Raw genomic sequence first — 71111 nt, 5'->3', positions numbered from 1 at the left:
CGCCCGCCTCGATAGCGGCCTCCACTAATGATTAGGGAAGTTATTCGTACTTGATATATCGTCGGTTATATGCATGCAATGCAACATCCATAAATTAATCCTAGCATGTGAGAATTAACTAAGTCGGTGAGACAATTAGTTTAGCATACAATTAGGTCGAAGTAGGAATTTAGATTGATTGCATGTGAAAGCATACAAACAATAAAAGAAATACAATAATTATAAATTACAATAATGAAAATTACAATAATTACAACGGATTAGGCGATTTATGTCGAAAATACCTTTAAAACGGACAATTTGGAAAAAAGAATAAAAGAATGAAAAGAATAAATGACGAACAGAAATTAGCGTGATAATACGAATAATAGTTAATTATACGTAAGCTAATTAATCAGGTCAAGGCAAAAACGGAGTTCAGGGACAGAATTCAACCCGGAACAGGCGCAGCAGAGCTGCGTCCTTTGGAATAGGCGCAGCAGACGCTGCGTCTGTTCCTAACCTGAATTCTGGCTGTGAAGCCGGAATTGCGTATTGTTAATATAAATTGGTTAATTTAAGGATCGATTAAATTATTTACTCGGATAGAAGTGATTAATAGGTTATTTACATATGAATAATGGTCATAAAAGCAATAAAACATGGATGAGACGGATATAAAGATGATTTAATTACATGAATGGATGATTGATTAATGAATTAAACTAACCAAACAAATTAATTAGACTAAACATGATGAATTAATGACGAACATATGACGAATATGTGAATAAACAGATGAAAATATATCAAAGGTCGAATTCCAGAAACTCAATATGAACAAATCGAATTTCTACAACCCGAATTGAATTTATGACGAAAACCCGCAAATATGAATTACTTGGGATTTAAGTCGGATTTTAATGAACTAAACATGTTAATGATGAATAAAAAACATACATGTGAATTATTATGCTATTACGACAAAGAATTAAAGAACAATATGAAAACAAATAAGAACGACGAATTACAGAGGACGAAGGAAGAAGAAAGGAAGCAGGAACTGCGGCAACCTCACGAAGAGGCGCAGCAGGTGCTGCGCTCCTTCGAAGAGGCGCGGCAGTTGCTGCGTCCTTTCTCGACGTCTGTCTACTGAAAATCCGTAAAAAGGGTTTTTAAAGCATGGTTTTAGAAATCGGTTTTAATTAGTATTTTCGACACAAACCTTACAATTGATGATACAATAAATAAAATACAATAAATAAAATAGGATTATACACCCTCAGACTTACATGTTGACGAAACGAGAAGGACTAAGATATCGATTAGTGATGCTCGACGCGAATGCAATGAAAGTGTCCTCGTAAGAGGAAAACGATTAATTAATTAAGTTAATTATGGTGGAGTTGGTCAAATTGGTCAGTCATGCAAACGAAAGGCTGGTACTCAGAAAGATCCGATCTTACGTGGTCGAATGTTCAAGCACGTAGACGCCAAAAAGTAAGAACAAAAGTCTAGAATGCAAAGGGAGAAGTGAAGGGCGGACACTCGCGTGAGAAATATGAGGAGCGAAGGCTCCTATTTATACTAATCACGGAATTAGGGTTTAGGAAAGGAGAGAAAGATCCGAAAATAACCGAATTAGGTTAAACGAGGAAACTTGGACAAAAAGAAAGCCTTGAGGAAGAGGCGCAGCAGGTGCTGCGTCCCTTGGAAGAGGCGCGGCACTTGCTGCGTCCTTTCCCGGGTAGGTTCCTCCTACGCAAGAAAACGCGTTTGGCAGCCTGTCGTATTTTAGACATAACTTTCTCTACAAGAATCGGAATAAGGTGATTTTGGTGGCGCTGGAAAGCTAAGAAAGAGATCTAGAACTTTTTGTGAAATAGACCTGACCCAAAAAAGTCGTTATAACCTCGTAAAATGGGCCTAAAGGTCGGGTTGTCATTTTAACTAAATGAAATACACATTTTGTAATGTAAACTTTTAGTTTAGCCTAATGAAGTGACATGAGACTCAAAATGAGATATAATCTCAACATTTTATGACATCCTAACCTTAGGTAGACAAGGACGTTGCTTTTGACTCGGGATTTGACGGTTTTAGGAAATGAAGACGGTTTTTGACCCGGACTCCAAATGAACTCTAATTACTGCCAAAACGACCGTATCGGCACGTAGATGACATTTAAGAGGTAGACATTTAATGTTTGAGAAATCACTTGACGATAAACTTACGAACTGTCACAAATCGTTCCGCGTACCAAACATGCGGCCCAATCATCACCGGGTGGTTGGCGGGAGGTGCAGAAATGAGGTGTCTACAACATGTTTAATGGTTAATAGTATAATTAATTAGATAAGTATGTTGGTTGAATTGCATTATAACATGATATTGGTTAAGATTACTCGATGAGTCGGTAATTGGCATATTGTGTGGTATCTTGCATTATTGTATTTGTCATGTATATTGGAGAATATGACGGTTGTGATTGTTTGGTGGTGTTACTTGTTACTATGTAGACGTAAGGCGGTTGGGAGACTGTCTTACGCTTAATTCGCCTCTTGGAACTTCCCACTCCAAGAGGGATGTGCACATTAATGGCTTGAGTTACGGAGGGACTCGTGTGGTTGAGACACGACGTCTGGCAGGGGATCCGGTTGGCGTCCGGACCCGGTACGTTTGGGCGTGTCCCGATACCTGTTTGTGGTTGTTGGTATATCTGGGCGTGTCCCGGTACCACTGTGGTTGTCCGTATGTATGGGCGTGTCCCGGTACCGTGGTGGTTGTGGGTACGTCTGAGCATGTCCCGGTACCGGTGTGGTGGTTGTTTGATTGCGTCTCATTCATATCATAGTCATGTTGCATACTCACACACTTTGAGTTGTGTCACACTTTATTTATTGAAACTTACGTTTGTCTGTGTAATTGTCACCTATTTTCGGGGTAGCCTGTGTCGATCCTTATGATATATCCGATCATATGGGGAGCAGGTTGAGTATAGGTTTTGCTTGTTGACGTGATCGTAATTCGGGCCGCGCTACGGACTTTGGAGTAGAGTACATAATCACTAGGTAGATGGCATAGTCATAGACGAGTTGTATTTAATTTATTCATTTGTTTACATTTATGTAATCACTAACTTGTTATTTATTTAATGAAGTTTCTTAATTGTAATTCCGATTTCACTGTCTCGGGAAACCGAGATGGTAACATTTCCTAATTACCTCGTCCGGGTAAGAAGGGGGTGTTACATAACCACCATGTATTTACACTTTTACAAATAACCCCCAAACTTTCAGCTAAACTCCTCAATCACCACCGTATATCTGCCCTGACACTTGTTTTTCTTATTTCTTGACTCGTTAACTAACATTTTACTTAAAATGCCCATATTACCATTCCCTTTATTACTCCCAAACATACAAATGTTATGTAAAAATCATCAGCAATAATATACTCCCAAACTTATTGTTCAACAATCACAAACTACATTAATCAAACCTTCAAACTCGAAGCTACGTCCATAGCGAAAACCCGAATAATGAAGACACCATTAATGTTCCACTTACTTTCCTACACTCCATTTTCAACTCTCCTCTACACTCCTAGAAAATCAAACAAATCCTATAAATTCCTTCACCATTCTTCATCTCTCGCCCTCGTATGCTTTTCCCTTCTCACCTTTTTCGTCGTCTCAATCCTCCTCATTCTCGGCACCATTAACGTCTCTCATAAACCCAACTACCTTCTTTATTACCCGATTCACATTGCTTCTTTTTCCGCCATTTTTTCAAACTACAGCAAGGACTTGACACTATCGAAAAGCAAGATGGTTCCGTTGCCTTGACACGAGTTTTCCGCTATGAATTTGAGTAAAGAAGAGGCGGAGTGTAACACCCCTATAAGCCGGGATCATTTCCTCTAGGCATTCCCAACACATGAAGGCATTACAAGACTTGGTTTCCCAAGTTTGTAGTGCGAACAATCAAGTAAAGAAGTACTTAGCATAATATAAATAGATAAGTTGTAGTTAGTTAGACGGTTACAAGTTTAAAGGATATAAAGACCATCCCAAATATTACAACCAAATCGAAGAGAATGGAGTTTAAATGTCAAAAACTAAGATAAACTAGAATGGTGACAACTAATGAAGACCCCTCCCCAAGTCCTCGTATCTAGCGTGCTAACCTGTAACCACTGCTCCTTATAAGGGCGGAAATCACCATATGATTCACCACAGATATTTTAAAACCCAAGTGTTAGCTTAACAATATAAATGCTCAATGAATGCAATAACTAATCCTACTTACTCATATGAAAATGCAAAGAGCAATAACCAACATATCTACAAGATATGAAAATACATGAAAGTCATTATCCAACAAACACCTCCACAATCCGGTGACCTGGACACGCCCACGACGTTACTATCAACACAAGGTACTCGGAACATGTCCGTGGTAACCCGAGTGCGACTCGAGTCCCCTGCCAGACGTAGTGCCTCACCACACGAGTCCCTCTATAATCAAGTACTAAATTTGCACACCCCCCTTGGAGTGGGAAGCTCCAAGGGTGACTTAAGTAGAAGACGATTTTCCAACCGCCTTCCGTCTCCAAAATCGTAACCAATAATCCTCCAATATCCTCCACCGTCAACCAAATCATGAACAACCCAAACAAGTCTAACCAACACAACTATGCAACCATATTAACACAACAAGTATAATCATGCTCAATTCTTCACTAATTCATTTCTTCACATTTAATTGCTCTTCAAAATGTTATAAACTTATAATGCAATGTAATCATCCTTGTGACAATTCACCATACTTACTTTCACATAATTACCATAAGTTCATCTTATGTGATAAACTCTAATTATCAAAACATGTTCTAATGCAACTATCATAAGACAAATGTAATTAATGATAATAAATGCACAATTAAACACCATATCATTATAACTGAGTAGGGAAAACCCTACCTCAAGCTTATCTTCACAAATCCACAAGCTACTCACTAGAAGTGCTCCTCAATGAAGCTCCATACACATATTAATTACTACAATCATTACTATAAACTATTATAATAAATCTACTAATTAAACTCTTTAATTACTCCTCTTAATTCTTATAACCTAATTAATTATGAGGTAGTATACTAGGATAATTAAGATTATTAAGACAAGATTAGAGGAAGCGGAGTATAAATCGACTTACAAACAAGATGGATGAACAAGGAAGCAAAGATTCTTCACTTGGATGCTAGCGTTTTTGAGAGGATTTGTTGGTGGATATTTTAGAGAGATGTTGGGGAAGTTTAGAGAGCGGTGAGAATAATGTTTGGGAAGGGTTTAGGTGGAAAATCTGAAGAGATAAGTCATGAAAGCGACATCTCATCAAACAAACTTCTCGTATAAGTTGTACTCGACTGGCACTCGGTCAAGTGGTAGGTCCACTCGATCGAGTGGGAGCTCCACTCGGTCGTGTGACCACTTTTGCAAGCTTCCAGCCTACTGTATGTCAAAGGGTACTCGGCCCTCCACTAGGTCGAGTGGGGCTCCACTTGGTCGAGTGGATCGTCTACTCGGTCAAGTCTAAGTCTTTATAAATACGAGGTATTACACAGAGTTCTGGAAATAGCCAGATAATCAAGGGTATGTGCCTTGCTTGGATTTTGGGCTCGGGTATCGAAGAGAGTCGTCAGAGATATATTCGGAGAAACAACAATTCTTGGTGGTATTAGGGATTAATTGGCGGTAAATGATTGATCGATCTTTGTAAATTAATACGGGATTAACAATTTGGGGATTTAGGGTTCATAAGTTTGAGAGTATTGCTAATGATTTACATAGCAAGAAATGACTTTGGTATGTTTGGCAGTAAGAGAGAGAAGGGTATTATGGGCATTTTACGTAAAACGTTACTTAATGAGTCGGGAAATATGAAAAGTAAAAAGAGTCGGGGCACATATACGGTGGTGATCGGGGAGTTTAGATGAAAGTTTGGGGGTTATTTGTAAAAGTGTAAATACATGGTGGTTATTTATAAAAATACGCAAATGCGGGGTGACTATTTGTAATTTTTCCTTACTTTATACACGATTATAAGTCAAGAAGAGGGATGAGTTTATAATTATTTAAAAAAAAAAAGCAAAAGCAACATGAAATGAGGAGGAAATGTTATGGTACTCACCCAGATGAATTGAGTTATTTACTATTAAAGAAAAGGATAAATTACAAATAACCACCATGTATTTGCGTATTTTTACAAATTACCACCACGTATTTGCGTTTTCACAAATAACCTCCAGACTTTTACGTATACTCCCCAATCACCACCGTATATTTGAACTTATACTCGTGTAGATACCTCATTTCTGCACCTCCCGCAAACCACCCGGTGATGATTGGGCCGCATGTTTGGTACACGGAACGATTTATGACAGTTCGTAAGTTTATCGTCAAGTGATAGCTCAAATACTTGTGTCTACCCCTTGGTCGTCATCTACGCGCCATTACAGTCGTTTTGACAGTAATTAGAGTACATTTGGAGTCCGGGTAAAAAATCGTCTTCATTTTCTAATAACCGTTTAAAATGCCGAGTCAGAATATTCTGGAATGTTCCGGATATTTCTATTCAATATTTTCAATCTTTTAATCTTTTGGTAAATTATATCCCGAAATTATATTTTATATAATAAGGAAATTAAGATCAAACCGCAATTGCATAATAGAAACGCGGAAACTCTTTCTTCCGCAGGAGGAAACTGTTGGGGAAAGGGCGCAGCAGGTGCTGCGCCTCTTCCAAGAGACGCAGTGGTTGCTGCGCCTCTTTCCCAGCTCCTTTCTGCTTATTTTAAGATCTTTTCGAGATTTACTTCCAAAGTTTTACCGAAACCCTAATTCATTCCGTGATTAGTATAAATAGGGACCTTCGTTCCTCATATTTCTCACGCGAGTATCCGCCCTTCTCTTCTCCCTTTGCATTCTAAGACCACGCTCTTGCTTTTTGACGTCTACGTGCTTGAACTTTCGACCACGTAAGCTCGGATCTTTCTGAGTACTAGCCTCGTTTTGCATGACGGACCAATTTGACCAACTCCACATCAATCAACTTAATCAATCTTGTTCGTTTTCCTCCTAGAGGGCACTTTCGTCGTACATTCGAGTCGAGCATCACTAAACGTTAACTTAGTTAATCTCGTTTCGTCAAACATGTAAGTGTGAGGGTGTAAATCCCATATTTTACTATTGTATTTTATTTTTGTATTAATTATTGTAAGATTTACGTCGAAAACATACTTAAAACCGATTTATAAAACCTTTTATTCAAACCTTTTTTTTACGAATTAACGGGAGACATATGTCGAGAAGGAACGCAGCAACTGCTGCGCCTCTTCGAAGGGACACAGCACCTGCTGCGCCTCTTCCTGAGGCTGCAGCAGTTCCTGCTTTCCTTCTTCTTCCTTCGTCTTTTGTTTAATTCGTTTGTGTATTTTTGTTTCGTCTTTGTTTGTTCTTATTTCATTAACATGATAATTTTAACATATAAATCATTAATAATTCGTCACCTTTTTAATTCCCAGCTTAAATCCCTTATAATTCATATTTGCGGGTTTTCGTCATTAAATCAAATCCGGGTTTTGGAGATTCGATTCATAAATATTAAGTCTCTGAAATTCATCTTTTGTATATTTCCATATGTTAATTATTATCATCAGTAGTTTAACATTAATAACCTAATTAATTTGTTTTAATTCGTTTATTTGTAATTAACCTTTTAGTCTTGCAATTAATTTGTTCTGATTAGTTTCATCTCATGTTTTATTGTTTTTATGACCAATTCACATGTAAATAATTTATTAAACCACTTCTATCCGAGTCAAATATCAATAATCGATCGTTTAAATCACCAATGAGCATTAACAATTCGCAATTCCGGCTTCACAGCCAGAATTCACCTCAGGAAAGGACACAGCAGGTGTTGCGCCTCTTCCAAAGGACGCAGCACTGCTGCGCCTGTTCCGGGTTGAATTATGCCCCAGAACTTTCGTTGTTGCTTTGACTTTGTTTATTAGCTTACGTATTAATTAACTATTATTCGTATTATCACCTAATAATCTGTTCGTTTATTTATTTTCCCTTTCTTTTCTAAAACCATCCGTTTTAAATGTATTTTCGACGTAAATCAATTAACCCGTTGTAATTATTGTAATTTTCTTTATTGTATTTTTATTGTATTTCTTTATTATCATATTGTTTGTATGCTCTCACAGGCAATTAACCTAAATTCCTACTTCGACATTAATGCATGTTATATTACGTGTTTACCAACTTAGTTAATTCTCATATGCTAGGATTAATTTATTGGATGTTGCATTGCATGCATATAATCGACAACATATCAAGTATAAATGATTTTCCCTAATCATTAGTAGAGGCCGCTATCGAGGCGGGCGGGATTAGGTGTTCGATCAAAAGAGCTTCCTAATACGTACCCTCACCTCTTACTCCAGATCTCTGTGAACATCCCATGTTCATTGGCATCCGCAAGAGTCATTCTAGACATATAATGCTAAGGGTAACGAGTTCTTGGTGTTCATGTCACTACTTTGTGTCTTGACATGGCACGAGGTATTCGAACGGTTTCCAATTTTCCACAATAAATTGGTGGCGACTCCACAAATGCAAAGCTTGCTCGCTTTCACTGAGCGACCCCCGTGGGCCCGCGTCAACAGTTTGGCGACTCCGCTGGGGATTAATACACTTACGTGTAGCCAAGGGTGAAACTTGAACAAGGTTAGGGAATAGTTTGTACAAGACAGTGGTCGGTTTTCATAACTCGGTCTTCCTAGATCGTTTACTCGGCCTTCCTAGGCCCAACCCAACCCATTCGACCAATCGTCCCGTCTAGACGGTCCAAATTCTTATTTGGGCCTAAGGATGAATAGCGATTGCCGTCAACCATACCATGGTACGTACTCCTGTTTGTATCAAGGGCTTTCACTACTCGAGGAAATGGACTAGGAATCGGCATTACTCTTGTTTGGTACGAGCCTCTCCACAGACCCCGGGTTTGATTGTTCGGTATGGCAACCCACCCTTTAAACCAAAACCCTTTTAAATGCACTCAGCATCCCGTTATAATGCCTGTATAAATGCTTGTATCATTTTCTAAACAAAACCATGACTAATTTTGTAAAATCAAAACCTTTCTTTAAAAAATGTAAATTTCGAAATAGGCCTAATATTAGCGCAAAACCAGTCAAAACTCTGTCCAATTATCGAATCAAAATTCGGGACTCAAAAACCATTTCAAAACCACACTTCGAGTCCATTCCTACAACTACACTATAGTTGGATATGACCAACATTTCAAAGCTTTGTCATTTTCAAACCTCACTGACACAAGTGGCACACTCCCACTTCCCAAGTCGAGTCTTTTCTTTGAGTAAGTGTGCTAGAATGGTCGATCGTGTTTTGATTCGTCGTCGATCTCTTGTCCAGTTTACAAGATGCCCGAAACTAGCACCGCAAGCAACAGCCAACCCCAGAATGGTACTGATCAAATCCTAGCCACGCTCGCTCGTCTCCAAACTAGCCAAGACCAAGCGTACAATCGTCTCAACACGATCGAGGGCCAAATTGTTGCTGTAGAAACTAGATTGCCTCCTGCAGAAAGTGAAGTGCCTAATGATTTTGTGAATGATTTTTTGAATGATAATCCTCCACCCTTTGTGGGAGCACAAGAAGTCAACCCTCCCGTAGGTCTAACTGAAGCTGAAAAACGACTCCAATATTTGGAGGAACAATTGATGTACCTCAAAGGGGATGATATCTACAGGGAAAACAGTCGCAAGTATGAGGCCGTGAGTTCCAAGTTGCCAACCAACTTCAACATGACGAATATCCCGAAATTCAAGGGGCATGAAAACCCTTTGAACCATATCCGTGCTTTCAAGGATTACATGTTTATCAAAGGCATTAAACCCGAGATGTTCTTAAGGATCTTTCCTTCATCTCTTGATACAATCCCAAAGCAATGGTTCTATTCCCTGGAACACAAGAAAATCGCCACTTGGGATGACGCCGCAATTGAGTTCGCTAAACAATATGCGGATAATGCTGAGATCCAAGTCAATATGCACACTTTAGAGGTTCTTACACAAAATGAGAAAGAAGGTTTCACCGACTTCCTAAGTAGGTGGAGGAAGACTAGTACCCAACTTGTCGAGCGTCCAGATGAAGCTATCCTCGTGGAAAAATTCGTGGACAATTTGAAGCCCATTTATGCAAGTCATTTGAGGTACCAAAACATTAAAACCTTCAAGGACTTAACAGTACTAGGGATAAGGATCGAAGATGACATCCGTAAAGGACTCTTGTCCAAAACAATAGGTCGTGGATATCAAGGCTCAACAAGTAGTTCTTACGGCTCTACTAGCAAGACTGATGAGGTTAACCTTCTCGAACCATCAAAGAAGAGTAACCCACAAATAAAGTTCACAAACATTGGGGATACATACTCCAACGCTCTGAATAGATTGATGAAACAGGGTAAGCTCCAACCCATAGGGCCTACACCTGAACCAGAAAAGAAGTCCAAGTCCTGGGACGAGAATTCGTACTGCGAATATCATAGAGGTAAGGGACACGATACAGAAAAATGTTACAAGTTAAAACATGTACTTCAAGACATGATTGAAGACAGTCGCCTACCAATACCTCCTGGAGGTAAGCCCAACAATACTCAGAATCCTCTTGAATTCTGATGATTACAAGTGAAGAATCTACCTTAGATTGTTCACACCTCATTTCTCCAGTCGAAGAAGAGATCCATGCAATAGAAGATGAAGGGAACTACTCCACCATTTCCCCTACTATCACCGACTTAATCGTATGGGCAAAGAGCGTGAATAGGCAAGTCTCAGAACTAGAAAGTGTAGTGGCAACCCTACGTAATCCTAGTACAACACCTAAAGAGCATGTGCCACTAAATCTCTCTCAAAATACTACAATGCAAGAAGTAGTAGCCATGGATGATGAGCTAATCGACCAAATCATCCAATTGGAAGCCGAAATCATAAGGTTGAGAGAACTTGCCACTATCAATGGAGTATGGGCCGATGATGATGAAGATGAATATCTCACCGAATACTACCTAGTCAAAATCAGTGAGGAAATAGTTCAAAACAGTGAGGACCAAGATATAGACCACCTTACTCGTTCGGGGCGTCCATATCAAAACGTTTCTCAAAATGGTCCCATAGCAAATGGTCCAGTCACCAATACCAACGTTGTCACGCCAAATGATAGCGAGGATCACCTCTCATATCCTCATCAACATGCCCTTGAAGGACATAACCATGCAATAGGCAAAACTCGAATGCCCTACGTCTCGCAACATGGGAGATGGTAGGGTCTACCCTATTTATGAACCGATCGATGAAATCAAGCATTCAAACCCCTTTTGAGGTCACAAGACGGTCAACCTCCGCTCTTGTCAATCCAAGCAAATCCCTAAATTTATTTTTATACCCTTGAGAAGTAGAGGGTATAGCGGGCATATGTTCCGGGTCCCAACCGCCAATTGCAGCAATTTTTTCAGGAAAAGGACAGATATCGCCTCCAGGGAAAGCAAACACGTGAAGATTCGGGTCCCAATACTCAAGACAAGCATCCAAGAACGGTTTGACCACCTTAACTAGTTTCAAGCTCAAAATCGATCCAAAGTTGTAGGCACCCATATCGTGTTTCTCCACATTTGAGAATTCGTTTGTCCATTATTTGAGACGGATTTCTAAAGTATTCATATTGTATGATTAATTAGAGAGTTTTTATGTAATAGACGGAAGATAGGCGGAAGAATTATGTGAATAAAACCTCCACCGATTTATAAAACCTTTTATTCAAACCTTTTTTACGAATTAACGGGAGACAGATGTCGAGAAGGAACGCAACAACTGTTGCGCCTCTTCGAAGGGACGCAACACTTGTTGCGCCTCTTCTTGAGGCTGCCGCGGTTCCTGCTTTCCTTCTTCTTCCTTCGTCTTTTGTTTAATTCGTTTGTGTATTTTTGTTTCGTCTTTGTTTGTTCTTATTTCATTAACATGATAATTTTAACATATAAATCATTAATAATTCATCACCTTTTTAATTCCCGACTTAAATCCCTTATAATTCATATTTGCGGGTTTTCGTCATTAAATCAAATCCGGGTTTTGGAGATTCGATTCATCAATATCAAGTCTCTGAAATTCATCTTTTGTATATTTCCATATGTTAATTATTATCATCAGTAGTTTAACATTAATAACCTAATTAATTTGTTTTAATTCGTTTATTTGTAATTAACCTTTTAGTCTTGCAATTAATTTGTTCTGATTAGTTTCATCTAATGTTTTATTGTTTTTATGACCAATTCACATGTAAATAATTTATTAAACCACTTCTATCCGAGTCAAATATCAATAATCGATCGTTTAAATCACCAATGAGCATTAACAATTCGCAATTCCGGCTTCACAGCCAGAATTCACTTCAGGAAAGAATACAGCAGGTGTTGCGCCTCTTCCAAAGGACGCAGCACTGATGCGCCTGTTCCGGGTTGAATTATGCCCCTGAACTTTCGTTGTTGCTTTGACTTAGTTTATTAGCTTACGTATTAATTAACTATTATTCGTATTATCACCTAATAATCTGTTCGTTTATTTATTTTCCCTTTCTTTTCTAAAACCATCCATTTTAAATGTATTTTCGACGTAAATCAATTAACCCGTTGTAATTATTGTAATTTTCTTTATTGTATTTTTATTGTATTTCTTTATTATCATACTGTTTGTATGCTCTCACAGGCAATTAACCTAAATTCCTACTTCGACATTAATGCATGTTAAATTACGTGTTTACCGACTTAGTTAATTCTCCCATGCTAGGATTAATTTATTGAATGTTGCATTCCATGCATATAATCGACAACATATCAAGTATAGATGATCTTCCCTAATCATTAGTAGAGGACGCTATCGAGGCGGGCAGGATTAGGTGTTCGATTAAAAGAGCTTCCTAATACGTACCCTCACCCCTTACTCCAGATCTTTGTGAACATCCGTGTTCATTGGCATCCACGAGAGTCATTCTAGACATAGAATGCTAATGGTAACGAGTTCTTGGTGTTCATGTCACTACTTTGTGTCTTGACATGGCACGAGGTATTCGAACGGTTTCCAATTTTCCACAATAAATTGGTGGCGACTCCACAAATACAAAACTTGCTCGCTTTCACCGAGCGACCCCCGTGGGTCTGCGTGCACAACTCGTTTTTCATATTTTTCGACTCTTTAAAGAAAAATTTACACAGAATACCCATATTACCCATAATTATTAGTTACATTCACTACCCTTACCCAAAGCTAACAATCTACATACCTCATATTCAATCACATTTTTCCCCAATTCATCAAATTAGTTTATATTTCAAACCATAAATCCAAAATCCCCCAAATTATCCTGTCATTTTCCAGAACTTCATCCAAGGCTTCTCTCGTGTAACGCAAACATCAAACGACTGGTCTTTCTTTGTGCATGTGATTCCATTGTCATTGAATGGGTTAAAAACATATCCATATTGTCGGATTTTACGGAAGATGGACATTAAGATACTCTTTACAAATGACTTCATTTTTTTTTGTCACCCTTCTCTCTCTCTTTGGCTCAAACACGAGCAGCATCACTATGGCAACAACCAGTGGCGACCCACCACCGTGTCTCTTCCATCATCTCTCACCAACTCAAGCCTGCTTCAATCTTCACACAAGACCACCATGACAGCAACGATTACATCAACACCAACTCGCCTTCGATCTGACTTACCGATCCACCTTCCTTAACTCCATGTTCTTCAATTTGAATTAGGTACTTCAAACCATAAAGTACCTAATTCACAGAATAAATCAAAGTGTAACTACTAGCAACATACTTTGGACGAAGTTCTGAAAAATGAGAGAATAAATTGAGGGATTTTGGGATTTAGAGTTTGAAATATACACTGATATGGGGAAATTGGGAAAAATGTTATTGAATATGGGGTAAGTAAGTGGGGGTAGTCTGGGTATTCCGTGTAAATCTTTCATTAACGAGTCGGGAAATATGAAAAACGAGTATTGGGTCAAATATACGGGGGTGATTGGGGTGTATACGTAAAAGTGTGGGGGTTACTTGAAAAAGCACAAATACGTGGTGGTAATTTGTAAAATTACGCTAATATATGGTGGTTATTTGTAATTCATCCTAAAGGAAAGTGTAAAGTATTGGCTCATACACCTAAGAAAAAAGTGTAAATTATTGATCGGAATAGAGGGAGTATTTATTTTCATGATAAACAATGCTATGTATCTTTAATAATAATTCGTACTCCTACTTTATTATATTCGTTAATTTTCACCAATAAACACTTAGATCTATAAGTAAGGGTTGTTCTAAATTAATCATTTAGGAATGCAGGAGTGTTAAACCGCGAGGAAGAGCTTTATGGTTCTAGTTAGCCAACCTGACTCAAACTCAGACTAAACCGAATACATACCTAAAAACTGAAAAGGGAAAAATATAAGACTTGTTAAAGCATGGGCTCAAACTTAACTCACTCAACAGTCCAATACAACAAGCGCCCTAAGAGTCAAGTGGACCACTTATATTATTTATATATATCCACAATCCACAGTTACTTTTCTACGCCTTTCATGGGTGAGACCGCGAAAATTTTAAACTATTCAAGTCAATTTACTCCACCAAATTTGATTTTATATTTTTACTTTGATAATCTAAGGTTTGAAAGAAATATGTTATTACTTCCGTTCCGGTCTAGTTTACAATTGCTTTATTTTCTCTCAAAAATTAAGCAAATGTAAACTATTAACTGAGACGGAGGTAATAGCATATAGACATATAGTCACATAAAAATTTGTTTTTTTTTCAAATTATTTATCAAATTAACGTGATTTTTAAATTGTTTTTTCTCTATCGAGTCCAACGTTTTAAAGAATTATACTAGCAAGTAGCAATATCAAACTAACATCATTTTTAAATTGATTTATTCCTTAATAATTGGTGAAAATAATCCAACCTATGACCATTAACCCGATAATATTGGATATCGGAACTACTAGGATCTTTCGTACAAACCAAGATTAAGCCAACACTCGTAGAGTTATTTGAATTTCATAAGTATTTATATTTTTGTGTTACTCAAAACTTTTTTAAAAATTCTTGTTATAGTAGATTAGAAATAAACGTTTTTCGACTAACTTATTATAATCTCCTTCTTTCTTTCTTGTAGGTTCGTTCCTGTAGCTATCGGAGCTGGTAATTCTAGGCTAAGTGCGAAAATATTCTTAGAGTCATTATAATAAAAAAAAGAAAGAAAAAGATAATAAAACAAGGACAACAACAATAGTAACAATAGTCATGACAAAACACTAATTAACGTAACAATAGTTGTGACAAGATATTAATAAACCGTGGTAAAATATTAGTAAATTGTGGTAACTTTAAATATATTATGGAAATATATTGCATATATATTGTAACAATATATTGTGCTATTAGTACACAATATAAGGCCTGATGTGGATCGAACTTAAGAGCATACTTCAAATCTACATTAACCGTTCTATTAGTACACAATATAAGGATTGTTTTGATAGATTAATTGATTAGGCATGCTCTCCAGTCAAAAAATAACTCGTTTTCAAGCATTCAAAAAGAAAGACAAATTCTACAAGCTACCCATTTCATCTGTACACCAACCAACCTGCTCTAGACTAAAAATAACTCTTGGAGAAGATGATGCATGTAACTTTTCTCTTGGTAAAATTCTAATCTTGGACCATATATCTCCAAAAATAATAATACTCCATACGCTTTAGTCTTCATCCCACCTTGTTCATCACTTATTTCTCACTAATCCAAATTATCCATACTAGCTTGGACCTCCTCATCAATTATTCCCAAGTATTAACAATATTAGTATTATTTAATCACAGAGAAAAACAAGATAAACATTTCACAAGCTAACCATTCCTCTGAACACCAAGGAGAGGCGGAAATGATGATGCATGAAGGTTGTCGTCCATTTTCTTGTAGTTTTTTTTATTTCTTTGTTGCGTTCAAGTTCATGGTAACAACAACTCATCATCAGCCTGGTACGATAGTTGTAGTAATCATCTGGTTACGTGTGGCAGTATGGAGCCGTTTGGATTCCCGTTCTGGGGCGGGTTTTTTAGGCCGAAAGAATGTGGCTATCCACATCTTGGTGTGAGATGTGACGATGGATTTACAGCGACATTGGTGATTAATGGTATTGAATATATTTTGCTGGATGTGGTTCCAGAAGATAAGAAGATGGGAGTTAGACGAAAGGACTACGACAAGGGTATTTGTCCAAAATCGTTTCTCAACACAAGTCTCGACTTGAATCACTTTCAGTATGGGCCTCAAACTGAAAATTTAGCTGTTTTATACGGTTGTAAACCCCCGAAAAAGCGACTTCTGTCGCAGTTCAGGGGTAAGATAGAGGGAGTCGCCTATGATACGGGTTACTATTTGGAGGGAATAGTAAATCCGACTGAGCATCAGTGTAATACAAGTGTGGTGATTCAAGGTTTTTCGTTGCCACAAATACTTTTCATAGGCCTTAGGGAGGTCATTCAATTTGGGTTTGATTTGAACTATACGCTATTCAATGACGATGAAGTGTTTTGCAAGAATTTTGAGGGTGAATCCTCCAACGGGACTTGTGGGTTTGATAATCGCCGAAACAAGACCGTTTGTGTGTGCCCCTACGGCCGGAGTGAGGATACCGTCTGCAAGTATAATTTACCTTCCAATTCCACTACTGAAGGTTTGTGCCTCTACTTATTTATCAATTAACTTACCATTTTCTGATAATACCGTGTGGTAATTAGTTACGACTTACGAGTATTTGTCTACTGTTTGTTCTTATGAAATGCGTAATGTGATTATATTAATTATTTGTGAATTCTGTGACAAATGTATTGAATTTTGACTTTTAAATTTCTGATAATACTCTGTGGTAATTTAATTAGTTACGAGTATTTGTTTATTGTTTGTTCCTGTGTTACTCAGACACACCGACACGTGTCGGTGTCGGACACGGCTATTTGGGGTGAATTTTCCTATTTTGTGGTCTAAATTGAAATTGAAGTATGAAGTGTCCTGTCGTGTCGGACACCGACACGTGTCTGACACGCGACACGGCAGTTAAGTGAAGTGTCGGAGTAACATAGATTTGTTCTTAGAAAATGCGTAATGTGATTATATGAATTATTTGTTAATTCAATGACAAATGTATTGAATTTTCACTTTTAAATTTGATGAGTGTTCATTTAAAATGTATTAAATTGTGGGTTAATAACCATAATCTTCTTGGCAAGAGAGAAACCTACAGAATATGCATTCGTCTTCCAATTATGGTCATTTAGTGCCAACACGGGGTTGCGAGAATAGGTGAGATGGTAACGGTGTGGCTTAATATATGAGTGGCGGGTCGGTGATTATATTTAGGATTGGGCTTGTTAATGCCATGGTCAATATGAGTACCGGGTTTGGAAGCGCGAATGGAAGACGATGCATTATATGGATGAGTATGTGAAGTGGTCAGGCAAGTAGCGTAAGGTTGGATGAGACGGGTCACGTAGGTTGCGGGTCAGTAGGCAGGGTGTGGGCCTCTGGGGCACAGTCAGGTGGGTGGGGGTTGTTTAACATTTTCTTGGTTCAAGGGATGTCAAACGAACAAACCGTAGAGTTAATGGTAGGATAGTCTTTAGGCAGTGTTGGTAAACGAACAAACAAGATAATGGCTGACATTTTAACACGGTTATTGAATTCATATATATGCTGAACCAATTCAAGGTAAATGTAAGTGTCTGATAACTTACCAAGTTTCATTTGCATTTTTGGTACAGTTCTACACCGTATTTTTGTCTACGCCTTTGTATTACCAGCCGTGCTTTGCTTCTCTCGTGAGATCCATCTTGATTGAAATTTGGCTGCACTAGAGTGGACGAGTGGTTGTCATGTTTGCCTGTTTGGGATAGATTGGGTAGGCAATGCATACAAGGGTTGGATACTAGGATAGGCCTTAGTTCACTCGGGTGCTTTACTGTCTATTCTGTCTCGAGTGTGTCGTGATATTGAGCATCTCTTTTAATCACCAAGTAAAGCATCGTTATAGTTGTATGATAAGAGTATTGACAGACCATATACTTCTTCAATTTATCTTTTGAACAATTTATAGCAATTCATGTTGAAGCAATACCATCTTTTATGTTTTTCAACCCAATTAGTTCACAATTTACATGCTTTGTATCATTAAAAATAACAGAAATCTATCTAAGTCTCTTCAATTTTTTACTGTAGCTGCTGAAAAGAAATCCTCCAAGCATTTGAAGATCAGTTTGATAATAGGTAAGTAATGAATTAACAAATCAACTCTATTGGTGAATTCTCAAGACGATTGTGCAAAGCCTTACAAACTAATTTTCATTCAAAATTGTACAGGATTATGTGTTGGAGGAGGGGTGGTACTTGTTGCTCTGACAGTTGGGATCATCTATTTCCTAAGAAACCGGCAGTTTTCTGAACAAGACACGGCGACCGAAGCTTCATCTCACCCCCTACAACAACTCGGCCAAACATTTCCAACTCGCCCATCTCCGAATTCAATCTTGGAAGAGGCTAGCACTTTGGATCTCAAGCTATTCGACTATAAGGATCTCAAAAAAGCCACGGATAACTTTGCTGAGAATCGCGAGCTTGGAGAGGGTGCATATACGACGGTGTATTATGGTATGTTATTAATTATCCAATTTTTTCACCAACGTCCCGGTATTGGTTATTTGGATACATTCAGTCCACAGTTTGATTGTTTGTTATCGCTTGTGGTTTTAAACGGTTGGTCCCTTTGTTAATTAGACATTAATAATGCACTTGAGGAGACCATAACCATAGAGGATATTCTCGACTTGGAAAGTCCAGGAAAGGTAGGGTTGTGGGGTTACCTTATCATAGTTGGCAGACCAGAATAAGAGGTTTCGATGGCTTGGATTCGTTTGGAATGGTGTTGTCGGGTGTTGCCATGAGGAAAGTTTCCACCTCAGATGCAAGCAACTCCTAATTACGCGTATATCCTCCTTTATCCTTATCATCTTGGACGGGTAAAGGCCGTTGGTGGGGAATCAATTTGCTCGCATCTGAGGTGAAAACTTTTTATATGGAAAATTCTTTGGAGTTAAGGCTAAGACAAGGACCCTAACTATCCTTTTTTTTCCAGTTAAAGAACTCAATTACCCATTCCGCTAACTCTCCGTTAATTGTTTCGTTGTACACTTGTTGCCGTGCTCATCTGCATGTTTGGTTCATCTTGATTCACTCATCTTAAATAATTTTTTTGTAACAAAAGCATAATACTTTAATGAATCCACCCCCTGATATGTTGATAATCAATCCCTCGTCTTAAACAAAATCAATCAAACATTACATCATGAGTGTAATTTAGGTGATTTTGTTTTTGTTTGAGTTTTATAATTTATTAGTTCTGAACCATGGATGTAGTATCCATGGCGGCGGATTCATTAAGTGCAATTTTATGAAACGAAAATTTGAAGAGATATATTAGCTGCTTGATGGATTGAATTGCTTGTTCCTTCATATTCGAAGTGATAGATTAGCTTTTCGATTTCGCTATTTCATCGTATGATGTAATGTTATAGTAATTTCCAGTTCATAAACATAATTTTCTCATTAATTATATTTTTAAAAAAGAAATTAGAAAAACAAACCTAAAAATCTAAAATCCATCATAGTTTTAATTGGCCTGCATTTGTTACAAAAATTTATTGGGATTGATCATCAAAAAGAACCAAAGATGCAATGGGCAAGGCAGTAACTCAGTAGGTGTGCAATGAAATAATTAACGGAGAGTTAACGGAATAGGTTAGGGAGTTCCTTAACTGGAAAAAGAAGGATAGTTCGTGTCCTTGTCTTAGCCTTAACTCAAATTCTTTGTGATATACTTCAAGTGATGAGGGAAAATCCCCTCTCTTTTGCAGACTCCCTTGTGTGTTTGATCACCTTCTGTCATAGTTACATTAGGTGATATTAGGCCTAGGACTGCTGCTAAATTTAAATTGCTGAATTGTTGGACTCGGCATCTAGAGTTTTTAAATAATGGTTGAACAATCTTGATTTGAGGCTGGTAGAATCAAAGGCATGACTATGTACTGTATATTTGAGGTGATTGATTAGTAGGCATTATCTCCCGTCTTTCCATTTTTCTAGCTATTCTTGATTTATGATTTTTTTCAATTGTGTTTTCAGGTAAACTCTCGGACGGTCAAGAAGTTGCAGTCAAGCGATTTTACCAGCACAATGACAAGCGAATGGAACAATATATGAACGAGGTTAGCATCTTAGCCCACTTACGACACAAGAACGTTCTAGTTTTGTACGGTTGTACACCTAGAACGAGTAAGGAAATCCTCTTGGTGTACGAGTACATCTCAAATGGAACCCTCGGGGACCATTTGCACGGCAAAGTTTCTCAAACAAGCCGACTCCCTTGGCCTTTGCGAGCCAAAATCGCAGTCGAAACCGCAGAAGGGCTGTACTTCCTCCACCAAAATGGGGTTATTCACCGAGACGTGAAAACCGCAAATATCCTATTGGATAACAACTTACAAGTCAAGGTGGCGGATTTTGGATTAGCTAAGCCGTTTCCTCTAGATAGGAGTCATGTCTGGACCTACCCGCAAGGGACTCCTGGCTACGTGGATCCAGTGTACTTTCGTCATTATCGGCTGACCGAAAAGAGTGATGTCTACAGCTTTGGAGTTGTTCTAGTGGAGTTAATATCGTCAAAGGAAGCTGTAGACGTTACAAGACTTGGTGATGACATTAACTTGTTTTCAATGGCACTGGACAGAATCCAGAAGGGAGAGATGAATGAGTTAGTAGACTCATCTCTCCGATACGACGTCGATCCAACTATCAAGACGTCCATCGACTTAGTAGCTCAGCTTGCTTTCCGGTGTCTACAAGTAGATGCCGTGATGAGACCTCCAATGGTTGAGGTTCTGGAAACCCTAAAAGAAGCTCAGATGCTTCTAACCGAATATGAAGCAAGTACTAGTGGTACTAGTGGACAGTAGAATAGTCTAATAAGTGTAGGATGTATAGCTTTGGTTATTGTTGAAACACTTAAACCAATAATTAATCTAATGTTAGCTAGAATTGTAGCTTGTTGTAGTATGTTAACCTACAAAATATTTGTATTTGATCTTTATGAAATGAATCAAATGTTGATTTTAGCTCTAAAATATGAGTAACCTTTCGTATTTTACTCTTTGAGTTTGTAGTTGATTGAAAATTTCTCTTTACAAACCGGCTCATTTTAACATTATTTTAGTGACTTTGGAATATCTTCTTTTAACTTGAGACAGTTTTAAACTTGAGCAGTAGTTGGACAGAAAAAAAAGTTCCCACATTTTCAGTTGATTGAAAATTAGGGCCGGTCAAAAGTGTGGGTCAACCCGGACCCGACCCGTCTATGGGTCACTTTTGACCCACCCGAACTAGCTCGTTAGTAGATCGTTAAATTGCGTGGCTCATGAACTAGCTCATTTTAGATCAAGATTCGTAGGTAGGAAACTTTGGAATGATGATATGCCGCGGCATATTATTGATTGTGTCAGTTTTGATCGTAATGATATATAAGAACCCGCTTTGGGATTTCAAAAAAAAAAAAAAGTGCGGGTCAACCCGGACCCGACCCGTCTATGGGTCACTTTTGACCCGCCCAACCCGTCCTATATTCGGGCCGTATTCGAGTCCCCAAATCTCAAGCTCGGCCATCCCAACCCGGACCCGCCCTAAACCCGCTTCAGAGGTCACCTTTAACTCGGCTTGGCCCGACTTGACCCACCCCTTATCTCGAACCGGTTTCGGGTCTACCAAGTCAAACCTGGCCCACCCCCGACCCGGCCCGCACCATTGACTAGCCCTTGAAAACTTCCTTTTAGAAACCCGTTCATTTTTAACATTATTTTAGTGACTTTTGGATATCGTCTATAAAATTAGTTTTTTTTGTAAATAACCCCATTTTATGTTCAGGTTTTTACAAATAACCCCATTTTATGTCCATTTTTTCAAATAACCACCTTATATATCACGTAATCCAAAAAAATTGCCACCAACTATTAATTACGCTAACGAATTTTATAAACCCGATCTATATACAATATTACGACTTAAACTTATGCAATATACCTAAACTACCCTTACCTTAACACACCCCCAACTAACACCCATTCTAATGTAGTATAATGTCGTATTGCATAATGGGTGTTAGTTGGGGGTGTGTTAAGGTAAGTATAGTTTAGGTAAATTGCATAAGTTTAAGTCGTAATGTCGTATATTGATCGGATTTTATAAAATTCGTTAGCGTAATCATTAGTAGGTGGCAATTTTTCGAATTAAGTGATATTTAAGACGGTTAATTGTAAAAATCATAAAAGGGGTTATTTGTAAAAACTTGTATATAAAATGGTTTATTTACACAAAAAACTCTTAAACTTAAGACGGTTTTTAAACCCGAGTACTTAGTTGGACAGAAAAAGAGTTCCCACACTAGTTTTTGAACCCGTGCACTGCACGGGTGAAAACGGAAAGTATTATTAAAAGTAACAACTTACATAATTTTTTGATTTAGTAAATTATTAAATTTTAGAAATTCCACTTTGTCTACTACCCATACACTTTTGATACTATGATTTTTTTATTCGAAATACTATGATTTTTTTCTCGAGTTTTGATAAGTTATTGGCAAGTAGTCGAAGTAGGCGGCTGAGGTAAATTAGACTTGTCAAAATTGAGCTGATCCGAATAACCCTACCCGACACCCAAATTCAGGACCAAAGCTTGAACTGAACTCGAACAATGGATAAGTAACTCCTTATATGAAATTCCCTCTGTCCCACTCATTTGTTTGCTTATTCCATTTTGGGTTGTCTCAATCAATTGTGTGCCTTTATATTTTGGGAATGCCTTTGATAAACAGTTTGATACTCCACACTCAATTTGATTCACTTGTTATTTAATAATTGACCCCATCCTCATTTATTGGCATTTGTGTCCAAACTAAAGGCAAACGAATGATCGGGACGAAAGGACTCAAAGGAGTATGAAACTTCATATTTTATTTACCCAATTGCACAAACTGGAACTACTGCAATGCGACACATGTTATTTTCCTACCCCGTTGACGTATCAATGTTTACGTTCTCATACGCATTTAAGTAAAGATGTATAAATGGTTTTCCTACCCTGTTGACATCAATGTTTACGTTCTAAATTCTAATACCTCGTCTTAAACTTAAAACGGATCAAATAAAATACATAGAACAAAAGCATAATATCTAGGGATTAATAATAAGCTTGTCCGATCCATCCAAGTACAGTGTTATTTAACCCCATCTTAAGAAATACCAACTATGCATTTATAATGTGAAGTATCAAAATGGTGGTAAATACAACCATAACCGTTGTGAATTTCTACGTCATTGGTTAGTGTTGTATTGTCACTTGTATAAAATTATATGGTAGATATATATTTTTAAATCAACCTTAATTAGAGTAACTGCAAGTTAAAAGAAGTATTGTGAAGAGTAGATTAGATCACAAAAAAAGATGAATCAAAGGATGATTTATTTAACATATCAATTTATACGAATCCAATATGAACCTATATCTAACTCGTCTTCAATAAATTGTTCAATCAATTTGTGTTAGTTACATTTCTTGAAAGATACTCTCTTCGTCCAATTCATTTATTTCTGTACCTTTGATTAAAAGACCTCTCACAAAGAATATCAAAGATAAACAAATGATTTTGACGGAGGGAGTAATATGGAGTACTTCAGTCCAATCTACTCATTGAAATATTAATTGGAAAGGAATCCCTTTTTTAACGTTAATGAGGATAATCACAATTGGAATAATCATAATCCAAATTAGCATATTAATTTGGCCAAATTCTTTTTTTGGCCAAATTCTTTTCCAATTAATATTCCAATTAGAAAATTAGCATATTAATTTGGCCAAATTCTTTTTTTTCTAAATGTTGTGGGAGATGCTGTTGTTTGAAGTTAATGAGGATAGTATTCAAATTATACCTGCCAAATTTAACGCAAATCACACTATTTTTTTTTTATGAAAACAAATCACACTTTGAGGTAAATTTATAATTTTTAACAATTAACAGTTTGGCAGATATAATATATGATTATAATAATATATGGTAATAATATTTTAATATATAGTTTTTCACCTGATTATGACACGTGGCATTCAATACGAAGTATATATCAAGATTTCCTACTACAAAAGAACATTTGGAGTTGCTTATGGTAAAAGAGTAACATTATTGATGTAAGATACCAATAACATTATCAAGTATAAATTAACAATTTAACATAGATAACACCTTTCCTATTATCTTATCCTATCTAATATTCTCTAATAGTTGAAGGATAAATATAAAACCGTAAAAAAGGAAGAAGCGAAAAACGCAACTAAATAAAACAATCAATGGCAAATTGAAAATGAACAATATGATAAACAAAAAAATGACACAATTTTAATTTTTTTCCTTAAATAAAATTTACATAAACGAAGGTAACAAATTTATCCGCCAAATATTGCGATATAAAGTGTAGATTAGACAGAATCTCAACAAATCATGATTTAATTCCAAATTTAATTTAATAATGATAATTTCTCCTATAATCTTTAATCCCTCCAATAAGTTCTCCCTATTATGGAAATAATAATGATTTGAATAGAATATATAATTTGATAAAGAATTCTGGATATTTAATTATTGTGATATTTTTGTTATGCTAATTATTTGATATTATTGTGTGAGATTGTTGCCTTGTATAGCTCTAAGATTTTTGTAACAATAAAAATTTTAGTCGGATTAGTCGAATGAGGGAGATTTGAAGGGGATGATGTTTGGTATTTTAATTATTTTATATCAGTTAGGTAAATTAGCCGAGATTGATGGGTGATATCTTTTTCTAATTGATTAAAATATGGAGTATGTGGAAGATGATTGCTCTTTTCATATCTTAATTTTACACAAGTCATACAAATGTTATTTGAGGCAAGCATCACATACATAAAGATATGTGTGTGATTTGATTAGCTTAAAATGATGAAATAGTTTAACAAATTAAAAAATATAAATTGATTCCATAAATTTCTCCTAAAATATAAAATGACTCCATAAATATCTCCTAAAATCACATCAACATTGTTTCCAAAATTGGGTCGTGATTCATGCAACCAAAAATACACCGAATCATTCATTTCCTATTTAAAATGATTTGCGGCTATCTCTTAGAAATTCTCGCACCTTTTTTTTTGTCAAATGTTTTGTAAACTGTACTGGGCATTTAAGTATGTGGATGACACGTGGCAAGAATTTGAGGTGTGACACGTGACGATTAAAGAGATAGCCGGTTGTTGCTTTAATATAATATATGATATGATTCTCACTTGATCAACATATGAAGTGAGTGGAGTGTTTAGCAATTAGCACACAAAAATGGAGAATCAAATGTCAATAAAATCATGGGTAACATATGGATTACTGATGGGAGTGGCGACGGCGATTGGGGCACACACGTTCTTCCGTCGTAGATCTTCTAAATTCCGATCGCGCGTCGTCGGAATTATACCTGCGCGTTACGCTTCGTCTCGCTTCGAGGGAAAACCTCTTGTTGATATCTTAGGCAAGCCTATGATCCAGGTATTCCTTTCTTTTTTAAAATTTAAAGTTTCATACTTTCGCGCTTTTTCTGAATTGTAATTATTGTTTGGGAATCCCTAGATTAATTGTTTGTTAAATTGGGTTGTTAATTGATGTGATCTTGTACGATGAGTTGTTAGTAAGTGTGAAATTAGCTTATGATCCAGGTTTTCTTTCTTTTGTTATTGAAAGATTCGATCTTTCGCGCTTTCTTGATTAGCTGTTTGTTGTATTGGGGTGATAATTATTGGGATTTTTTGGATGATGGGTTGTTAGTAAGTGTGAAATCAGCTTATGATCCGGGTTTTGTTTCTTTTGTTATTCAAATGATTCAATCTTTGGCACTTTTTTTAGGGTTTGTAATCGTTTTTTCGGAATGCCCAGATTAGTTGTTTGTATATTATTGGGGTGTTAATTGTTGTGGTATTGTGTATAATGGGTTGTTAGTAAATGTGAAATTAGCTTATGATCGAGGTTTTCTTTCCTTTGTTATTGAAATATTCAATCTTTTGCGGTTTGTCTGAATTGTAATTATTAATTGGGAATACCAGATCACTTGTTTGTTGTGATTTTGTATAATGGGTTGTAATAGGTGTGAAATCAAGGCATGATCAATTGTTAATTGGGGTGTTGATTGTTGTAGTTCTTATGATGGGTTGTTAGTAAGTATGAACCGAGCTTATGATCTCGGGTTTAAACTAAAGATTAGTAGGTATGAAATCAGTACATGATTAATTTACTTTGGGGTGATACCTGTTGTAATTCTTATAATGGGTTGTTCGTAAGTATGAAATCGGTTTATGATCCCGGACTTAAATTAGTAAGAATGAAATCAGCTCTTATGATGGGTTGTTAGTTAGTAGAGAGTCAGCTTATGATCCGGGGGTTTAAGATAAAGATTTATATTGGGGTATTGATTGTTGTAGTTCTTATAATGGGGTGTTAATAAGTATGAATTGCACAGATTGATTGTTATTCTGAAGTGGTAATTATCGTAATTCTTGTAATAGGTTGTTAGTAAGCATGAAATCAGCTTATGATCCGGTGTTTAAACTGAAGATTTATGTTGGGGTGTTAGTTGTTGTGATTCTTATAATGGGTTGCTAGTAAGTATGAAGTTCATGGTGTACTGTTATTTTGGGGAGTTAATTGTTACAATTTTTATAATGGGTTCTTAGGAAGTGTTAAGTTAGCATATAAACAGGGTTATAAACTGAAGATTTAGATGTTTGACACAGTATTCGATTTTATAACTTCCATTTCATCATTCTGTTGTGACTTCTTTAGATATGTGAGGGGACTTTTGAAGAAGGGGAAGAAAATGAAGAAATGGAGGGGCAGTAATTATAGTGGTATGGAATGAGAAGACTGAATGTAAAGAAATTATCTCAAGTCGTTGGTTAAGTCGCTTGGCCTTGTCACTATACAGACTGAAAACCCATTTGCACCTAGTGTATTTGCTATAAAGGCTTGATACTGGGTGAGCAAACAGCGCACCACTAGGAAGATTTATTGGTTTAGGTGAACAGGGCGGTTTAGGTTAGAAATAGGATATTTTGTGCCAATATAATCTTTGGGTATGAGAGAGTTGGTATTTGCTCTAGTAGTCACCTGGTTAATGTTGTATGTGCTTAGAAGCGTTTGAAGTTATCTGCTTGTAGAATACGCAGTTGTGGCTATATATTGTTGTCATAGGTGAGATAACTACTAATCTTTTAGTAGTTATCAACAAATGAAGACTGCAATCAGCTCATGATTAATTGTTATTTTGGGTTGTTGATTGTTGTAGTTCTTGTACGGGCTGTTAGTATGAACTGAGCTTATGTTCTCGGGTTTAAACTAAAGATTAGTAGGTATGAAATCAGTTCATGATTAATTGTTACTTTGGGGTGATAATTGTTGTAGTTCTTATACTGGGTTATTAGTTAGTACGAGCTCAGCTTATGTTCTCGGGTTTAACTAAAGATTAGTAAGTATGAAATCAGCTCATGATTAATTGTTATATTGGGGTGTTAAATGTTGTACTTCTTATGATGGGTTGTTAGTAAGTATGAGTTTTAAGTTTATGATCCGGGGGTTTAAGCTAAAGGGATTTATATTAGGGTTTTGATCGTTGTAATTCAATTGGGTGTTAGTAAGTATGAATTGCACAGAATGATTGTTATTCTGGGGTTGTAATTGTCGTAACTCTTGTAATGGGTTGTTTGTAAGTTTGTAATTAGCTTCTGATTGGGAGGGTTTAAACAAAAGATCTATGTTGGTGTGTTAGTTGTTGTAACTCTTATAATGGGTTGTTAGTTAATATGAAGCTCATGGATTAGTTGTTAGGAAGTGTGAAGTTAGCGTATGATCTGGGTTACCAATTGAAGATAGATGTTTGACACAATTTTGATATTGTAACCTTCATTTCACCGCATTCTACGGACTGTTTTAGACATGTGGAGGAAATTTGAAGAAGGGGAGGAAATTTCTGAAATAGTGATTATCATTGTGTTGTAGTTGGCTCGTTATGGAACGATCTTAGGACTGATTGTAAAGGCATTATCTCAGGTCGTTGGTTAAATTCCCCTGGCCTTGTCACTTCTTTGGCGTTGATAAGATAGGACAAATGTTTTGCGTGTGACATTTGATAATTTTATGCGATTTATCATCTATATAAATTTTTCAATGTATTGTTTCAAAATAAGCTGAAGTAGTTTGTGGAAGTCTGTTATATAGAGCATTTTGCTTAGTCACCCTTTTATAAAGTACCAGAGGCCTGTAGGTTCATGTTTAATCAAGAGAAAAAGTTTTAATCATTTCCTTTTCTCTTTGTTTGCTGTTTTCATCCTCAGCGTACATGGGAAAGAGCGAAGTTGGCATCTATGCTGGATCAAGTTGGTAAAGTCTTGAACCTGGGTCCTTGTCCCTCATTTTTAATTTGGTGTCGCATTTTTATGATGGTACTTGAAGGCGTTGCGAGTTACTTTAAACTTCTATTACTAACATGCACCCTCCTTAAAAAATTAGGGAGGAAGGGATCCAGGATGTTCGAAGATGTCACTGTTGGACCAGACTGCTGACCTCGCTTTACTAATTCAATTGATTTCTTCTTCCAACAGTTGTGGCAACAGATGATGATAAAATCGCAAACTGTTGTCGTGGGTTTGGTGCAGACGTGATTATGACTTCAGAATCTTGTCGAAATGGTATGATGTTATTGGGTTACTCTTATAATGCTTGATGTGAGGCGAAATCCGGTTCTTCACCGGGACAGTTTTTAAATTATTCTGCCAATTGTTGTAGGAGCTGAGCGCTGCAGTGAAGCACTTCAGAAGCTTGGCAAGAAGTATGACATTGTTGTCAATATCCAGGGAGACGAGCCTTTGATTGAACCAGAGATAATTGATGGGATTGTTAAAGCATTACAGGTTTGTCTATTACTTTAGCCCTGGATGCCCTTACAATATTTAAAGGGGTCATGATGTTGAATTTTGTAATATACTAACCATCGTATCGAAAGTATTACTCCAAATATGCTGGAGTAGTAGAATAAACTCTGATGAGAGAAGTGTGGGGAAGTGAGCTTCTGATACACCTGCTTTTAAGCATTACAAGTGCTCCTTTTAGAGTTCACAAAATACATTGTTTCTGTTCCCTACCCGACTTTATCTCCATCGTCTTAAAAATTCTCGTGTGTTTCATCTCAAATGCTTTTTATTGCTCCTGTTTTTATTCTTCAGTGCAAACTGCTCTTTTCATTCTCACACTACAAGTGGTATCTTTTGACATATGTCAATGGTTTTTGTTATATTATGAACAGAGGTTGCCTTTTATGAAGCTTTAGATTCCGAAACATTATATTATCCCCTCTTATCGTCTGATTTAGCTAAAAAAATGGTCTAAGCTAGGGACGAGATGCATACTTTCACCTGTCCTGCCACATTATCCTCTATCATCATGCTTGAAAATGTTAATATTTAGACCTCCTTTTGTGAATGATTTTGCTGCATCCTTGTATGTCTGAGTTATGAGGCCGTATTTCTTCTCAGAAGTGTGCAAAGTTGTTACATATTTCGTTAATTTTGTAAGCCAATCACGATCCATTGACCACATTTTTGAATCATTGTGGCCATTTCATTTCTGTCATGCTTGAAAATATCAGTTCTTGACATTTAAAAGAATGCTATTCTTGTAGTGCTCTCCTGATGCTGTCTTCAGCACAGCGGTAACGTCTTTGAAGCCAGAGGATGCATTTGATCCAAATCGCGTGAAATGTGTGATCGATAATCTTGGTTATGCTATCTACTTCTCTAGGGGACTCATCCCCTTTAACAAGTTTGCGTCCTTTTTAAACCTTATTCTTTTCTTTTTACATCCATTTCTTAATCTCGGCTCTAATATTTATCTTCTTTGTGTAGGTCTGGGAAGGTCAATTCAGATTTCCCGTATTTGCTCCATCTAGGAATTCAGGTAAAAGAAACACTAATCCAATAACAGAATCATATTGTCGTTCGTTGGCCTTTTGCCACTTCTTGTCAATGACACCTCTTTGGTCGTTCGTGGACAGAGCTATGATGCAGAATTCCTTAAAATATATTCAGACCTCACACCTACTCCATTACAACTAGAAGAAGATCTCGAACAACTAAAAGTTCTTGAAAATGGCTACAAAATGAAGGTATACTTTTGTTCTGTATTTCATTATTTCTCATTGATTTATTTGAAGACTTGCAGAGTTGGGCTCTTTTTCACACCCTTAATTCCCGTTATCTTTAGATCTTTCTTTGGTGGATTACGTTCTTGCCTCAATTGATTGGTGAAGCGAATAATTAAAAACGAATCTTTATTGTCTTAAATTTGCAGGTTATAAAGGTTGAGCATGAAGCTCATGGTGTCGATGTTCCAGAAGATGTGGAGAAGATAGAAAGATATATGCGTGAGCGGAACTTGTCCTGATCTGTGAGACCCCGCTTGTTATACAAGGTACAAACATTTTACTATATTCGTCGGCTTTCCTTTTAATACAGATACCCACTTAAATAATTATGCTCTTGATTTTGTGTACATCTCCCGCTTATATTTGTTAGTTTGGGGATGGATACGAGAAGACCAACTGATTGCGTGAAATACCCTTGATTTCTGGTTAATTTACCCTTGTGAAATCTCCTAATTACAGACTTACAGTAACATTTTCTGAATGTAGTTTTTGACCACAACTGATGAGGCTTATCATATGGAATATTACTTCAAATGTATTTGTACTTAAAAGTGCAATCAATCTGAAATATCCGATCCGAAATTGTATATTCAGTAAGTCCACAGTTTAGATTAGAATCCGAATTCTGTGTTGGTCCAGTATAAGAAATATAATCAGTTGATTCAATTATTATCCCTGAAGATGGTATGGAGCTCCATTTATTTATTTATTTATTTAACTATGTAATTGCGTGCTGAAATAGGCAAAAAGAAGGGCAGTGCTGAAAAAACACAGGGACAGCAGTGGGTCCATATTCCAATGAACATTTGTAATTTTGTAGAGGTTACTTGTGACAGTATGTAGTCAAAGTAAGAGTTTTGTACTTGCACATTTCTTTACCTAATTCTTTCTGAATCGGTTCACTCTTTTGAATGAATCTCTTCACAACCTTGAATATTTTTGACTTATTAATTCCAGTAACTGCACCTTTGTCTATGTATGTAAAATATCGCAAATCTCGTTTGCAAGTTGTATGTTACGATGAGATAAATGTGACCATTTTATGTTAAAAATCATAAGATGGTCTCGGTTTATTATCAGGTGGCCACTTTTCCTCCGTAATTATTAATGTTTTTAGGTCCAACCGAGTTGAGGGTTTAGTTTGTTTTAACTGAATCAACATGATCCCAAATGATCGAGTTTACCCGACTGTCTCGGGTCAAATAATGCATCATGGTCAAAGTATGTGATCAAGTTGTTTACATTACATCATGGAATCAACGTTACTGACTGACTGACTGTAGGATGGAACTACACACACCTGATCCATCAAATTTATCCTCCTGTTTGATTTGCCATAATAATCTTGTTTCCTCTTCTTTCTACTGTCGTGGAAATAGACATTTACAAGGTGGCAATAGTCTTTTCATGTACATTTTGTTGGCATGTTATTATTAGCGAGTAGCGATTATCTTAAACTTATTTCTCGAACAATACGTAAGAATTTTTTGTTGGTGTCAAATGAGTCGCAATGGTGCCAGCATGTTACAAAGACCTATCGCTAGAAATTTGCATTACGACATTGTATTCAAACAACCAAATTTGAAACTCGAGTCGGAGTACGATCTTTAGAAATTGGAATCAAATTGACTAATTATAGAAAACAAACCCAAGAACAATCTAATTAGTCCAACAATCATGCATGCATGTTACATTTTCCTCCGTCTCAATCATTTGTTTACCTTTGATTAAAATATCTTTTACAATCAATATAAAAGGTAATTAAACAAATGACTGAGACGGAAATAGTACAATGTTGTTCTTATTGATTAAGACTTGAACACTTAAGTAATGGAGGAACAAGAACATGAACTTGTGTTTTGAAAAGCAGGACAAAGTGAGAATCAAAGGAGAAGTAGAGAAATCCACCAGTTGAATGTGTGACATATGATCCATAGCTCTTCCCTACTATACAATGCCATACCGCCCCGTATCTTGTATCGAACTCCTGCATATATTATATATGATCATATTATGAGACGATATTGGTCGCATTTATAACTTAAGATGGAAATTCTCGGGACTAATATTTTTTTTATTTCTGAAAAAAAAATCGAGAAATACTTGCTTAAAATATTTTCTGGGAGGAAATTTTGAAATATTAAGCTAATCGATTAATTGAGTGAAATAGAGGAAGTATCGGTCTTCTGTTAAACTCGTTAGATTATTCTTAATGGTCATTCCTAACTCTGTCACTGAAACATTATAGTAACACGGTACGTAGAACAAGTGCATGAATGACGTACCTTTTTAAGAGCAAAAGCTAATTGGGACGGGTTAAGACGAGTCGAATTGAGAGATAAAGCATCAATGAAAGATTTTGTAAGGTAAAGGGCACGTTCTTGCATGGTGAAAGGCATGTCAACTGATCTTAATTGAGCTTTTACTTGTATTGCTAAACTTGCCATTTTCGCTTCTTCGTCGACTACTTCTAACTTCGATTTCATCTTAGGATTATTATTTTTTGTGTATGATATTTCATGTTTTCTTACTCGGGTTTTTGGGAATGTCTCTTTGTGTGACATTATTGTGGTTTTTTGAGTTGAATAATTGAGAGTTTTTAAAAAAATGGAAGGTTTGATTTGTGGAGTGGAGGGATGGTGGGTGTAGGGTTATAACTTATAATGTTACATAAATGTTGAGTTAGTGACAAGAGTCACAAGACTATGACCCAAGATCAACATGGGAAATGTACACGACTTCTCTTGTGTTGACTACTTGAGGTAATTTGTAGGAAGGAAATTATTATTTGGGTTGGTATCCTATGGAAATTAATCATGGGTGGAGATGTTCTTTTTGTTGTCACCATTATTAAGGATAATAAATTAATAGAAATGGATTATGGATTTGAATTTAATTTATTGGAGGCAAGAAAAAAGATAAAAACGACAATTTGATAAGTGATTATTATTATTATTATTAAAATTATGTTTACCTATAGGAAAATGAAAGGGCGTTACCAGGTGACATCTAATTTGGACGTCACCCTCTTACATGGGGTGAGTGGAGAACCCTTCAATTAAGAATGCATGTGAGAGGGTGACACCCTATTACTGTCCCTATCTATATGTTTATTTGATCATGGTTTAATATTTAAAAATTATTTTTGATTCATAACTTATTTTATTAAACCCACCTTAAAATTTTCATCTTTATCAATAGTTCAAGTCCCACATTTCACCCATTTTAACTCCACTTCTATCTTATCCCACCCAAATTTTAAAACTACTCCCTTCATTTTCTTATTTTTACCCCATTTGCTTTATTGCGGTCTCCAAGATGACACCTTGACCGTATTTTTCGATGTTTATATGTTATTTTTTTTGCTTGAAATATTTTTTCGTGAAAAAATGTCTTGATATTAATTGTAAATGTTTTAGTTTTATAAATAAATAGTTTTTATTATCCAACTTATTGACGGTTAAAGTTCAGAAATTTTGACATCCAAAAAGCAAATGGAGTGAAAATAATAAAATGGAGGGAGTAATTTAATTAACCAACAAGATCAATAAATACATGACACATATGCGGGTGGAGAAAGGGTGGATGTGGGTGGGAAGAGGACCCAAACGCATGAAGAGAAAAAGGATTAACATTGGATACATTAATTCTTATATGCAACAATTTACATAAATGTTAATGTTAAACCCTTGTTATCTTACAAAATCCCCCATATAAAAGAAATTGAATAACTATGGAGTATGATATTTTTATTCGACAACTGTGAATGTTTATATTACAGTTTTTACAATATTTTTGCATAAAACTGTTTTACATGAGATTTTCTTCATTGAATAATCACTAATCAGATTTAACATTGGGCAATCAGATCGGGTTAACCTCTTAAGACAAACATTGCAAAACAGACCAATCTTTGTTTAAGTTATTCTTAACTTAAAATGACTCTCACAACGGATTATAATAAAAATGGAAATGAAAGGAGCTTGTGAGACCTATTCGAAATAGATTGCTTAAGTTTTTTCCTAGTTTTGTTATTCTTTTTTTTTTTTCTTCTCAACTATCCTATTTAACCTACTTTATCCTTTAAATTCAAAATCGATATGTCTATCTTAGATAAAAATTTGTGACGAGACCCAAGATGTGTGAGTCTAGTGGAATTCCAGGGTAACCTCAAAGCCTCCTAAGGAGGAATTGCGAGGTCCTGGGTTCGATTCCCTAGATGAACACTTTCCTGGACTGACGCCGGAGAGAGGAATAATCCCCATGGGAAAGAACTCACAGAGTACAGGCGCCAGCGGTGGGGTCACTCAGATCAGGGAGGATCCAACCTCCTCGTCATCAAAAAAAAAAAAAAAAAAAAAAAAAAAAAGAAAAAAAAAAAAAATTGTGACGAGATTTAGATTGGATAATCGGATTAAATTGGATAATTGGGATTAAATTAAGTGAGATTAAAAAGAGTTAAATAAGGAAAACACAGATTACATGACCTTTGATCCAGTACCACAATTCCACCATACTCTCCATCATTTCACTAATCTCAACAACCACGTCATCTAACTCTTCTTATATTCTCTCTCCTCTAACTCCTCCTTCTCTCTCTTCAACTACCACCAATGGCGACTGTTCTCGAATCCCTAACCATCCCACGCGCCACCGCTACCGCTGCAGTAGTCCCACGCGCCGCCGCTTTCTCCTTTTCTTCGTCTTCTTGCTCCGTCAAATTCTCCGAGTTCAACGGACTCACACTCACTTCCGCCGCCTTGACTCGCTCCGTCGACTCAATCTCCCTCACGCGCCGTCGTCTTCGCCGTCGTGACTCCGTTTTCCGTGTCTCTGCTGAGAGCTCCGACACCACACTCCAATGTAATACTCTTCGTCTTCTCATTTTCACTTTATATTATTCGATTTTTTTTGCTGTTGTTAGGTTGTGATTGATCTTTACAATTATGCGTTGATTTTTGCTGTGTTTTATTCCGATTCGCTGTGAATTGTGATGGATATGTTGTAAGAAATTATTCGAATTTTGCGCGCTGATATTAGTTTTTCGATTATGATTCGTTGTGTTTTATTCCGATTGTTCGCTTCCTCACCTTCTTTTATTTATAATTTCTGATATATTATGAGTAATTCGATTTTTATTGCTGTTTTAGGTTGTTACTAGTCTTACAAATATGCTGTGATTTTTGCTGTGTTTTGTTCCCATTCGTTGTGATTAATACGGAGTACTCGATCTTTGCACGTTGTTAATAGTCTTATGAATATGATTTGTAGTGTTTTTGTTCCGATTATTCGCTTCTTTCTCCTCGTCTCACTTGTGTTTTTGAATATGATGGGGAGTAATTTGATTTTTGTTGCTATTTTAGGTTGTCATTCGTCTTGCCAATATGCTATGAATGCCTATGATTGTTTGCTTTGTTTTGTTCCGATTCATAAATATGAAAAGTATTTCACCTTGAAATTTAACAAATTCAATGAAAAAAAGTGATGCATGAAACATATATTACTCTCTAATTTTTTTCAAGAGTTTTGATGGCGCTGTGTTTCTTCGACAGCTTGTAAACATCTTAGGTTATAGTTTACTTGTCTGACACCATAAGGTGGCGAGCGAGACGAGACTACTAGACTTTAGGTTTGGTCTCTTTTGTGAATGTAAGGTCATTTACTGAATTTTGCTTGTGTGGAAGTGATCTATGTAGAGGATTGATGACAGGCAGAAATAATTTGATTAGGTTATCCGGACGGTGTTGTAGATTGGATTTTTCAGAACTATATGTGTGAGAAATGTATCAAGGATGGTGATGTTGCCGCTATTAGTAAGATCTAAGCATATGCTTGCACATCATGTTTACTCTGTATGTCTTAAAGGGAGTTCCAGTTTAGAATGGTTTGTACTTTTGAAGATTTGAAGTAATGTGTTTGATTAGTGAAAAGGAAGATCGACTTGGATATCGTAGATGGAAAAGTTGAAATGTGACTAATTGACCTTAATGTTTCCGTTCTAGAAATGACCCAACATTTTATTTTTTACAAGTTAAAAGTTTTTTAAATTGGACTGGAGGACGTAGTTCATAAATGTTGGGAGTCTTGAGACCTTAGAAATAGTCTCCATTTTTTTTTGCATTGTGCACTTCTTTTTGGCTTATTTTTCGATGATGGTAATAGAACAAGGGAAGTGTAATGAACTTGTGAAAGAAAGCTTGTGGTAGATTGTACTATACATTTCGAAGGCATTATGGCGTCTCTAGATTCTTGTGCTTTTATTTCATGAATTCTCATATCCTTGTGTAAAAATGTAAACATAGTGAGTATTTTTTGTACGTAGGAGTAACCCTCTTGGTGTCCCTTAATTAATATATATCTTATCAAATAAAATAAACATAGCGAGTTGGCATCATGACAAAAAAGATTGTGGAACAAGAAACAACCCCATGTGGCGTATGTGGATTGGAATACTTACTCCGAAACATATTGGTTGTTTGTAACTCTCACTTAATATGAGAGTAAATAACTTCTTAGTATAGGGTATGTTGGTGAAAGTGTGAGACTATTATCATCTCTCTTATTTATAAGTGTGTCTGTTGCATCCTACCAAAAAATCATTGTTGTTAACGCTGTAGTAGGTTTACTTGTAAGACACTTTTAATTTCGTGCTCTTATCCTACGGTTTCCAGAACAACTTAACATCTATAGAGGCCGTTGCTTGCTGCAGATATGTTTTATGCTAGATGCAAGATGGAAAATTTTGATATGGTGTTTGTGTGAGGATGGATGTTCAATCTCTCTTTTTCCATGAAGTTGATCTTATGTTGGATAACTTTGAACATTTTCCTCTGGGTATATTTAATTAGAATCATAGTTTTTTTTCCCAGTTTCAATTATGGTGTCTGATGTGAGCATTTACAGTTTCAAGTTGGTTGAAAGCTTAAGAGATGAAAGCTTATTCTTGTTAGTTGCTCTGGTTGATTTTGGACTGTTTGTTCTAAGGTCTATTTAAACCCCCTTCCTTCCCGAGAAATCAATAAAAAGCTGTAGAACTTCAATTTGGCAGTGGACACTTGATCAATTCTCTGTTAACGTCTTGCCTTCTCTATTGATCCTCCAAATGATGTGACTGAATGGATAATTTTAACGGAAGTTGTGAACCCACCTGCTAGCTCACTGTTGGGTCAAATAAGTGGTGGATTTCTGGATGGTTTGGTTAGCAGTTCATAAGTCTTGTTCAATAAGTTATTCTTTGTATTTTTCGTGAGGTTTCCTTTCTTTAGTGATTGTTTCTTGGAAATGCGGGAGAGACGTTTTACATGACGCTTTTGAGTTGACATCCTAGGTTCTGTGAAGTTATGGCAATTGTTTTACACAAAATCTCATTTGTGACGGCACGTATCCGTCACTTTGGAGTGACGGATACCATTTTCCCTCACAAATGACCCAAATAGAGGAGAGAGGGAAGCACATGGGGGTGCCCCACCTTGTCCCCCCTATCCGTTTTGTGAGTGACATTATCCGTCACTTGCTCCGACCCGTCTTCAGCAAGACTAATTGGTTGTTTTATGGAGCCAATGTGTACACCGTTTCTTACTTGTCCAGTCATTTTTTTCTTACATGCTTGATAACCATGTTAGTAAATACGGAGTATTAGTGTCCTTTACCGTCTTTTTGTCTGGTCTCTATTGAGCATCACTGACTCTAAGCTGAACGTCCTTTGACATGGAAAAATGCAGTGCCTACACTGTCTGAAGCTGAATGGAAATCACTGGTCCTAGAATCAGAACTTCCTGTAATGGTTGAATTCTGGGCTCCATGGTGTGGGCCTTGTCGGATGGTCCAGCCTATGATCGATGAGTTAGCTCAGCAGTATGCCGGGAAGCTCAAGGTTTACAAGGTTAACACTGACGAGTGTCCCACTATTGCATCTGATTATGGTATCCGAAGCATTCCCACAGTCATAATTTTCAAGAACGGCGAGAAGAAAGAAGCAGTTATTGGTGCTGTCCCGAAAACTACATTAACCACTAGCATCGAGAAGTTCTTATAAAGATGGTACGTAGCCGATGCCTCTAGATTCAAAAAGCTATTCTAGTTTTTTTTTTTTTTTTTTTTTTTTTTCCACTTTAGGTGTCGTATAATCATGTGCTGCGACAATAAGCTTCATGTCCTGTACAGTTAATACTATTTTGATTTTAATTCCTCTTCTCATGAAAGATAATGTTGAATGTTGTCATTTCTGGGTAATTTTCTTTGTATAGTTACGGTGGTGTTACTGCCTTACTGGTTGGAAAAATTGTTCAAAATTGTTCCGATTATGTACGAGTCATCTCTACTTCTCTTTGAAAGAAATTCTAGAGGTTGATTACTGGTGTTCAAAGTTTTTTCTTTTGATGGGGATGAATTTAAAGTCTTTGCAAGTGTATGAGTCCCCTCGACTCGACTCTCTCAGAAAGAGATTCTAGTTGTTTCGACATATTCATTACTTCTGCTATTATTGGTTAACGAGTTATTCAAGTGTATTCTTACTTCAAAAGTGATTGATTGTAATAATAGTGGAAATGGATCCTCTCCATTTCCTTTCTCTCCATTTCCTCTCACAATCTCTTTAAAATAATAATTTCCCCTTTCACCTTCATTTTCCTTTATCTTTATGCGTAAATTTAGAACCGTTAGATGTTGTGCACATGCGATCCGCACCGTTAATAGGAACTTGCCTCTCCATTTCTTTTTAGGAAATGGAGAGGAAATGGGCTCAATAATAGTTGGCTTCTCAGTTCCGCACCTTCATTTTTTGGTTCACTGATAATCATAACCTATATCAAGACAAGCTGGTTTAAGATATCAAGACACTTGGGTAAAACGGTTTTATACAAATCGTAGTATTATACGGAGTATAAGTTTTTGTATTTTAGCCACGAGTCGTCGGTTGAGGTTTCTCTTTTGAATTGTGTTTGCGTGTGGTAAGATGCTGACAGGAATATAGAAGTTGGTGGCACGATGGAATGGGATTCTTGTGTATTTTAAGATTATTTTAATGACTGAATGCTTAAATAATCAGCGAAGAAAATGGAATTGGCCACTCGTGTTTGCGTGGTGGTTTAATAAGACATTAAGACCGTCTTACTGTATGAGTCGATATTTTTACTGATTAAAACACTTAATTTTGTATAAAATGACGGTCTTATATGGTAAGTCGATCTTACTGGTTTAATAAGACTATCTTACAATATAAATCGGTGTTCATATATAAAATGACGGTCTTATAAGTCGGTCTTACACGATAATTAGTGCAAGTACAAATGCTACCTACTTTGGCTGATATATACTTTCTCCATTTCAATCAATTTTATATACAGTATTTGATTAAAATATAACTCATACATATTCAACAAATGTATAGAAATGATTGGAATGGAGGAAGTACTCGACTACTCGTAATGGACTACTAATGGAGCAGCCGACATTCTGTGAACTTGACAATTTGTAAATGTATTATCTTCGATTTGTTTTTCCGATGTATTCTTACTTCAAAAGAGCTACTTCGTAGTTCGTACAGCTAAAACAAAGCCATAAAGGTAACGTATGATGTTCCTAAGCCAATGTACTTGGATAATTATTCCGGTCCAAGCCACCACATAACCACTGGTCACTAGTACCTGTTCTCGTGTCACTCTTCACCATTGCGACAATAACCACCGTCGAAGATCTAAACATAGAGTATAAGACACCGAAATAAAAAGTCACGTTCGACTATTAACATATGAAGTTTAAGAAAATTGTTACAAACTGTGTACAAGAAAATGAAAAAAAAATGACTTTAAATGTCTATGGTTAATGGCACGGTTTTTTATCAGCTCCTCTCTAAAAACACTTACTATTATATCAGTTCATGTAGTTTTTACAAAATTATTGAAATATTACTTAAAAAGTCTACGTATTTTTCTCGATTTTCTATATTTCTATAAGTTCTAATAAAGCGACAATTATATATAACATGCATTATTTTTTTAAAAAAAAATCATACATAAATGTAGAAAACGACACCCCAAATAATGTTCTCCATAATTCACACTTCCCATCCCAATATTAAAACAAAATCATGTGCATAATAAAAATTGAATTAAACATGTTTGGTAGACATTCATGATTAAAAAATCTAACGTGTTTGGTAGATTTAAGATTTAGGTAAAAACTAAAAAGATATTTGTCCCCCTTTTACACTACCACTTTTTAAGAGTAAAATTTGGAGGATTACCTTGCACAACTAGTAAACCTCTCAAACTATTTGAGATTTGTAGGTAAATTACGATTACCGAGTGACGGAGACAAAATTTATACTTAAAAGGGACGGAATTTTTTGGAGGGAAGCGAATAAAGGGTATAAGAAAAACTTGATTATGTTTTGATAATTTTAACTAAAAACTTTAAAATTTTCGAACTCCTGTGTTAGCTCCCCTCGCTTAACAACTATTGCTGCTGCTACTACTACTACTGCCTTCATCATGAAATTTTTTTTACGCCTTTTTATTTACATTCTCGTTCAGTATGTATGAATTTGACAATAATTTTTTACTTTTGGAATAATCTAACGCACATTTTCTTTTTATATCCGCACCCTGTATCAAAATCAAACGTAAATAATTGATCGGGATGACGGAATTACTAACACGGTAATATAGGGACCCATTTAGATATTTATTTATCTCCATAATTACTACACCCTCTCTATTTCTTCAATTGGTCTCCCTTGTGACGGGTTACCATTTGTGACGGATATTTTGTGAGATAAAATGGTAACAAAATGGGTTAGTGGAGAAAGGGAACCACATGAATAGTGTTGCAGAGAGAGAAAAAGTGAGTACATTGTGAGCTAAAATGGTATCCGTCTTCAGCTTGTGACGGATATGTCATGTCTTCAATGAGAATTTGTGCTATATTTCTTCTCCCCTTCCTCTCTCTATAATCCTTATCTCATTTCCTCCATTTTTCTCGGCCATTTTCTCTTTTCTTCAATCAATCATTTTCTGGAATTTGATTTCCTTTTTCTTCTTTTCACCTACCTAATATTTTCTGCAACATTTTCAGATTTCAGGTAATTATTTATTTAATCCTTTATTTTATTTTTAATAATTTGTTTAATGTTTTGCATTTTTCAAAGTTATGGGTTTTATTAGTTTTATTTATTTATCTTGTTGTTTGCATGATGCCCATTTACTCCCCCGTCCTGATTATTTGTTTATCTTTGATTAAAATACGCCTTGCAAAGATAATAAATGTAAAGAAATGATCGAGAAGGAGAGAGTATTTATTTTGAATGTGATTGTATGACTATGGTAATGTTGACATTTATGTTTTGTTGCTGAAGAACATAGTTTGCAAAATTAATCGTACATTTATGAGGAATTAAGGCTAAATTAATGGAGGATTGATAGTTGTGAGTGATGGGTTTTCTGGGTTTTAGTTATTTATTGATAATTTAAAGTAAAAAAGATTCATTTATGTGAAAAAGCATGTTTTTTGTGTTCTTAATTTTCTAGGATACTTTCTGTCTGTTTGAAGTAATGTTCTTGGAAGTGTTCTTCTTTGGTATGCTTCGTTTTTTTAATGTAAAGGGAGCCACAGGGGCGAATATTCTTGGAGGTGTTGTTCTTTGCTAGGCTTCGTAGGAATTGCTTAGGGTGAGCTTGTGGCAATGTATAGGAAAAGTAATACTCCCTCCGTCCCGGTCAATTGTTGTCCTTTGGTTTTGGCACAAAGACCAAGGAAAGAGGAGAGGACCAATAACTAAATGACAAGTGGAACAAATTGAATGAGAATGATCAAATTACTCATCAAGTTCATTCTTAAAATAGAAAGGATAACAAATGACTGAGACACCCAAAAATAGAAAAGGACAACAAATGACCGGTTCAGAGGGAGTAGTTATTCGACGAAAGTAATTATCGTAGGAGTTAATAGTTACCCCGTCCCCGTAGGATCATTGCCCGCATATGGGAGTAATATTTCGTGTCATCCCTTTGTCCACCATCCCCTACTTCCCTTTTCCGCTTGTGTTGAGCTCTGTTGCCCTGGTGACAATGATCCTCATCCCAAGCAGCCCTTAGTCACATCAGGTTGGCTTCTACGGGTTTATTGTATGGGTTAAAAAGGGTTGATTTATGTACTCCCTCTGTCCCGGTCATTTGTTGTCCTTTTCCATTTTAGGGTGACTCAGTCAATTGTTGTCCTTTCTATTTTAGGATTGCATTTGATGAGCAATTTGATCTTTCAAACTCAATTTGCTCCACTTGTCATCTTACAATTGGCCTACTCCCCTCTCCTTGGTCTTTGTGCCAAAACCAAAGGACAACAATTTACGATTTGTAGATGATTTCCCAAGCTGCTGAGCTGTTTTCTTGTTATAGAGGAAGTATCTTGACGTTCTGTAATGTCTTATGTGACAGTTTACCAGCTTGTAATGTCTTTATAGTTTAGGCTTTAGTCATAAGGTCTTGGTCGCTGTCAAAGCACTGGCTCCTTACTTCTTTCCATAATGCTTCTAGTTCCATTTTGATCGTGTGTAAATTTGTATCCTCATTTCGAGAGAGGTAGAGATATTGGACCTCTCATCCTCCCAAAGAATGCTACATGTCCCAAGATTCGTAATTTCGTACTCCCTTTTGGGCCTCACCCATTTGCTTACATACTTGACTATTCGTTATTTGGTCTGTCTCAGTCGTCTGGTTATGCTCCCTATGCAAGTAAATTTTATGCTAAAAAATCTGTGTATAATATTTGTCTCACTCTACGACAGCACATTTTTAGATTGGCGTAACTATGTTGTTGATGCCATGCCGTTTGAACATCAGTGACGCTTATCTGTTCTGAGTGATTACATCCCCATTTCACTGGCTAACCGCTACCTAATTTAATCTTTGACAGTACAGGGATGGACTTAATTCAGGACTTGCAAGACCATGCAACAGAAACCATTTCTAATGAAGATTCGCCAATAAAGCCAAAATATGACTCGGCCTCAATTCACTCCACAGAATCGGGCAGTAGTGAGAGCTCTTTCAGCTGCAGCATATGCTTCGACACAGCTCAGGACCCCGTAGTCACACTCTGCGGCCACTTGTACTGCTGGGCATGCATTTTCAAGTGGCTCCATATCCAAACTTCATCTACTGAGCCTGGGCACCACCAAGCTTGCCCTGTGTGCAAAGCAAGCATCTCACAAGCGTCATTGATTCCGCTTTACTGCAACGGACCTTCCCGTCCCGAATCTAATATCAGGAATCCTCCTCTTGATGTTATTCCTCCTAGACCTACTTCTTGTGGGGTTCGTATTTCCAATCACCTTCCTCCCAATCTTTTTCAACCGCAGTCACCTGCATTTCATCACCAACAATATTTCTCCGACCCAAATGGCAGTTATGCAGCTATAACATCATCCAATCTTGTTAGTACTACAATGGCTGGGATTATAAATCCCACCATCGGGTTACTTGGGGAGTTAGTGAACCCGAGGATGGCTGGAAACCCTAGTATGTTCACCTTCCCTATTCCTACCTCATACGCTGTGGTCTGGCAGAACAATGCTCGGACTAGGAGGCATGAAATGCAGTTGGATAAGTCGCTCAATAGAGTTTCGATCTTTCTATTTTGTGGTTTGATCTTATGCTTGCTTTTGTTCTGAAAATCCCGAGATTTGGTTCTACTCTTGTTGGGCTGTATATTACGGATTACTATCCAAAAGTTGCGGAAATCTGAAACTGTGTACTATGGAAGTGTAAGATCTGTAGATGTATAATACCAGATCCGATGTTATAAAATGGTCTGATGTATGTTCTGCCAAGCGAACCTTGTCAAACACGGAATGTATCGTATCAATGTATGGAACTATGTATTTGCGAATATTTTACCTGTGAATGATTGTAAATTTCCTCGTCTAATTTTGTATGTTTTCGGTCAGAAAATCATTGCATGTTACAGGCTTACAGTAACTCGGGTATTATTTTCCGGCTTCAATACAACACATTTATCAACCGAACCCCTATACATTTTCGCGGCAAATGTAGTCCATTCTCGACATGTACTCTTTTATATAGTACTCTTTACAGCTGGTAAGTCTGACCCGACACGAGTGACCGACCCAAACCCGACCTGAAACATCATTTGACCCGAAATGACCAGACCCGATAACGACCCGAACCCGACCCGACCCGAAAGGGTATGTTGCCCCGACATGACCCGAACCCGATATGACCCGACCTGACCCAAACCCGACCCGACTTACCCGAACCCAATAGGACTCGTACCATTTTCGTAACTATAATCATTTATCTCTTACCGTCACAAGTTTTATCACTAAAATATTTTCCATTATTCATGAACCATTTAATTATTTTTTGATAGCATTTTCCTTCAAAATTGTAATATCCAAATAAAATAAACTTATTGAAAAACCGTCTCTCTCAGATAAATTCCGCATTCGAGCATAACTATCAAAATTGCCTAAAACCCTTAATAAACCCCAACTCAAAATTGCAGAAACCTCACCCTCTCAAATCTCAACCCTAATTATTCAACCTTCAACCATGAACATCCCTAAATCATCATCAATCTTGCATCAATTGATATCAAAATCAATCCCCAAATCTCTGAAAAATCTCATATCAATCCACCCAACTACAACAACAACAAAAACCCATCTCAATTCACCATTTAAAGCTAGAAATATCAGCAATACAGCTTCTAAAAATAACCCTTTAGTCAGAGACATTCTTAAATTCTTAGCGAAATCGCCGCAATCGAGTGTTGTTCCTTTGCTTGTGTTGCATTATGGTGATAAGTCTGATTTCCAGTTTACTGAAGAGCTCAGAAATGTTATCCGCACACTTCGTCGACAAAGGCGATTTTGTCGCGCCCTTGAGGTCTGTGGTTTTCCTATACGCTTCTAATTAATTGCCGTCTTCGTTATTTTAGACTTAATTTCAGCTTATTTCAGTTTATCTCGTTCTTCAGTTTCAGTGGACTGTAGTTTGTGGGTTTCTATACGCTTCTAATTAATTGTCGTCTTCGTTATTTTAGACTTAATTTCAGCTCAGCTCAGTTCAGTTCAGTTTATCTCGTTCTTCAGTTTAGGTATTTTCAGTCCAAAAGAATATCGTCTGTGGGTTTCTATATGCTTCTAAGTAATCGCCGTTCGATATTTTAGACGTAATTTCAGCTCAGTTCAGTTTAGGTAGTTTCAGTCCAAAAGAATATCGTGTGTGGGTTTCTATGCGCATCTAATTAATCGCCGTCTTCATTTTTTTAGACTTAATTTCAGTTCAGTTTATTTTTGTTCTCGAGTTTAGGTAGTTTCAGTCCCAAAGAATATCGACTGTGGGTTCTATACGCTTCCAATTACTGTCGTCTTTACTCTTGTAGACTTAATTTCAGTTCAGTTCGGTTTATTATTGTTCAGGTCGTTTTAGTCCAAAAGAATATCGTTTGTGGATTTCTATACGCTTCTGATTAATCGTCATCTTTATTCTTTTAGACTTAATTTCAGTTCAGTTTAGGTAGTTTCAGTCCAAAAGAAAATCGTCTGTGGGTTTCTATACGCTTCTGATTAATCATCATCTTTATTCTTTTAGAGTTAATTTCAGTTCAGTTTATTTCAGTTCTTGAGGTTAGGTAGTTTCAGACTTTCAGTCCCAAAGAATAACGTCTGTGGGGTTCTATACGCTTCTAATTAATCATCGCTTCATTCTTTTAGACTTAATTTCAGTTCGGTTTAATTCAGTTTATTTTTGTATTTAGTTCGGGTTGTTTCAGTCCAAAAGAATATCGTCTAAGTGATTAATGAAATGCTAATTCATGAGACGATGTTTGATTAGGAATTGTTACTGTTAAACCCTAGCTGCCATTTCTGAGCTATAGAATGCAAGTACTTGAGTAACGCAAGTGTTTGGATTGTTTTCTTCGGTTTTATCATTGAGGTGAAGATGGTAATGGTGTTATAAATAGTATGGTTATTTTGTAGGAGCAATGGCAGAACCAGAATTTTTAGATCAGGGGCGAAAAATTTCAGGGGTGGGAGCCGAACTAACAAGGCAATAAGATACACTAGGAAAAAAATCGAATCTTTTACAAAAAATTACTCCATACAATTTTTTCATTCCTCTGGAGTGACAGCCTTGCAAAACCCCCTTGCTTCCGCCACTGTGTGGGAATTATATCAGCATGGCAAGTCATAGACAATGTGTTTTAGACGTTTAGGAGATATATGACTTTTTTTTCCATGTATGAAGTTTGGCGGTGTTTGGTTCTCTCATCATATGGAAGAATAGAATGTAGCTTTAATTTGGTGCGAAATTTTGATATGGTAGAATAGAATTATCGCTAAATTGTTTGTTCTTCTTCTTACTGTGAACTTTTGAAGTAGTCAGTCATTCTGCGCAATTCTCATCACAGTTTTTTATTACGAGTCATTTGAAACGTAGTGCTATGTTGTTGTTGACCCTGTTAAAAACAGGCGAATAATCATTGGTGATGTTGCTACCGACAAGTTTTCATATTAGCTTTAGTCTTTTTTTTTTTTTTTTTTTTTTTTTTTTTGCCAAGCTCTTATTATTGCTGTTAATTAAGCAGGTTTCAGAGTGGGCTATGAGCAAAACGGTTAGTAATCCGAAACCAGGTGATCTTGCAAGTCAGTTATCTCTCATTAATCAAGTGCATGGATTGGATGCTGCTGAGAAGTTTTTCAATGAAGTCGATGTTCATACTGAGAAGACGTACGGTGCCCTGCTCAATTGTTACGTGGAAGCAAAGCTTGTGGATAAGTCGCTCTCCCATTTCAAGACGATGAAAGGCATGGGATTTCCAATGAATTCTCTTCCTTACAACAATATGATGACCCTTTATTTGAACACCGGTCAGAGTGAGAAAGTAACGGAGTTAATTTCAGAAATGGAAGAAAATGGCATATCCCCCGACAACATTACTTATAGAATATGGCTTAAAGCTTTAGCGTCAAAGTTAGATTTTACTAGCATGGAGACGGTTATTAAGAAAATGGAAGGCCAACACGGTCTCACAATTGACTGGTTAACATATGTTGTAGTTGCTAATTACCACATTGAAGGAGGGCTTACGGAAAAGGCTGTTTACTACTTGCAGCAAGCGGAACTAAAAGTTCAGGGCAATCCGGTTGCGTTCAATCATCTCATAACCACGTATGCAAAGATCGGAGACTTGTCGCAGGTTATGAGCTTGTGGCAGAGACGTAGTGGTATTTCTAAAGCACACATTAATCCTGATTATATGGCTATGATTGGCTCTCTGGTGAAACTAGATCAATTCCAAGAGGCTGAAGGAATCCTACTAGAGTGGGAGTCATTGTGTAGTTTCTATGATTTCCGAGTTGTTAATGCTCTTTTACTTGGGTATACCCAAAAGGGTCAGGTTGAGAGAGCTGAAAAATTGCTCGATGGGATACTTAGTAGTAGAAAAATAATGCCAATCCCGAACACATGGTCCATCATTAGTGTCGGGCATATCAAGTGTGGGAATATGCAGAAGGCTTTACTGTGCTTGAAGAAAGCCCTTGAACTGGGTTTGAGATCACAACACCGAGGGTGGATCCCGAATTATGAAGTTACGTCAAGCATACTCAAGTGGCTTGGTGACGAAGGAGAAATAAGAGAAGTTGATGAATTTTTGAAGTTGTTGAGTCAGGTGATTCCTATGAATGAAGATATGTACCGGACTTTATTGATGGTTAATATTCGACATGGGAATGAAATCGATGACATTTTGGAGAGGATGAAAGATGATAAGATAGATGTAAGTGAAGAAACGAGGAAGATTATTGAGTCGAGGACATGATCTTAGGCTGACAGAAGAACGGCACTACAGATGAGCTTGATATTCTGGAAGATAGAGTAGGAGCTAGATCTCTTGCAATGGAGTATTCTTTTAAGAGGGCCGAAATTTGTTGGTTTTGATGTACGATGACGTATGGAGAGGTTTAGGTACTGTATGGCTAAGTGTTCAAGCATGCTCTCAAATTCTTTTTATCCCTAGCACATGGGCTAGTGAACACTGGGAGGAAGATTCGAACTTGATACGGAGTATTTAGTGCAACATGAAGAGTACCTGACTGGCTGACTACCTGGTATCTAACATGTAATCGTACTTCCGTCTTAAGCACTAGGCTGATACAATTTGGCAAACCTATATTTCAATAATGTTTTTATCATTTGGAGACTATGCCTGTATCTTTACTGGTCAAAGTTTTGTTAGATGAGGCAAAACTAATGTGAAGCTAACTTCATGAAAAAGCTTTGGAATATTATGGTTAAAAATTGAGCATTATATGCTTAAATATTGAAATAACCATTTTAAATTTTCCAAAAGAAAAGTTAATATAACCGAGAGTTATAACCCAAAACCTAAAAAATCGTAGTAGAACGTCACTTGGTGATATTGAACTTTATTACTCTTTATAAAACTTTGGTTCCTGTAAAAATAATTGAGATAAAGTAAAATGGTCATTGAGATAAATTTGAGAGTTGAAATAAAAGGGGTAAAATGGTCGTTTTTGTCCATGGAATAGTAAAATGGTCATTGAGATGGTGATAATTAAACTTGCCGGTCGATACGACCATGGAGTCATGGACATAGCCAATAAGGAGTAATCCCTAAAATTTGACATTTTGTATGAAATATCCAATTTTTTAATCCAAAAATTTTTAAGAGGCCATAGCTCGTGTTTGCGAGTTCAGAAAATGACGTTTTTTTTTTTCAAATCAATCATCTTTCCGAGAATTACGATTTGAAGAAAAAATATTGTCATAATTTCTTGGTCACGAGTTCCAAACTACTTTTTTTTTTTCCAAATCGTAGTTCTCCGAAAAATTATTGATTTGGAAAAAAAATTGTCTTGTTTTTTAACTCGTAAACCCGAGTTATATCCTCTTACCATATCAAAAAAGTGAGTATTTAAACATAAGGATACCACAAAAATTTCAATTCATGGATTATACACCCAATTGTACGGTATAGAATCCGAGCTTTATAATAAAGTATCCGAGTTTTTTGTTAAAAAATATGAACTTTATTAGAAAGTATCTAAACTATTTGTGGAAAATTTTTTGCTGTTCACCTTTTTTTTTAAGGTGTGTGTAAATCAAGAGTATCCACCGTGACAAAACGACAACAGGACGTAATCTGCTCGTCACAAACCTTAAACCCTGGTACAGCCACCACCAAAACCTAAAACCCCAATCAAAATTCAAAAATGAAAAACCTCTCAACAAACTCTTCCCTTTAGCCACTTCCCCAAATTCATCACATTTTTTCACCCAAATCATCAATTTCATCACAATCCCGTTAAATTTTTTAAACCGAATCTCTAAATTTACCATTATTCAATCATGGGTATACCCAGATTATTATTCCTCAAACAATTGTTCACAAAACCCACAAATTCCCATTTCAATTTAACAAGAACATTATGTTCTTTTTCCCCAAAATCCCCTTCATCTTTAAGCCCTAAATTTGTTAAGTTTGTTACGGATTCGCCTCGCTCCAGTGTCATCCCTTTACTTGAACAGTATTTTACTAAGGATAAGTGTTTGTTAGAATCTGAGGTTCCTATGATTATTCGAGCTCTTCGCAAACATAAGCGGTTTGATCGTGCCCTTGAGGTTTGTTTCTGTTTCGTTTACCTTCTGTTTCAATCATTTGTTTACTTTTGATTAAAATACAAATTACTAGTCCATTGAGCTGAGGCGGTATCAATTTAGGTCCATTTTTATTTATATTGTGGTGTTGTATGAAATATGAATGCATATTAACCTCAAAATTAGTTGTTGAGTTAGTCTTGTTTAAGACGGTCTGGAATTTCCCAAATTATGTTCTACTACACGGATGAAAAGTGACCATTTTATGTAAAAAGGCGGTCACTTTGTATTGTGTAAAAAAAAGTGGTCACTTTTTAAACCACAATGGTGCTCATTTATCATAAAATGGTCAATTTTCCTCCGTTGCACCGTACAATTGTCACAAACTAGACATACCACTTGAATTTATAGCAATGTTGTTATAGCTAGTATTAAATGAATCACGGAGCATGAAAGGAGTCCATGGTGAGCTGAAGACGGTTTTAAATGAGATTTTGTATTAATTGTCAGTTGGGTGTAACATATTTTTAATAACGGTTAAGATTACCCATATGAGCACTTGGATCAAATGGTAAGTGGTTGTTCTAGCTTAACCAAATGTCTCGAGTTCAAGCCCTAGGAATGTAGTAGTGTTAGAACTTATGAGTGAGAGATTTACCGTCCTAGTGGTGCTACACTCCTACCCTGCTTGAATCCGGAGTAAACGGGTATTATACACTAGTATGGTAGTAATTTGTTAGGAATGGGACTCAACACATTAGTTTTACGAGCTCGCTTCAAGTGAGTACTTTTGCAAGAGATGTACTTAAGATAAGAAATGGCGCATTGGATGATAACAATAAAGGAGGAGCAGGTTAGAACAGCGGAAATATCGATGGCTACAGAAACTGAAAGTTATCATATAATCTTATTCAAGTTTGTGTCATGATAGCGACTGGCGGACAATGTCTTCAAAAGTATATTGCCTGCTGCTTTATGAAACAAAACTAGCATTGATGAAATGAAGAGAATATAATTTCACATACGGATTTGAATGCTGATTCATGTTAGCCTATCCCCAATCCTATTGCGAATTTGGGACTAAGGCTTGGTTGTTCTTGTTGTTGTATGCTGTTTTGCAGTATGCTTTTTTTTTCATAAACGTGTGCGCTTTGTTGCATATGGTTGTGGTATTTCGGGATCTTATGTTCCTGCAAGTTGTAATATTGTTCACTTAAGTGAACTGCGTCTGTAACAAAAGCGCAGATTTGCTTCGGTTTTCTTGTGACCTTGTTTGATGTGGTAGCAATTGAACCCGATTAGGAAAGCAGACGACAATATACGAAATTTATAATCCATTAAAGACTATTTAATGCCATTGATTATGCGCTACTTCTACTCTGTGAATGAACCCTGAAACTAATGAGGAAATACAATTTCTCATGGTAGTAATCGTTGCCTTGTAGGTACTTTAGTATTTTTCCGCAACTTTGTTGAAGACTCTCTTCATGGAGATCAAATAACTATATTTTCCTTTCTCTCGTCTTTGTTATTTTATTTTTTTGAGGCAATTGAGGGATGTGGAAATCACCTACTTACCGAGAGATCTAGAGAATATCCACACAGCTGCAGCGTGTTGTAAATAGACTTGTTAACGGTTTGCCAATCATCCTCTGTATTTGCCGGTGATTAGTTATTCACTTGCTCCCGTCAACTATGGCATTTCCATTAACCATATGATGCAATGAGCCAATGAGAAATGAACTAATGAACAATTGTAAGAAGTGGAATATAAAAAACATCAGGCTGCCCTCACAAGTCAGACCGTCTCTTACAAGTTTCGCTACTCATTGTTAATCACACCTGTTTTTTTGGTAATGATGCAGGTTTTAGAGTGGACTAATCGTAAACCTGTTTACCACACAATTTCTGTTGATCTTCCTTTACGTCTTGATCTCGTTGGCAAGGTGCGCGGTGTTGCTGCTGCAGAGGAGTTCTTCAAGGAAGCAAATGACCATTCTGAAAAGATGTGCTCTTCTTTGCTTGACTTCTATGTTCAAGGAAAGCTCGTAGATAAGTCTCTTGCTCTTTTCAAGAAGATGAAAGCAATAGGAATTGCTTCGAGTCCTCATACATTCAACAAAATTACGTCACTTTGCCTAAAAACTCGACAGGTTGATCAACTTCTTGACTTACTTTCAGAAATGCAGGATAAGGTCAGTTATAAACTGTGCCTGAAAGCGTGCGCTTTAAGTTCTGATTCTGATTCCATGGACAAGCTTGTAAACTCCATAAAAGACCAGCATCACTTATTTGACTGGTCGACGTATACCACAGTTGCTAACTACTACTTGGTTAAAGGTCATCCTGAAAAGGCGATTAGTTGCCTAGAAAGAGCTGAAGCTACTGTACATGATAATTCAGAAGGGTATAAAGTCCTGATTAGTTTATATGCAAAGCTTGGAGACGTTACTAAGGTTACGGAATTATGGCAGAAACACAAAAATGTTTGTAAATCATACAGTAATAATGATTATATGGTCATGCTTAGTTCGTTGATGAAGCTTGATCTGGTTGAACAAGCGGAAGGGTTACTAGAAGAATGGAAAGCGTCTGGCAATGAATATAATCATCTAGTACTTGATGCCGTTTTATCTGGATATGCGCAAAAAGGATTGGTCGAGAAAGCTGAAAAATTACTCGAGGACCAGATTAGTAAAAACACGACACCAGTTCCTATTTCGTGGGGTATCATCAGTGAGGGGTACGTCAACTGTAAGAATATGCAGAAGGCTGTGCAGTGCATGAAAAAGGCTCTTCAGCTGGGTCCGCAACCCAATGGTTGGGCTCCGAAACGTGCAGTTATCTCAAAAATATTGACTTGGCTTGGTGACGATGGAGACAGCGATCAAGTGTACGAGTTGTTGAAGTTGATGAGCCGAGTTGTTCCAGTGAACGAAAACTCATATCTGACTCTGAAAGCTAGTAGCAAGCTTGGGAAGTTCGTCCCTGTGATTTTGCAGAGGTTGAAAGATGATAACATAGACGTAGACAAAGTAATGAAAGTAGGAAAATAATTCTTGTTCACTTTGTTTTATGTAGTGTAGAGTGGATGCAAGTTTTTCGCTCCACATTTTTTGATCTTGGTACCGCTGGTGTAGATCTCATGCAAATGCACGCTTTCTTCGATTTGGAAATTGGATGTATTAAGGCGTTAGTAATTAGACTAATTGTATTGAACTCCAACTATAATTTTGAAAATTTCTGGTGTTTAAAATATTTTACTGGTAATGACTAATGTGTAATGCTAAGAGGTTAACCAACACTGCTTTGGTAGCCTTGGAAAAATTGACCTTATCCGAATAACTCGGCCCAACACCCAAACTCAGGACCCGAAATTGACCTGACTCAGTATAAAGTATAACCTGGCCGAATGTTTATTGTTGAAAACTGATTATTATCCACAAATAACTTGATATAATACTTAACCCGGAAATAACCTGAACTCGAACTGAACTAATAAGCCGACCCGATTAATCCGTTTGAGTTAGGACTACCTCCTAGTCTCATGAGCTACTCTTCTAGTAAAACCTAAAACCCCAATCAAAAATGAAAAACCTCTCAACAAATTCCCCCCTTTAGCAACACCAAAGATTCTTCGCATTTTTCACCCAAATCATCAATTTCATCACAATCCCTTTAAATTTTTTAAACCTAATTTCTAAATATACAATTATTCAATCATGGGTATACCCAAATTATTAATCCTCAAACAATTATTCACAAAACCCACAAAATCCCATTTCAATTTAACAAGAACATTATGTTCTGTTCCTACAAATACCCCTTTATCTATAAGCCCTGAGTTTGTTAAGTTTGTTACGAGTTCGCCTCGCTCCAGTGTCATCCCTTTACTTGAACAGTATTTTAATGAGGATAAGAATGTGTTAGAATCCGAGGTTCCTAAGATTATTCGAGATCTTCGCAAACGTAAGCTGTTTGATCGTGCTCTTGAGGTTTGTTGCTCTTTTTATTACCTCTCCGTTCCAATCATTTTTTTACCTTTCATTAATATACGCCTCAGAGACAATAATTATTGTGTATGGTGCGACGGATAAAAAGTGACCAATTTATAATAAACTGTTACTCTTACCATAAAATTGATAAAAATTGTCACTTTTTATGTGGTCGCACCATGGATAGTCTCATACTCTCATAGACTGTTGTTATAGCTAATTAGCTATAGTATTAAAATGAATCATGTAGCATATTCCCGTCTTGAGTTTAAGGCGGTTTTAAATGAGATTTTGTATTAATTGTCAGTTGGTTGTAACGTTAGAAATGATCAAAGAACTATATTGTTAATAATGGTTAAGAACCGAGTAGGTATTAGCCTAGTGGTTAAGATGCACCTATAGTGGACAATAGGTTCCAGGTTCGAATCCCTGACCCCCGATGTTGTGCTGCCCTTGCGGAGTTGTGGCTCATTTGACACCAAAAAGAATAATGGTTGAGATTAGTGTGTACATCAATTTAGTACAGAGGAAATACCGATGGCTAGAGAAACCGAAAGTTGTGGTATAATCATACTCAAGGTTGTGTCATGGTAGCGAGTTAGGGACCCCTGATGTTGTCTTCAAAACTATTTTATGTGCTGTTTTAAGAAACAAAACTAGCCTCGATGAAATGAAGAGTATAATTTCACAAACGGATTCTAATGATGATTGATGTTAGCCGACCCCATTCATGTTGGGACTAAGGGCAATAGCAATAGAGGTTTGTCAATAGGTTTGTAAGATGATGTGTCACTTATTTTAGAGGTTTGTCTACAAACCCTCTATTGTTGAACATGGGTATTGAGGTTCATGGATGAGAGAGGTTATAATATAGTATCCGGGTTTGTAGAGAGAGAATGTGAGAGAAGAAACAATATGGTGGGCCATGTGATGAACATTGAAGATGTTTATTTATTGTTGGGATGGGGTTTGTAGGAAAATGAGTTTGTATACTAACTTATGTGGCATGAGAACAAACCTATTAGAGGTTCATCTATTGCTAATGCCCTAGAGCATGTACAATAGAGAGTACATTATCATCCTCTTAATTTTTCATTTACCCTTTCATTTTTTGACACATCATTTTCTGTATGACCCACATCCATTTCCACTATGTTCATGCTCTTCTTATAATTTTTGTTTACAATAGAGAGGATCCTCTTATTCATCCTCTACCATTTTAATAATATTTTAACTTATATTAAAATGCAAAAATAAAATGTAAATATTAAAAATGGAAAAATATGATTGGATTGTTGGCACAAGGGCCAATGTTCAAAATCCTCTAATTTTAGAGGAAGAAGAGAACTTCCTCCTTCTAAGAGGATATTCTATGCATTCTCTACAATAGAGAGGAGCTCCTCTTAGATGAGAGAGAGTGCTAAGAGGAGACTCCATCCTCTCTATTGTACATGCTCTAAGGCTCACTTCTTATTGTTGTTGTTATTGTATGCTGTTTTGGAGTATGCTTAAAGCAGCATGTAAAATAGTTGATTTGCGCATTCCTCAAAAGGAGACGACAAAATACCAAGGTTCATCCACAATAGACTATTTTATGTCATTGATCGTTTGCTACTTTTATTCTGTGAATGAACCTTAAAACTAATATGGAAACTTAGTTTACAAAAGCGCGCCTAGGCGCAAGGCGCAGTGAGGCGCCAACCAGCACCTAAGGCCCACCCAAGGTGCAACTAGTGAGGCTGTGAGTGAGGCGCATTAGTGTGCAATTCCATATTTTTTTTCAAAATTCTTTTATTTTACCCTTCTTTTCTCCCCCTTATCCTTAATTTTCACTTTTAAAAACATGTTAGCCCTCTTTAAAACAAAAAAAGGGACTATTCTTGCACAAAATTTGATTATAAGATATGGATTTTCTGTTGAAAAATCAGCGCGCCTCGTGTGCAAAAGGCGTGCGCCTTAGCCCCTTGGTACCCCATCGCCTCAGTGCGCCTTCTCAAACTAAGTATGGAAATAAAATTTCTCATGGAAGTGATCGTAGCCTCGTAGGTACTTTAGTGTTTCTCCTCAACTTTGTAAAAGGCTATTTTTTATGGAGATCAAATAACTAAATTTTCCTTTTTCTTGTGTTTGTTTATTTTCTTTGGGCAATTGAGGGATGCGCAAATCAACTGCTTACAGAGAGATCTAGGGCATCGTGATTTAAATAGATCTGTTATCGGTTTGCCTATGAGAAATGAACTATTGTAAGAAGTGGAATATAAAAAACGTTGGGCTGTCTTCACAAGTGAGCCCGTCTCTTACAAGTTTTGCTACTCGTAATTAACCAAACCATTTTTTTTGTTAATGATGCAGGTTTTAGAGTGGGCTAATCGTAAACCTGTTAGACACACAGATTCCGGTGTTCTTTCTTTTCACCTTGATCTGATTGGCAAGGTGCGTGGCATTGCTCCTGCAGAGAAGTTCTTCGAGGAAGCAAATGACCATTCTGAAAAGATGTACAGTTGTTTGCTTAACTTCTATGTTCAAGGAATGCTCGTAGATAAGTCTCTTTCTCTTTTCGAGAAGATGAAAGAAATGGGAATTGCTTCGAGTCCTCTTACATACAACAAAGTTATGTCACTTTACCTAAAAAATCGACTTCCTGATAAACTTCTAGACTTACTTTTAGAAATGCAGGATAAGGGGGTTTCTCCCGATGAGATCAGCTATAAATTGTGCCTGAAAGGGTGCGCTTTAACTTCTGATTTTGATTCCATGGACAAGCTTGTAAAGGCCATAAAAGACCAACATCACCTCTCATTTGACTGGTTGACGTATGCCACAGTTGCTAGCTACTACTTGGATGGAGGTCATCCTGAAAAGGCGATTACTTGCCTACAAATAGCGGAAGATATGGTACGTGATCGAGTTGGGTATAATTTCCTGATTAGTTCATATGCAAAGCTTGGAGACGTTACTAAGGTGACGGAATTATGGCAGAAACAGAAAGATGTTTGTAAATCACATAGGAATCATGATTATATGGTCATGCTTAGTTCATTGATGAAGTTTGATATGTTCGAACAAGCTGAAGGGTTATTAGAAGAATGCAGAGCATCGAGCAATGAATATAATCATTGTGTCGTTGATGCCCTTTTATCTGGATATGTGCAAAAAGGACTGGTCGAGAAAGCTGAAAAATTACTCGAGGACCAGATAAGTAAAAACACGACACCAGTTCCCATCTCGTGGGGTATCATCAGTGAGGGGTACATCAAATGTCAGAACATGCAGAAGGCTGTGCAGTGCATGGAGAAGGCCCTTCGGCTTGGCCCACAACAGAAAGGGTGGGCCCCGAAACGTGCAGTTATCTCAAACATACTGACTTGGCTTGGCCAGCATGGAGACAATGATCAAGTGTACGAGTTTTTGAAGCTGATGAGCCGTGTTGCTCCGATGAACAAAAACACGTTTCTGACGCTGAAAGCTAGTAGCAAGCACGGGAAGGACGTCAATGTTATTTTGCAGAGGTTGAAAGATGATAACATAGACGTAGACGAGGAGACGAGTAAGCTATGAAGACTTTAAGAGTAGAAACTTTGTCGACTTTGTTTCATGTACCTGAATGAAAGATTAAAGGAACTTGAAGAGTAGTAGATTAGTGCAGTGCAGAGGAGATGCAAGTTCTGTTCTACACATTTATCTTCTTGCTACTGCTACTATTGTATTTCTTGTACAAATGCATTTCTTGTACAAATGCACGCGTAGGCGTTTATCTTCTTGCTACTGCTACTATTGTAGTTCTCGTACAAATGCACGCGTAGGCGTTTCTTAGATTTGTATTTCGCTCCACTTTTACTTTATACTTGAAATATTTTATTGGTAATTGGTGATGCTAAGAGGTTAATAGACTCTACTTTGGTAGGTAAAGGCTAAAGAATTGATCTATGGTAAAGAGTGCGTACGATAACTAACGCTTTTTGCGTTCTCTTATACTCCCTCCCATCCAGATCAAAGGTTACAGTTGCTTTTTGGCACTATTCATGGTCGTATGGAATCTTTGATAGTATTCTTAATCTATAAGACAAAATATAGTCATGTGAGATCTTGTTTGATTTATCGTCATGAATGCTACAAGATTATCAAATTTTGAGAGGGAGTAGAAAATGTTTTTCAATAAACGAATTAAATTGTAGCCCACGTTATATATGGATGTACTTTAATAATATGACCGAATCCTGGTATTAATTCACTTAGGTAGTGTTTGAAAAGGAGGAACAATGCGTCTTGTTTGAATTCGTCACAAGCTGAAGACCTCTCACAAAAAGGGAGAGGAGACAAGGTGGGGCACCCCCTATGTGCTTCCCAGTCACCTCCCAATGGGTATTTTATGAGAGGAAATGCTATCCGTCACAAGCTTGTGACGGATATCGCCCGTCTTCAATGAGATTTTGTGAAGGAGCACAAAATCTCATTGAAGACGGCGATATCCGTCACAAGCTGAAGACGGATACCATTTTCTCTCACAAAATACCCATGAGAGGCAAGTGGGGAAGCACATGGGGGATGCCCCACCTCAGAGGCGGAGCCAGGATTGAAAATTTGGGGTAGCGAAAGTAGCGTGAAGCCGTGAACACAATAACAACATAGAATTTTTTTATAAACAATTCGTTTTTTTTTTCCTAGGTAGTTAAGACCTTTCATCTAGCATTTGTCTTGCAAGAACAATTCGTATGACCATCAAACGTAACTAATAAAAAAATGATAAAAAAAATGATACAATATGTAATAGACTAATACGGAGTACGTAATACTTCATATAAAAAAAATTGCTTATTGTAGGAGTCAAACCTGAATATCCTGAGAGATGTACTTGTACTTTACCACTAGATCATGCACATTCTGATGCTACCTTAGAAACGTATTATTTATTTATCCTTTGACAAATATTATTGATATATGGAGTAGCAAAATTTCAACTTCTTAGTCAAATTTTCGGGGTTTGGGGTAGCGGCTGCTACCCCATGCTACTAGGTAGCTACGCCTCTGCCCCACCTTGTCCCCTCTCCCTTTTTGTGAGAGGTCTTCAGCTTGTGACGGGATTAGCCCGTCACAAGCAAGACGCTTTGTTCATTTATTTGTGTTTGTTTGACACAAATAAAGGGAATGAGATTCTATCCCTACCCCCAAAAAGAATTAAAGTTGATGATTTCATTAGTGGAGACATAATGGGGAAAAAAGAAATTTAGTGGATCCTTTATCCCATCATGTGAGAGGTGTCTCAATAACGCTATTAATAGACTGTCTCTCTCTCCGGAGTTTTTGTGTTTTCCACATCTCCTAGGGACTATGGTAATTCGTTCCTTTTTCCTCGCTTACCCTAACTACCCATTATCAACACCTACTGTCCTACTATTGCCACCACTTTCCAACCATCACCAGTTTACCACACTGCCTTTAGCATGTCGTCGCCACCCCTTCCTTATTCGAAATCTCACACCACTAGGGTTAAACAGAAAGTGGCCCAGACCGGCAAACTGGACCAACCCAGAACGGCCAGATACATACTGGTCGGGTCTCCGGGTCCCATAAAATGTGGTGACCGGTCTCCGGTCCACATGAAAAAAATAAAACTCAATACTGGTCGGGTCTCCGGTCTGGTCCCCGGTCTTGAGATAGGTGATTATCCAGTCCACGAATTCGTCCGATCCGATCCAGTTTTGGAACGGTAATTCAGTGAACACAACTCTATGCACCACCTATACCTCCACCACCCATGAACCCCAAAGAACATTTCCTCACCCCCAAATCACCAAGAGATCAATCCTTTTTAAAGGAGGTTGATCAGGATTTTCCTTTTTTCATTTCAGAGTTTCTCTGAATTTGAAAGTTTCCACTTAGCAGATTTCCATACTAAGGTTTAAGCCAATTAAGTCCATAACGTCTACCAATTTCGCTATATCCCCATTATAACCAACATATTTCGATTGTAAGATCCCACAACCGAATAAAATCGTAAAATAAGAATCAATCAAACTTTTTGACGGAATCAGTCAGCTAGAAACAACTCTAGTAAGGAAGAAATTTGGTGGGAAAAACCTAGAAACGGTTTCCTAAAGCTAAATTTTGACGGATCAAGAATAGAAGGTAATAAAGCTTCTTTAGGATATTCTATAAGAGATCACAATGGTAAAGTCGTTTTGTTGGGAGCAAAAAAATGCGGATCCAATAGTATCCTTGTTGCGGAAGCTCTCGCTTTAAAAGAAAGTATTTTAGCAAACAAATACTTAGGAATCTCAAAGTTAATTGTGGAGGGTGATAATTTATGTGTTATTAACTCAATTCGAGGTACTTGGCAAATTCCTTGGAAATTTCTAGTATTATTAAGGATGTGAAATTAGACCTTCATTTTTTCGATGAAGTGATAATTAAACATTCTTTAAATGAAGCCAACAAGGTTCTTGACTTCATGGCTACTATTGGACATTCATGTCCAAATCTTTCGAGTGGTTTGATAATGCGGTGAGCTTCAACTTACCTCCTCATTCGAAAGGATGAGATAGGTTGGTCTCCCTGTAGAGATCAACCTAGTTTCCTTACCTAATCAAAAAAAAAAAAAAAAAAAAAAAAAAAAAAAAAAAAAATCAAACTTTTTCAAATTGTAAAATAATTACGAATCGGGATTCAAATAAACATATTATGAGATGGAGTCGGTCTTCCTTCGGAGTTATCCCTTATATTTAAACCACAAACCTTAAACCCTTCTAGTCTCATAAGCTACTCTCAGGTAAAACCTAAAACCCCAAATCAAACATGAAAAACCTCTCAACACTTTAGCCACACCACAAATTCTTCACATTTTTCACCCAATTCATCACAATCCCTTCAAACTTTCTTAACCTAATTTCTAAATACACAATAATTCAATCATGGGTATACCCAGATTATTCTTCCTCAAACAAATTTTCACAAAACCCACAAATTCCCATTTCAATTTAACAAGAACATTATGTTCTGTTCCTAAAAAAACCCCTTTATCTATAAGCCCTGAATTTATTAAGTTGGTTACGGATTCGCCTCGCTCCAGTGTCATCCCTTTACTTGAACAGTATTTTGCTGAGGATAAAAGTGTGTTAGAATCTGAGGTTCCTAGGATTATTCGAGGTCTTCGCAAACGTGAGCTATTTGATCGTGCCCTTGAGGTTTGTTGCCCTTCCGTTCCTATCATTTGTTTACCTTTGGTTAAAATACGCTTCAGAAACAATCTTTAGTGTGTAGGGTGCTACGGATAAAAAGTGGTCACTTTTTATGTAGAAATGGTATCTTTTTATGTGGTCGCATCATAGACGGTCTCATAGTATAATTTGCGATTATTGTATGCGACCAAAAGTGAGTACCCGTAACCCCAAACCTCAAAATTAGTTGTCTGAGTTAGTCTTGTTTAAGACGGTATGGAATTTATAACACTATTGTAGTGTTGATATAGCTAGTATTGAATGAATCGTGTAGCATGAAAGGTGCCTCGTCTTGATTTTAAGGCGTTTTTAAATGAGATTTTTTATTACTCCCTCCGTCCCGGTCATTTGTTGATTGTTCATCAAATGCATTCCTAATATAGAAAGGACAACAAATGACTAAGATATCCGAAAAAAGGACAACAAATGATCGGGACGGAAGGAGTAATTGTCAGTTGGGTGTAACATTAGAAATGACCCAAGAACCATATTGTTAAATTGGTTAAGAACCGAATAGGTCAGATGGATGGAGTTATAGTGGACACTGAAGTCTGGACAATAGGTCACAAGTTCGAATCCTCCATCCCCGATATTGTACCACCCTTGCGAGTTGCGAAGTTGCAGCTCGTTTGCAACCCAAAAAAATGGTGGTTAAGATTAGTGTGTACATCAATATAGTAATAATATGTTAGGAATGGGACTCAAATCATATCAAGAGATGAAGAGAGTACTTTTGCAAGAGGGATGCGTAAGACAAGATTGGATGCCTAAGAAATGGCGCGTTGAATGATAACAATAAACAAGGTGCAGGTGAGAACAGAGGAAATAACGATGGCTAGGGAAACAGAAATTTGTCATATTCAAGGTTGTGTCATGGTAGCGACCACTGTCTTCAAAACTATTTTACGTGCTGCTTTAAGAAACAAAATCCATGAAATGAAGAGAATGTAATTTCACAAAACGGATTTGAATGATGATTCATGTTAGCTGACCCCAAATCATGTTCGGACTAAGTGTGAGCTGTTGTTGTATGTTGTTTTGAAGTATGCTTAAAGCTACATGTAAGCTGTTTGATTTGCGCATTCCTCAAAGGAGACGACAAAATACCAAGGTTCATCCACAAAAGACTATTTTATCGTAGGCTACTTTTAATCTGTGAATGAACCTTGAAAATAATAAGGAACTAAAATTTCTCATGGAAGTGATTGTAGCCTCATAGGTACTTTATTAGTTTAGTGTATCTCCGCAACTTTGTAAACGGCTTTTTTCAGGGAGATTAAATCACTAAATTTCCCTTTTTCTTGTCTTTATTTATTTTCTTTGGGCAATTGAGGGATGCGCAAAATATGCCTGTTATCGGTTTGCCAATATATCTTCCTTTGTATTTGCCGGTGATTAGTTATTCACTTTGTCCCGTTAACTGTGAAATGGATTTGCATATCCATGAACCATAGCCAATGAGAAATGAACAATTGTAAGAAGTGGAATATAAAAAACGTTGAGCTGTCCTCGCAACTGAGCCCGTCTCTTACGAGTTTCGCTCTCGTATTTAACCTAACCTCGTCTTTTATGTTAATGATGCAGGTTTTAGAGTGGAGTAATCGTAAACCTGTAAGACACGCAGATTCCAGTGATCTTCCGTTTCACCTTGATCTCATTGGCAAGGTGCGCAGCATTGCTGCTGCAGAGGAGTTCTTCGAGGAAGCAAATGACCATTCTGAAAAGATGTACAATTGTTTGCTTAACTTCTATGTTCAAGGAATGCTCGTAGATAAGTCTCTTTCTCTTTTCGAGAAGATGAAAGAAATGGGAATTGCTTCGAGTCCTCTTTCATACAACAAAATTATGTCACTTTACCTGAAAAATCGACAGCCTGAAAAACTTCTGGACTTACTTTCAGAAATGCAGGATAAGGGGGTTTCTCCCGATGAGATCAGCTATAAAATGTGCCTGAAAGCGTGCTCATTTACTTCTGATTTTGATTCCATGGACAAGCTTGTAAAGGCCTTAAAAGACCAACATAACCTCTCATTTGACTGGTTTACGTACGCCACAGTTGCTAACTACTACTTGGATGGAGGTCATCCTGAAAAGGCGATTAGTTGCGTACGAATAGCAGAAGATATGGTACATGATAATCCAATTGGGTATACTTTCCTGATTAGCTCATATGCAAAGCTTGGAGACGTTACTAAGGTGACGGAATTATGGCAGAAATATAAAGATGCTTTTGAATCACATAGTAATCATGATTATATGGTTATGCTTAGTTCATTGATGAAGCTTGATATGTTCGAACAAGCTGAAGGATTACTAGAAGAATGGAAAGCATCTGGCAATGAATATAATCATCGAGTTGTTGATGCCCTTTTATCGGGATATGCACATAAAGGACTGGCCGAGAAAGCCGAAAAATTACTCGAGGACCAGATAAGTAAAAACACGACACCAGTTCCCATCTCGTGGGGTATCATCAGTGAGGGGTACATCAAATGTCAGAACATGCAGAAGGCTGTGCAGTGCATGGAGAAGGCTCTTCAGCTTGGCCCGCAACACAAAGGGTGGGCCCCGAAACGTGCAGTTATCTCAAACATACTGATTTGGCTTGGCCAGCATGGAGACAATGATCAAGTGTACGAGTTTTTGAAGCTGATGAGCCGAGTTGCTTCTATGAACAAAAACACGTATCTGGCTCTGAAAGCTAGTAGCAAGCACGGGAAGGACGTCAATGCGATTTTGCAGAGGTTGAAAGATGATAACATAGATATAGACGAGGAGACGAGTATGCTAATGAGGGTAGAAACTTAATTTTTGTCGACTTATTTTCGTTTTCTTTGGATGAAGGATTAAAGGATCTTGAAGAGGATATGCATGTTTTTTGCTCTACACATTGCTTATCTTCTTGGTACTGTTATTGTGTATTGTTATATGCTCTTTGTAGTCTGGTAAAGGAAAGCCAAATTTGATTGCTGCTATTTGTGTGCTTTACTAAATCTTTCTTTTTACTGTTGGTCGGTTCTTCTTAACTTAATTTCAGTTCGGTAAAGTTCGTTTTACTTTATTTGTTCTTCAGTTTGGTGTAGTTAAATTTCGTCCAAAAGAACATGGCTTTAGTTTTTTGTCCAAGTTTTCTTCATTATTTTACTTTTGCCTCATTTTTCTATGCATTATAAATTTCATATAGATGTAAATTTGAGCTAGTTTAGTTAATAACTAATCAACATTAAATTTTGTACTTCATTTGTACCCAAAAAAATCCTCATGTTCTAAAGAGTGAAAACCAAATAATAAATTTCTCTCACAAAAAAAAAAACTCTCTCTAAAAACTCTAACTTCCATCAATTATACGGGGTTCCCATCGATCATCAATCGATGGTAAGCCCCAAAATTACTTTATTTTTCAACCAATAGTATGCAGATCTATCTTCTATTCAATAATAGTCTCCCTTTTGGTGAGATTCGTTTTTTCGTCCCTTATATCGGGGGTTTTCCATTTATTCGTGGGTTTAGTCTCATCAGTAATATAGTCAAGAATAGTTCGTTGATGGTTCGTAGCGTGTTCTTTCAAAGGGTGGAATTGATTTGTGAACGATCTTTGGAACCAATCAGAGGTGAATTTTATCTCAATCAAACGAATGATCCCCTCAAAAGCTACATGAAGATAGTGATAATAGCTAATTTAGTAAGGTTGACCAAAACCCATGGCCGACTCAAATACGACCCACCCCTCGGGTCGTTTTTTACCAGACCCGCGTAACCTGTTAATGGCCGGACCCGTAGGCTCGGGTGGAGCAAATCCCACCCGGACCTGCCCTCGAGCCGGCCCTAGGCATGTTTTGAGTCCACCTCCACCTGGCCTCATGGCCTGGCCTATCGCGTTGACCCGCCCCTAGCTCGGGGCGATTTCGGGTCCGCCTAGCCAAGCTCCGCCAGCCCTGAATGTTTGACCACCCCTACTCCGTAATACCCAAAACTTAGAGATGTTTATGGGTCATCCAAGCAACTGATCTCCCATCTGACTTGAAGAATAAGCAAATATCATCAACTAGGCATTTAAAGAAAATTAGAAAGGTCCAACCCACTAACCCATATAAACCCACAAATCCACCCGCCAGTATGCCAAATACTTAATATGAACCCGACCCATATCAAGCCCAAACCCGCATTTAATCTACCTCTATTAAAGTCTAAAACCCCGATCATATCATATCATATCAATACTATATATTAAATCCAGAAACCAAGGGACTTCAATGTAATTAAAGAAAGTTATACAAATTAATTATACTATATAGTTTTAAATCACTAGCATCGTGTGATGGACCTAATTAAGGGATCTCAATGCAAATATTATATAGTTTGGGTTAAAATTAAATTATATAGAAGCTTGGTAATTTTCCTAAACATTTGTAAGAGACTAAAACATGGTCAATTTCCTTAAAATAAAATAATTAATTAAGATGGTCAATTTCCTTAAAATAAAATAATTAATTAAATGGTCAATTTCAAGGAGACTAAAAGAAAGAAGATGCTTGATAATTTTCCTAAATATTTGTAGAAGACTAAAAGATTTTCAATTTCCTTAAAATAAAATAATTAATTAGTATAAACATGCACACTTATGGTATTAATTATTATCACCATAAAATTATATATTAAATTTAAAATCTATGCAATTTTATTAAACTTTATAGTTTATTAGATGTATAGAGATGTTAATTATTTAACATACAAAAATATAATATAAGTAGGTTATAAATCATTCAAGTTAGATTCCATAATATATAATATTGCATAATTCTTTCGATTTGATTTAATGCATATATGCAATATATTTATATAAATATATAATCCTCTTAAAATTGTATGCCTAAGTAGTAAAAGTAATTTCGTCAGTAAAGAAAAGAATTGTAGTAACATTGGATATAGTTTAATGATAATAATCACTCAATTGAATAGTAAAAGTAACAATATTATCAGCGAGATTAGTGAAAGTGGTAGAAACAATAACGGGAGTAGTGAAATTTAGTGAAAGTGGTAGAAACAATAACGGGAGTAGTGAAATTTAGTGAAAGTGGTAGAAACAATTACGGGCAAGTAATGAAATATTATTACTATTGTTTCATTAATAAGAGTAAAATATTAATAGAAATTTATTTCATCGTGTAATTTTAGGATATGTTATAAAAAATATATTAATGATAAATTTATGGGTTATGCAATTTTAAGTAATTTTATTTAATGAAAAAAAAATTTAATGATAAGTAGAGGTAGCCCGGGCGAAGCCGGGCACCAATACTAGTATTATATTAAAGCAACAACCGCATACCTTATTGATCGCCACGTGTCATCGCCACATGTCATTCCCATAAAAATTAGATAATTATTAATTATTAATTAATATTAAATATTATTCATCAACATAATAATTGTAATTATGTTAATTTTTTAAACACAATTTAAAATATAACAAATTTGGAAACAATCCATAATTTTCCACAATCTTGATAATTAGTTACAAATCAGTTTATTTTTTAAAAACGTTTCCTCTAATACGGCACAAGATCCATTCTTAGGAATAATTGTATAGTCTCCAAAATTAGCAATCTTTAACAATAAGAGAATATTTATTATTTCGGAAACAAATATTGTACGTTATTTTTCGCTATCTTCTACCCAAATTCCAAAATATCCTCACTAATATCACCAGTTATATTAGGATTTGGATTCTCTGCTATAGATCAAGTAATTGTTTCTCTTGATCTCTTTGTTACTATGAAAAACAATCTAATATGTGTGTGGATTGTCCAATGCCATTCATATGGGTACCTCGATCCAAAAGGCGAGATGAAATTCAGTATATACCCGATCAAGTAAGATGACAGATTTTATTATGGAACCAAAATGATAAGACGTGAAAATCAGTAAGTCGTTTGACTTACATTTTACTCTGTTTTGTAGTTATATTATTATCATATACTTCGTAGTTCTTATTATTTATTCTTTATAAAGTTCATTTTTATGCGCAAGTTAATTTCATATTAGTATCATTCGACATTATTAGGCAAGTCTTCTTCAAAAGTTTTTTTTTAAATTAAATGTTGTGGATCGTTATTCACTCTATTACTTACCATTTGATTTATGGCATAATCATATTTGAGGCCTAAATTTTTTTACATAAAACTAGACTGACATCCAATTACTCATTCTTTAATAAACGTTTTAAGTCGTCATATATAAATTAAGATATTTTTTTAGGGTTAAGTTAGGTGTTATTTCAATTGATTATTTTTATACTTATTTACACAGAAGTATGAGTATATTTATTATTGAATGTAAAATTCTTTGTAAAGTGTCTAATTTATTTGTGTTCCGGGTGTAATTCCAGAGCAGATATTTGTTACCACTCGTAGCCCGTAGAATGATGTCTTTGCTTGAATCCTCCTTGCGGTCTCCTGAAACGATGAACAAACTGAGGGCTCGGCTTTGGCCGAGCGTACTCACTCCGACGCTCAAGTCAGTAAACTTAAAGAGAAGTCGTTGTAACTTGGCTAAGAGTGTATTGTAGAGAGATAAGGAAGATATTACCAGATGAATAGTGGTTATTAGGTCAATTTGTGGATCCTTTCCTCAATGAAGGTTGAGGAGTATTTATAGGCATTCACCTTTTGTCACGTAGTGGCCAAGTGGCCAAGTGACTATCAGGTGGAAAGACCGTTGTACCCTCGGCCGGTGGACATGTGGTAGGCTCGCCGAGGGTCTTGGATATGAGTACGAGGGTATGTGCCCCGGCTAACTGGTTGTAAAGCCGAGACCCAGGTGACCGGCCGATGGGGCTCCATCGGCTAGACTGTCTAAGTCGTTGACTTTGTTGTGGATTCCCTTGACCTTGCTCAATATGTTGACTGGGTCAGCGGTGCAGAATATGCCCCATCAATTTGCCCCCCAGCGTAGTCTATGCCGTGGTATGGGCTCCGATGTATGTTGAGCGTATATTCTGCGTAAGTATTTTTTGAAAAATTTCTGGTATCGGCTTCTTCTGATGCATCGGCGTGGTTCTTGTTAGGCCGTGCCATATCCCCCCTCCACATGGATGCGTAAAGGGTATCCGATGTGGGAAAGAATGTGACGCTGGCCGAGACCAGGGCTGAGAGTGCCGGTTATTTTTGATTGCCCCCGGCCGGTGCTTCCTGGCTTGGTCGATCATGTGGCCGGCGGATAGCAGGTACCTAGGAATTTGCTGAGGGAGATGAATAGGCGAAGAGATGTGAATGGGCGTGTTGAATACGCTTGGTAACTGTAGCATTGATTGACATTTAACTGTTGCAACGATTGACATTCCGTGGTTGCATGTCTGACACGTGTCTGTTCGTTGATTGGTTGACTCTTCATGGGCTGTGCCCTGATTGGCCCTTCTTCACGGGCTTTTCCCTATAAATAGGGCAGTTCTTCCGTGATTTTGGCCATTACTTTCATTTCCTCAAATTTTCGAAAATTTTTCTCCCAAAATCTTCATCTCTCTAAACTCTCAAGGGTTTCTCTTTCTTCCAATCTTCAGTCTTTGATCCGGCGAGTGTTTTCCTTCGAGGTAAACGAACAAATTCTCCTCTTTCTTCGTTAGTAATTGTTTGTGAACATGTCTTCTGTTGGTGCCGGGACTAGTACTTCTGCGCCGGGGGGTTCCCCGTCGCGTCTTGACGAGGAGGAGATACTTGAAGCCGTCCCGATAAGGTTTGGGGGCCCTAGGTCTCCTCCTCCCGTAGTTGATCTGTCCCTCCCGGAGGAGTTGGAGGATGAGGATGATGCTGATGTTGTTGATGATGTCGGTGATGATGGTGAGGGGGCTCCCGTTGATGGTGGGAGGACGGCTGTCCCGGATCACGGTGAGGCCTGTACGACTGGCCTCGACCGTGTATTTACAAATAAATTCGCAAGCAGCTCCGGAGAGACTCTTTTCGGAGGTCATTTCTTCCTCGGTGAGGGGTATAAAATTGTTATCCCTGGGGAGGGTCAGGCGGTCTGCTGTCCTCCCCCGGGTCACATCGGTGTGCATATCAGGCACCTGGAGTATGGGCTCCGGTTTCCTATGAATGAACATGTCATGGCCATCATCAAAGCTATGAACGTTGCCGTGGCCCAACTGCATCCGTTGGCCATGAGGACGATAGTCAGCTTTGTGTGGGTCTGTCTCTTTAGGGGGGAGATCCCAACGGTTAATTTATTCCGCTGCCTGCATAGTCTTCGGCCGTCAAAATCCGGCAAAGTGGGGTGGTATAGCGTACAGACGGAGCCAGGCTATGTCTCTGTGAACAAACTTACTTCCTGCAAAGACTGGCAAGGGCGATGGGTGTACGTCCAAGTGCCGGAAGACTACCCATTGCCTCGGTCTTTTCAGAGCCCCGTTCACTTACGGTGTGAGACCCGGGAAGAGTATGAGAAACACGTCTCCCGGGGTAGCAAGGTTAAGATGGACGCTTCGTTTGTCCCTCTTACTGCGGATGAAAAGCGGGCGATGCAGCTGTTTGATGCTGAGAAGGGATGGCTCCCCCCGACTCAGATTATTCTTCAAGATGAGCTGCTTTGCCGCGTCGGCCTCATACCGACCCTCAACTGGGGTGAGTGGGGTCGGTGTGAGGCCCACCTTTGCTCGTTATGTTTCTTTTTTAGAGCCTTGTTTTACTTCCTTTATGTAACTCTTGTTTGATTTCTTGCAGATCGGTTTGGGCGGGATCTGTCTGAGAAGGACTTGGAGAGGCTAGGGCTTGACAAGGACGGGAAGGTTATCAATCGGCGTCCTACGGCTGATTCGAAGGATCGCAGGCTAGCCCCCAACGAAATCATGGAAAAGCAGACGAGGGGGTTGGATCGGGAGACGGCCCAGGCACGGGTTCTCGGAGGCGTGCCGAAGAGATCAAAGAAGGCGGCGTCCAAGTCGGCGGCGGTATCAATGCCGACTCCCTCTTCGACCCCAGTGGTCCAAAAGGATTATGTGGAGGTCATCAATATTACTGAGGGGGAGGTGACCGTTGCTAAGGTCCCTTCTCCGAAGAAGAGGAAAGAGCCACCGCCTGCTTCCACTGTTGCCGGGGAGAAACCTGCCTCCACCAGCCCTCCAACTAAGAGGGTCCAAACTGGTACGGATCTAACTTGTGGTTCGGATTTAGCCGGTTCGTTGGACATTCCTGATGACAGACTTTCCGATGTATCAATGCATGGTGACATGGATGCTCTGTGTAAATTTTTTGTAGATCCATCATCGGCAGCCGGCGTTCTGACTGAACGGCAATCAGGGAAGCAGCCTGAGACGGTTATTGAGAAGGCGGGTGATAGAAATATCACCGTTGACTCCTCAGCTCAGAAAATTCCTCCCACCGAGCTCGTGGCGGAGGGTGAGAGAATATACAGGAAGTTGGGGAAGTGGATCCGTCTAGCCGGCTCCCTCGTCATGGAGCAGGAAGAGGCCGCGGCCCAATCTGGGCCACTGACTGCGAAGCTCAAGCTTGATCTCTCTGCTGCGAGAGGGGAAGCCAGGAAGGCTAAGCTGGATCTTCGTGCTGCCGAGAAACGTGCGGAGGAGGCTGAGAAGCTGCTGAAGGCCGAGAGGGCCAAAGTTGAGGACGCCGATGGCGCCACAGCCAAGATGATGGAGGAGCGGGACAGGTATAAGGGTGCCTACGACGCTGTGGTTGCCAAGA

At 37.3% G+C, this 71111-nt stretch overlaps 8 protein-coding genes across 9 annotated transcripts; all 8 read left to right on the top strand.

Moving 5' to 3' along the window:
• The first annotated feature begins 16219 nt into the window (after positions 1-16219).
• On the top strand, positions 16220-16906 carry LOC141648582 (LEAF RUST 10 DISEASE-RESISTANCE LOCUS RECEPTOR-LIKE PROTEIN KINASE-like 1.4). Its single transcript, XM_074457310.1, has one exon. The coding sequence runs from the start codon at positions 16220-16222 to the stop codon at positions 16904-16906; it is 687 nt and encodes a 228-aa protein (XP_074313411.1).
• An 8354-nt stretch (positions 16907-25260) lies between these two features.
• On the top strand, positions 25261-31541 carry LOC141646970 (3-deoxy-manno-octulosonate cytidylyltransferase, mitochondrial-like). The gene is made up of 9 exons (XM_074454985.1): positions 25261-25865; positions 28700-28745; positions 28967-29053; positions 29151-29275; positions 30043-30182; positions 30266-30317; positions 30415-30525; positions 30711-30830; positions 31307-31541. The coding sequence occupies exons 1-8, from the start codon at positions 25662-25664 to the stop codon at positions 30801-30803; spliced, it is 858 nt and encodes a 285-aa protein (XP_074311086.1). The 5' UTR covers positions 25261-25661; the 3' UTR covers positions 30804-30830; positions 31307-31541.
• A 3401-nt stretch (positions 31542-34942) lies between these two features.
• LOC141646968 (uncharacterized) lies at positions 34943-38832 on the top strand. The gene is made up of 2 exons (XM_074454983.1): positions 34943-35427; positions 38286-38832. Exons 1-2 carry the CDS (start codon positions 35178-35180, stop codon positions 38597-38599), a joined length of 564 nt encoding a protein of 187 aa, XP_074311084.1. The 5' UTR covers positions 34943-35177; the 3' UTR covers positions 38600-38832.
• Positions 38833-41451: 2619 nt separating this feature from the next.
• Positions 41452-44510, top strand: LOC141646967 (E3 ubiquitin-protein ligase RMA3-like). 2 transcript variants are annotated; one of them, XM_074454982.1, is made up of 2 exons: positions 41452-41644; positions 43479-44510. In XM_074454982.1, the coding sequence occupies exon 2, from the start codon at positions 43481-43483 to the stop codon at positions 44228-44230; it is 750 nt and encodes a 249-aa protein (XP_074311083.1). In that variant the 5' UTR covers positions 41452-41644; positions 43479-43480; the 3' UTR covers positions 44231-44510. The 2 variants fall into 2 exon arrangements, with proteins under 2 accessions (XP_074311083.1, XP_074311082.1); XM_074454981.1 differs by having other exon boundaries at positions 41463-41644; positions 43474-44510.
• Positions 44511-44950: 440 nt separating this feature from the next.
• On the top strand, positions 44951-48943 carry LOC141646969 (pentatricopeptide repeat-containing protein At4g21705, mitochondrial-like). Its single transcript, XM_074454984.1, has 2 exons — positions 44951-45467; positions 47173-48943. Exons 1-2 carry the CDS (start codon positions 45132-45134, stop codon positions 48406-48408), a joined length of 1572 nt encoding a protein of 523 aa, XP_074311085.1. The 5' UTR covers positions 44951-45131; the 3' UTR covers positions 48409-48943.
• A 930-nt stretch (positions 48944-49873) lies between these two features.
• Positions 49874-53505, top strand: LOC141646965 (pentatricopeptide repeat-containing protein At4g21705, mitochondrial-like). Its single transcript, XM_074454979.1, has 2 exons — positions 49874-50231; positions 52073-53505. The coding sequence occupies exons 1-2, from the start codon at positions 49959-49961 to the stop codon at positions 53261-53263; spliced, it is 1464 nt and encodes a 487-aa protein (XP_074311080.1). The 5' UTR covers positions 49874-49958; the 3' UTR covers positions 53264-53505.
• Positions 53506-53772: 267 nt separating this feature from the next.
• Positions 53773-58080, top strand: LOC141646964 (pentatricopeptide repeat-containing protein At4g21705, mitochondrial-like). The gene is made up of 2 exons (XM_074454978.1): positions 53773-54202; positions 56555-58080. Exons 1-2 carry the CDS (start codon positions 53930-53932, stop codon positions 57758-57760), a joined length of 1479 nt encoding a protein of 492 aa, XP_074311079.1. The 5' UTR covers positions 53773-53929; the 3' UTR covers positions 57761-58080.
• Positions 58081-60877: 2797 nt separating this feature from the next.
• On the top strand, positions 60878-64473 carry LOC141646963 (pentatricopeptide repeat-containing protein At4g21705, mitochondrial-like). The gene is made up of 2 exons (XM_074454977.1): positions 60878-61383; positions 63001-64473. The coding sequence occupies exons 1-2, from the start codon at positions 61111-61113 to the stop codon at positions 64222-64224; spliced, it is 1497 nt and encodes a 498-aa protein (XP_074311078.1). The 5' UTR covers positions 60878-61110; the 3' UTR covers positions 64225-64473.
• The last annotated feature ends 6638 nt before the right edge of the window (positions 64474-71111 follow it).

This window comes from Silene latifolia, chromosome 3, assembly GCF_048544455.1.
Source record: "Silene latifolia isolate original U9 population chromosome 3, ASM4854445v1, whole genome shotgun sequence".
Taxonomy (NCBI): domain Eukaryota; kingdom Viridiplantae; phylum Streptophyta; class Magnoliopsida; order Caryophyllales; family Caryophyllaceae; genus Silene; species Silene latifolia.
The sequence above is the reverse complement of the archived record's forward strand: the minus strand, read 5'-3'. Positions and strand labels throughout refer to the sequence as shown.

Excerpts from the sequence above, each read along its gene's own strand:
- LOC141648582 (XM_074457310.1), top strand. The coding sequence starts at position 16,220 with ATGGAGCCGTTTGGATTCCCGTTCTGGGGCGGGTTTTTTAGGCCGAAA.
- LOC141646968 (XM_074454983.1), top strand. The coding sequence starts at position 35,178 with ATGGCGACTGTTCTCGAATCCCTAACCATCCCACGCGCCACCGCTACC. Across the intron at positions 35,428-38,285 it reads CTCCGACACCACACTCCAAT|TGCCTACACTGTCTGAAGCT; the intron begins GTAATACTCTTC and ends GGAAAAATGCAG.
- LOC141646963 (XM_074454977.1), top strand. The coding sequence starts at position 61,111 with ATGGGTATACCCAGATTATTCTTCCTCAAACAAATTTTCACAAAACCC. Across the intron at positions 61,384-63,000 it reads TATTTGATCGTGCCCTTGAG|GTTTTAGAGTGGAGTAATCG; the intron begins GTTTGTTGCCCT and ends TTAATGATGCAG.
- LOC141646969 (XM_074454984.1), top strand. The coding sequence starts at position 45,132 with ATGAACATCCCTAAATCATCATCAATCTTGCATCAATTGATATCAAAA. Across the intron at positions 45,468-47,172 it reads GATTTTGTCGCGCCCTTGAG|GTTTCAGAGTGGGCTATGAG; the intron begins GTCTGTGGTTTT and ends TTAATTAAGCAG.
- LOC141646967 (XM_074454982.1), top strand. The coding sequence starts at position 43,481 with ATGGACTTAATTCAGGACTTGCAAGACCATGCAACAGAAACCATTTCT.
- LOC141646964 (XM_074454978.1), top strand. The coding sequence starts at position 53,930 with ATGGGTATACCCAAATTATTAATCCTCAAACAATTATTCACAAAACCC. Across the intron at positions 54,203-56,554 it reads TGTTTGATCGTGCTCTTGAG|GTTTTAGAGTGGGCTAATCG; the intron begins GTTTGTTGCTCT and ends TTAATGATGCAG.
- LOC141646970 (XM_074454985.1), top strand. The coding sequence starts at position 25,662 with ATGGAGAATCAAATGTCAATAAAATCATGGGTAACATATGGATTACTG. Across the intron at positions 29,054-29,150 it reads TTCAGAATCTTGTCGAAATG|GAGCTGAGCGCTGCAGTGAA; the intron begins GTATGATGTTAT and ends CAATTGTTGTAG. Across the intron at positions 29,276-30,042 it reads GGATTGTTAAAGCATTACAG|TGCTCTCCTGATGCTGTCTT; the intron begins GTTTGTCTATTA and ends CTATTCTTGTAG.
- LOC141646965 (XM_074454979.1), top strand. The coding sequence starts at position 49,959 with ATGGGTATACCCAGATTATTATTCCTCAAACAATTGTTCACAAAACCC. Across the intron at positions 50,232-52,072 it reads GGTTTGATCGTGCCCTTGAG|GTTTTAGAGTGGACTAATCG; the intron begins GTTTGTTTCTGT and ends GTAATGATGCAG.